This window comes from Coffea arabica, chromosome 10c (genome assembly GCF_036785885.1).
Source record: "Coffea arabica cultivar ET-39 chromosome 10c, Coffea Arabica ET-39 HiFi, whole genome shotgun sequence".
In the NCBI taxonomy this organism is placed as follows: Eukaryota; Viridiplantae; Streptophyta; class Magnoliopsida; order Gentianales; family Rubiaceae; genus Coffea; species Coffea arabica.
This window is the reverse complement of record NC_092329.1, coordinates 29,300,758-29,372,846: the sequence shown is the minus strand read 5'-3', so window position 1 is coordinate 29,372,846 and position 72,089 is coordinate 29,300,758. Positions and strand designations below refer to the sequence as shown.

At 38.3% G+C, this 72,089-nt stretch overlaps 1 pseudogene; it reads left to right on the top strand.

Annotated features, from left to right (window-relative positions):
- Positions 1-26,920: 26,920 nt before the first annotated feature.
- On the top strand, positions 26,921-57,541 carry LOC113714041 (uncharacterized; annotated as a pseudogene).
- The last annotated feature ends 14,548 nt before the right edge of the window (positions 57,542-72,089 follow it).

The following is a 72,089-nucleotide window of genomic DNA, read 5'->3' as shown; positions in this document are numbered from 1 at the left end:
ATTCAAAAATTGGCCAAATGACCCTAAAAAGGGTAAATTGGTCGAATGAATTGACGATTTATTCAAAAATCGGCTGAGTGACCCTAAAAGGGTAAAATGGTCAAATGAATTGATGATTTATTCAAAACGACCAGGTGACTCTAAAAAGGGTAATTTGGTCAATTGAATTGATAATTTATTCAAAATCGACCGAATGACCCTAAAAAGGGTAAATTGGTCAAAAGACCCTAAAAAGGGCAAATTGGTCAAATGAATTGGATGAAATGAATTTATTCAAAAATGATTAGATTGTACTAAAATTGAATGAATTGAAAAAAAATGGATTGGATAAGATGGATGATTTGTTCAAAAATCGATTGAATTATTCGCCCACTGGGTGGTTTCAAGAAATCATTACAATGCCTTGGTCTATGAGCCTCTAAAATCAAAATTTGGCCTCTATATTTATCGTCTCAACAATGAGGAATCATTTGTGAATTTTCTTCGAATTAATGTCCTTCACGCAAGGGATTTTTACCAATTCTTGATAAAATGGCCAAAAAGTGATTATTAGATGCTCATATTCCAAAGATCACTCTATGAAAATAATCGGATCCTACCTTACCTTGTGCACTACCCCTTTGGATGGTACAAAATGTAAACGTGCAAGTCTCACTGGATTAAGTATCCGAGACACAAGGTGGCTTATTCCTAAACACGGGATTCCCTATGTGGCATTCCCTTTCTATGATTTATGCATGATGCCAGTTTATTAAAGCTATGTAAATATGTGACAAACATGAAATGTGAGCTAAAGGATATAAATAATGCAACGGGGGGAAAAGGTCTAAACATGAAATGTATCTACTGAAAAGTAAGTGCAAAGACTGAAATTTAGACATGTGAGCTATCTAGTGGGTGAGTCACTAAAAGAGTGCCAAAGAGGCCTCTTATTGCTAAGGCACATGAATGCAAACCAAGGAAACAATGAAATGGTTAGTGCAGTTGATAGTACACATAACACATTGGGAGCAATTAAGAAAAGAAATACGATAAAAGCCAATAAAAGGGGTGGAACCCCTTCCCTCGTGCCTAATTGTGCTTAAAAATAGGGTGAGGCTGACTCTAGCCTAGGAAAATGCTAATATGGATGCATGAGGCTGGGGTTCACTAATGCCTAGACTCGATAGAGCTTCGGCTCCCAAGCCTTCAGACCTAAAGGCGAAGGGTCATCACTCCCAGGGCCTTCGATCGGTGGCTCGAGTGATCCCTTAGGTAGCGCTATGGTCGCAGAGCACACCATCCGCCTACCCAAGGCAATCGGTCCTAATCCTACAAGGCGGTGTGGGATGGCGCCCACGAAAATAAAAATAAAATGGGATAAAGCAAGTAAACATGCACGTATGAAGTGTTCCCCTATTTTGAGGGAAGGGGTTGAGAACCACGCGAGGCTCTAAAGGTGACACACACCCCCCCCAAATGCAATGCAAGCGCGAGATAACAAGTAAACATTCATTCAAACATACATTCATGAGTCGAGGGATTGGTTTGATTACGTGCATAAGACAAAAGGTCCTAAAAATGAAAAATGCAATCCTAATATCCACATGCTATGCATAGAAAGGGTAGAAAAAGGAAACGAATGGTTAAGTCAAAATGCTTGGACCCACTTAGGAAGTCCCCAGTGGAGTCGCCAACTGTCGCGCCCCACTTTTTGAATGGTGAAAAAATAAATGGTTTGAGAAAGATGTTTTTGATTTAATTTTGATTGGAAAATGATTTTTGTGAGTTGACAAAGATATGGGTCTAATATGGGACTTGAAAAAGCGACGATTCGACCCAAAAAATAGTTTTTAAAAGGGTTTTTGAATGAGAAATTGGAGTCGCCACTTGGTAATGATTAAGGTGTACCAAGTCACCTAAAAAAATAAATTTTTAAAGACAAAGTAGTAAAACCCTTTTAAAAACGACTCCTAGTCCACGTAAGCCAAAGAAAAAAGGTTCGGGAGTCACGTTTGACAAAGGGGAAGGCAAGGATAGAATCCAAGGCACCCCTTCGACCTAGCCAAGGCTAGTTGCGCGACTTAACCTTACCTTTCCTATTTTTCTACCCAATGTATGTTCGCACGTTGGATATGACTAGATGAATGCAAAACGGAAAGAAAAATGCAATCCTAAGTTCTACGATGTCTCTTGTGAGGCTTTTGGTCCCAAACCACATGAATTGTGGCGGCCAACAGAGGAAAACCTCATAGAGGTCGATTAATGCAAATGAGATTCAAGTGTGCAAGTGTGAAAGTGTATGAAAGATGCAAGAAATGTAAGTGCAAGTGTGCGAAATTGTATAAAGGTGCTTGTGTGAAATTGTATAAAGTTCAAGTGTTTTTCGTGTGCAAGTGTATGAAAATAGAATAATAGATGTATAAGGTAAAGTGAAATTTCATTTGTGAAGTGAAAATAAGCAAGTGATAGGTAAAGTGTAGTAAAAAGTATGGTTTGAGAAATGTGGAAAAATGTGGTTAAGAGAGTATGTAGGTGATAAAAATGAAAGTATGACCCTAGAGGAATGCAACAAGTCGGGTACGGGGGTGGACTCCTAACTTTTCGACTTTGATTTTCCCTTTGATTAGAAGGCAAAACTAGCGTGCTAAGGCTAACGAGTAGCCACACTCGCTCGTTTCCCTTATCGGAAGGGGACACTCAAGCAAAATGAACCCTATAACTAGCATGAAATGTAAAAATCCTAAAATGGAGGGAAAACGGGTTCGAGGATCATGCCAAATGATAAAACTAAGGAAAATGCGTGATATGTGGTGAACAAGCAAATGATATGCTAATGAGGGGAAATCCCTAAGGGTCTAGCGTTGGACTAGCCCATTCTATGAATTCCGACTAGCGTTGGACTAGCGGAAACGTACATTCATCCATTCCATTCATTCATGGCTATGGAAAGCGAGTAGACATGCCAAAACGCTCGTAAACACGTAACACGTAGCACTTAGCATGCTCGACTAGATGCAAGAGCCTAATAAAGCAATTAAACATGTAGCAACAAAAACAAGCAACCAAGGGGAAGGGGAAGTGGACCAGATGCTCTTCGAGCCCTATCTATTACAAGCCAAGAGGAGTACACATACCCCATAAAAGCATAAAGGGGAAGGGGAAATGGACCAGATGCTCTCCGAGCCCTATCTATTACAAGCCAAGAGGTGTACACATACCCCATAAAACTTAAATAGAAGTAAAAGCAAGTAAATGCACGCAAAGAGGTAAGGAAAGCGGAGTAGGCATGCGTATTCACATAACACGTAGGAGCACGTAGGGTCAAATGAAGTGCAAATGAAGGATAGAGTGTACCTCCCTTGAAGCGATGCCCTAACGTAGTGAAATTACTAACTTACCCTCCAAAATAATAAAAGGGTCAAGGTACCACTTTATTTTAAAAAAAATTAAAAGAAATGTGCAAAACAAAGTTCATTTGATCATAAAGTTCCTAAAGTCATGACTTAAGCGCAATTGAAACAAAGCATGGTAGTTAATTGAAGCAAACAAACAATGAAGTTGCACAAATTAAAATTACCAAGGACCAAATTGATGAAATTATTTAATTGATTGGGTCCTAATGGCTTTAGTTAGAAGCCAAGGGGTTGATCTGCAATTTTCCAGGTTTATTTCTTCATGCAAAGCATGCAATCACGTAGGAAAATTTTCTACAATGAGATCAATAAGACTGCTGCATTCTTTGCTTCCCTTTCCAATATCGTGATTCAGATTTAGCCAAAACTTTTCTTGATCTAACATTCCAAACTTCAAACCAAACAACAAAGCATAAACTTGGCAGTCAAACAACCCAAAAACATAAGAATGATTCGGCACTTTGAAGATTTCTGCATTTGAAGCTTTCTGCAAATTTTCCAGCCATGTCTCCTGCCATTCTTATGTTCATTTTAATACCATTTTCATCCAGACCAAATTAGTATTTTTATCCTAATATCAACTGCCTTGATTCCAAAACAGCAAAACACAACAATCAACGCCCAAAACCAGCCGAAGGAGAAAAAGAAAAACGGATAAATGGAAGCATACAATGTTCTGAAAAATTTTCTGGTATTGCTTCTATCCATTCTATCATGCAAATAAGTTCATCAAACAGCAAGTTTCTACTCATTCATCCTCAATTAAACACGCAACTTCACTGAAGGGTTGGCACAAAGAAATAGAGTTGACCATTAGGGGGGGGAAAAAAAAACTAACAGCCGTAGAAGGAACGAAAATGCAGCAAAACCTTTTGTAATTCGGCACTTTGCAAGAATCAGTCTCCATGCTCAATCAAAACTAAATACAACTATGCAAACCTCTTACTTTACATCATGAAAACTTTCAGATTTAGACACCAAAAGCCGGGCAACAAGCATGCAAAATCCAAATGATTCAAGCAACTTCAAGCAAAGTTTACAAATTTTCTGCAACATTGAAATCTTATGTAATGCGGTCCTCCTTTCAAAAGGCAACAATTAGCATTCCAAGCAAAACAAAAGACAGACTGGAATCAAAATATCAAACACCAGACTTGCCATTCATTTTCAATACAAAGACTCAAAATAAACATGCAAATCTGGAAGTAAAAAAACGCAACTTCCCACTATATTATCCAAGACATACATAGCCAACAAAATTTGCAGCCAGCGGCAACCTCTTCGAACCCAAAACAAATACGATCTTATGCATCCTATCATCAAAAATCCAGCCATAAATCATGCATCTCCCAGAAATTTCCAACCCAGATTGTGCATAAAAATCACCAAAAGAAAACAGCCATGAACACTAGAAACGAACACAGCTAAACGCAAATCCCTTCTCCTCCAAGAACAAACCAGATTCACGGATAGAAACTCGCATGAAGAATGCAATCGAGTGCAAAGACTAAGACTTTCAGCATACAAACATAACTCAGCAACTTACAAACAAATCCAAAGTAAAAAAAAATGTTACCTTTAAACCTTGACCGAAAGCTTGATGTATTCCAGAAGACGAAATCTTTGCTTCTTCGTCTCTCCCGCAGATGCGCTTCCTGATTCTTTGCCTTGCTTCAACGAATCCAAAACCTTCTTGCTGCCCAAAGTTTCCTGAACCAACACCTCTAAAACTCACTGCTTTTCTCTTAATCCGCCGTAAATCTTCCTCACTCTTTTATCACTCTTTCTCAGTCGCTGTTTTTCTGCTTTCTTCAGCCGCACACTCTCTGTCTTTTCCCTTCTAGCTTTCTCTCTTTGTTTTTCTAAGTTTCGGCTGTCACCTCTCTCTCGTATGTCCTCCACCCAGAATTTTCTCTAGCCTTCAACCTTCTTAAACCCCAGCCGTTAGTCCTTTCCCCCAAAACTCTCTCTGTTTCTCTCCTGCCCTCACTCTCTCTCTCGGCTTTTTTAACTCTCCCCTGCTGTTCCTGCTTAGCTTTCTTTCTACCGCCGTTCACCTCCTCTTTTTCTGTTTTCTCTTTTCTTTCTTTTGTTTTTTGTCCATTGCGGCTGCCAAACCCCCTCTATCTATTTATATGGGCATCTCCAATCCCTAAAACCCAGTCCTTTCTCCAGTAATTGCAGCCAAGGAGCCGTCCCAGATTTCTTTTGCAAGCTGCGTAAGTCCGCAGCTTTCATGCTGCGGCAACAATTTTCCTTTTTTTTTTTTTTTAGCTAATTAAAACAGAAATTAATAACAATAAAAATGAAATAAATGATAGTAACAAAAATTTATAATAACAGAAATTAATATTGAACAGCAAATTACAACTTCCATTTTTCATCCATTTTCTTTTTTTCCTTTTTTTTTACTTTTTTTCCTTTTCTTTACTTAAATAACAATAAAATGCAATCAAAAACACAAATGCTTGTAACCTGAAATAATAATATATATTTTTCTCTTTTCTTTGAAAAACAATTAAAATGTATCAAAAAGTAAATAATGCCTATTACGCTAAAAACTTTTTCTTCAAATTTCAAACCTTTCACTTTTTTCAAAAATAGGCCAGTATGCATTAAACCATTTTTCCTTTTTCTTTTTCCCCCTTTTTTGTTTATTTTCACTTTCCTCTTTTTCTCTAAAAAAAAGCTACGCTAAAACTTATAAATTAAAAAAAACTAAAGAAGGGAATAAAAATAAAATAAAACCTAAAAAAAACTAGACAAACGAAAAAGAACTAAAATGCAAACCGTCTAAACAAAAATCAACCAATTATCACTAAAACCAAACATACAAAAAATTAATTCAAAAATTTGGTGTCTACAACTACTTGGCTTTAAATCTCATTTTTATGTGACTTGGTACACCTTAAATCATTACCAAGTGGCGACTCCAAACTTTTCTTTTCAAACCCTTTTTAAAACTATTTTTTGGGTCAAATCGTCGCTTTCCAAGTCCCATTGAGACCCATGTCTTTTCAACTCACAAAAATCATTTTCCAATCACAATTGAATTAAAAACATCTTTTTTAAACCATTTTATTTATTTAACAAAAAATGGGGCGCGACAAGAAGTTCTCCCCACCCAAATTTCTTGGAGGCCCTGATCCTGACGTAGCTGAGAAGTGGCTGGAGAAGATGATCGATATTTTCGCTGCCTTACACTATACCGAGGAGAGACAGTTGACATTTGCTGTCTTTCAACTAGAGGGAGCCGCCCGCTCCTAGTGGAATGTCATTCGAATGAAATGGGAAAGAGAACAAACCCCGAGGACGTGGGCGAACTTTATGAGAGAATTTAATGCCAAGTTTTTCCCTCCTCTCATCCAAGAAAAGAAGGAAGATGAATTCATTCGGCTTCGCCAGGGAACACAAACCGTAGCCGAGTATGAGAGTCAATTCACTTGGTTGTCTAAGTTTGCGCCTGAACTGATCATAACCGAACAACGACGGATAAGGCATTTTATTCAGGGGCTAAATGTTGAGATTCAAAAGGATTTGGCTGTAGCTCAACTTAGTACCTTTAGTGACGCTGTGGAGAAAGCTCAACGGGTTGAAGATGCGAGGCTACAAGTTAGAAACTTCCAAACCAAGAAAAGGGGCTTTCCTGGGAGCAGCTCGGAACAGGAAGATAAGAGCACACCCCCTAAGAGTGGAAAAGGAAATGGGGGAGTACGACAACCGGGGGTGGCCAGTGGTGTCTCACCGGGAGGATCGGTCACTGCTACTCGAGGTCCCTGTGGATATTGTGGAGGGCCAAATCACACGGAGACAAATTGTTGGAAGAAAGAAGGAAAATGCCTGCGCTGTGGTAGCGCCGAACATCGAATTGCTAACTGTCCAGCACGACTGCGCGAAGGGAGAGGGACTCTGCCACCAACAAAGACTAACTCTCAGCAACCAGCTAAGACCAACCCTGGACAGTCGAAAGGAGAAGGGACTGGAGCGAAAGTACCGGCTCGAGTATATTCCCTGGAGCCTCATCAGGTCCCTGACTCGTCTGAGGACGTAGAAGGTACGATCCGTTAGGTACCTTAGATTTGATGGATTCCGCTGATAAGGAATTTCGAGGACGAAATTCTTTTAAGGGGGAGAGAGTGTGAGAACCCGTATTTTTTTCCCTTAATGTTTTTCCTAGGGTTTTTCCCCTTTAATTGCATGTTTGCTGCATTTTCTGGCGTAGGAAAATTCTCCCGATAAATTTTATGAGTAATTATAGTTTTTAGATGATTTTCTAGTATTGGGGAGTTTTTGAAAAATTAAGAGTATATAATGGACGTGGGACCCACTAGTGCGAAAAGTTCGGAAAAATTCGGCCAATTAGGTTAAATTCCGGATACTGTGTGAAATTTATCGGGTGTTAAGAGATAAGTAGAGGATGTGAAGTGATTGATGTGAGAGGAAAAAGAAAAGATAGGATTGCATTAATGGAGGTGACAAGTGTCACCATTGTATTGGAAGTGACTTATGACTTACTATTCATTTTTTTGACTTTTGACCAATTGCTTAAATATCTCAAAAATCACACAAAATTCATTCTTGTCTTCAACCTCTTGGCCGACTTTCTCTCTAGGAAAAGAAGGAAAAACTTCTCCAATTTTCAAGCTTCCAACTAGCTCAAATCCTCCAAAACAATTGCTTAAATTAGTTTCTACTCCATAAAATCCCTCCCTTTGGTGCTAGTAAGTGTTTTTGTGGAAGTGTTCAAGGAAGCTAAGGTGTTCTACAACTCCTCTTCTCTTGTTTACTAGGTAAGTGGTGCTTGAACTTTCCCCTACACATAATGATGCTTAATTTGTGCCTAGTGGAAGCTAAAGTGATGATATTTGTGGTTTATTTCTTGGTTTGAGATGAATTGGTGAAGTTTTCAATTTATTGGAGATTTTTCTGGTTTAATTTGATCATGATGTTGTGGCCTTGTTTTATGATTGGCAATGGCCTATAAAGACTCTAGTAGGTGCAAATTATGGGTAATTGCAACCAATTTTGGGTTTGGAAGGAATTTGAGGAAGTTAGGGTTTCATAACCCCCTTTTCTGTCCGGTTTTGTATCATATGGTTAGAGGCCAAATTGGCCTTTTCTTAAAACATGAAAGTTGTAGGTATTGATGTGTTTGAGGTTCCTGTAAAATTTCAGGTCATTTGGAGTAGTGTAAAGTGAGATATGTCGATTTTACTGTTGCTGTTCTGGGTTGATCAGAATGTGCGAACTGCGTCTGAAATGGGTTGTTTTGGCTGGGATTGTTTTGGATTTTGTTGTTGGTGTCTTCTGATGAAATGTAGCTTGATATCCTAGCTATCATATGCCTTTGGAATTTCTGCATTTGGACCTGTATAGACTGAGTTGTACTGATTACAGCATAGTGTGATTTGTAAACCTGCAATTACGGTTCTGGTTTGGTATTCTGCATATTTGACCTAGTTGTGCTAGGATTTGGACTGAGTGGCCTTCTACATTGTTTTAGCCATGTCTTTTAGCTTCGAGATGGTGGGTCTTACACCCTCATCCGATAAGTGTAGTGCAATTTGTGCCATTACGGCATAATGAAGGCAAAACTGTTTTGTTGTTATGGCCAAGATGGCTACATTTCCTGATTTTCTGGTTTGCTATAATGCTTATATATGCATATGAAACCTTATTGGGGTCATATTTGGCATTGATTTATGATTAGTTATCGAGTCTCATTGTACTTGTTTGTATGTTTTAAGGCTTACTTTTATTCCGGTCGTTTCCTAGTTACTTTGAGCCTAGTGAATGGCTTTTGGAAATGAGGTGAATTTTGTGTGAGATGTTGGGACTGATTCGAGGAAATAATGAAGCCTTAATGGCTGGAAAAGTAAGAAATCTAGGGGAAGTGCTGCCCGATTTTCTAGGCCGTTTGGTTCTTTTAAGTTGGATTTGCCTTTTGGTAGAAATAAAAGGGCTTTTGGGTTTTTGAACCTAGGTCTTTAAGCTATCTTTTTGTTCCCAAAAATCATGTTTTGTACCCTTGCATTAGTAATTATTTGGCGAGGCATACGACTAGTAGTCGAGCCTCATGTGCATTGTGTTTACTCGATTACGGATGTGAAACCTTCAATTGGTTTATTTTGGTTATTTTAGGGTTTCTTGGCGATTAAGGCCAATCTGAAGTAAAAACTTTTGAAATTGAGCCGGTGAGTGTACCACTCCCCTCCATTGCTGTTTAACTTGATTTCTGCTCTGCAATCTGTTTATTTGTTTGAGACGAGGGTGTACTTTATCACACTCGTTCTCTTGTCTGTTCATATGCCAATTTACTATGCAAAATTTGAATCTGTTATCTGTGTCTGCATCTGTTCGGATTTCTATGACCTATGAGCTCAGTCCTGTGGCTAAGTTATTCGAGTCGGGCCGGCAAGGGCCTGGACGATTAGATAACGAACCACGGTAGTCTGTTCGGGGATTTTGGGTATTGAGACCCTTGATTCCGGGTATACTCGAGTATTACCATTTTGTTCGTTTGAGGTGAGCGGGCCCGGTAAAGAGGTGTTTGGTGGACGGAATTCGGTGATAAGAGGGGCCTACGGACGCGTTGGTTCTATATACGTTGACGGAGAGTCAACCGATTTGGATCAAGTACTGTGCTGGAAATTTGGCTCCTGAGAGCCACCCGTATCCTTCTGATTTGAATCATTGGTTCCTTTGCTTTACATCTGACATGTGTATCTGATTTGTTAAATGTGAAATGCCATGATTTTAATGCTATCTGTTTGGTACCTCATTGAGCGCAAGCTCACCCCTTTCTGTTCTTTTTGTTTTCCTTACAGGAAAATAAACCCTTTTGGTCTGGATTTGACAAATGGCTGCCAAATTGAGCTAGTTGAACATATCTTTTGTATAGCTCATGTATTAAAACCCTAAGTGTACTTTTGGGACGTTTTCTCTTTTGATTTGGCAAACCGTGTATATGTATTAACTTTTGAAAGATTTTGTATGTCATTTTGATTTGTAAACGCTAAAGTGCAGATGTGAATGTTTGTTAGCTATTTCGGTTGGGTTCTGACGGGTCGGTTACTATTCATGGCCGACTCCGGATTTCATTTTTTTATTTTGGGTTATTTTACCATTTTGACTTGTTTACGCTCGTTTGTAAGTTCCGGATCGCTATAGATAGTTCTAGTCTGTATCGTTAGTCCTGGTGAGAGTTGGGCAGGCGACCCGCCAAACCCTCTAGTTCGCCTTAGGGGGAGGTGGGGCCATCACATATGGTATACTTCGATCGATGTGATTCTTCTAAAATCTCTTTCCTTATCTCTTCATCTGCCGGAATCAAAATTCGATTTCGGAACCTCAATACTCCTTCAGGCCCTAACTTGAAATCTAGGGTTTCCCCTTTTTGCACTTTCTCCAAATTCTTCTGAATTGTAGGGTCCGTTTTCTAGGCCTCCTTAATACGCTCTAGTAATGGTGATTTCAAAGACAAATTTTCAAATAATATCTTCAATTTTTCCAAGCGAGGGTTCCAACTAGTAACTTCTTCTAACTTGTCCCACTCTTTAACCATTAACCCTGCTATTTGGGCCTTTCTACTTAGAGCGTCAGCTACCACATTGGCTTTTCCTGGGTGGTAGTTAATCGAACAATCATAATCTTCCAAAAATTCTACCCATCGCCTTTGTCTCAGATTCAGTTCCTTTTGGGAGAACAGGTACTTGAAGCTCTTATGGTCCGTGTAAACTTCAAAAGTCACGCCGTACAAGTAGTGTCTCCATTTCTTTAGCGCAAAAATCACTGCCGCTAATTCTAGATCATGAGTTGGGTAGTTTTGTTCATGAGGCTTTAATCTCCTAGAGGCATAGGCAACTACTTTACCATTTTGCATTAAGACACATCCTAAGCCTTCTTTAGAAGCGTCGGAGTACACGGCGTAGCCTTCTCCTCCTTCAGGTAACACCAAAACAGGAGCGGATGTCAAACGGTTCTTTAACTCCTGAAAACTTGACTCGCATTTTGGAGTCCAGATAAACTTATTCCCTTTCTTGGTTAGCTCGGTCATGGGTCCTGCAATCTTCGAAAAATCCTTAATAAATTGCCTATAGTACCCTGCTAATCCCAAGAAACTTCTAACTTCTGTTGGAGTTTCTAGCTGTTTCCACATCATAACGGCCTCAACTTTTGCCGGATCCACGGCAATTCCATCTTTGGAAACCTTGTGGCCTAGAAATGAAATCTCCTCCAACCAAAACTCGCACTTGCTGAATTTTGCATACAACTTATGCTCTCTTAATATCTGCAACACTATCTCCAAGTGCTTAACGTGTTCCTCTTGAGTTTTCGAGTATATCAAGATATCATCTATAAAAACCACTACAAACTGGTCCAGGTATTTCTCAAAGACTCTCTGCATTAGGTCCATGAATGCAGCTGGTGCATTAGTTAATCCAAAAGGCATGACTGCGAACTCAAAATGTCCATATCTTGTACTAAAAGCAGTCTTGGGTATATCTTCCTTCTTAATCTTCAACTGGTAATACCCTTGCCTTAAGTCCAGCTTAGAGAAGACCACTGATCCTTGCAGTTGGTCGAACAAGCTATCAATCAACGGTAGAGGATATTTATTGTTAATGGTAACCTCATTTAACCCTCGATAATCGATACATAGCCTCAAACTTCCGTCATTTTTCTTAACAAATAGAACGGGTGCTCCCCATGGTGAATCACTCTCCTTCACGAAACCTTTCTCCAAGAGGTCTTGTAATTGAATTTTCAACTCTTTTAACTCGGCAGGAGCCATTCGATACGGAGTCTTAGAAATTGGAGCCGTTCCAGGCACCAAATCAATCTTGAACTCCACTTCTCTTTCTGGCGGTAGAGTCTTTAGTTCTTCGAGAAAAACATCCGGAAATTCCCGTACCACTGGTACATCCTCTAACTTTACTTGATCACTGGGAGCATTGATCAAAAAGGCTAAGAAACCTTGCGCTCCTTTAGACAACATTTTTCTTGCCCGAATTCCTGAGATCATAGCAGAAGATGCTAACCTACCCTTAATATCTAGCCTCAGGGTTGTTTCTCCAGGTATACAAAATTCTACCACTTTCGTTCGGCAGTCAACCTTAGCATGGTGATGAGCTAAGAAATCCATTCCTATTATAACATCGTAACCTTTTATGTCCAGACTGATTAGATCCACTAGCATTTTACACTCTCCAACCCAGAATTCACAATTCTTATAGGCTAAGCTAATGATTATCTTCTTATTACCCATTGGTGTCCTAATTTCAAGATCGAAGGGTAATCTAACAGGTTTCACATCTATTCCAGACATAAAAGATGGATTTATGAATGAATGAGTTGCACCAGGGTCAATTAACACTTTAGCTAATCGATGAAAAATCGGATGTGTACCTTCCACAACTTCCGAGGAATCAGGTACATGTTGGTCATCTATAGCATACACTCTGGCAGGAACTGTCGGCCGGCTCCCTCCAGAAGTGTTTGGTCTAGCGTTCAAAGTAGTCCCTTCCTGTATTTTTGGACATCCAGAAATTTGGTGCTCGCTACTTCCGCATCTCAAGCACCTTCCTTGCTTCTTCCAGCAGCCATCCATAGTATGACCAGGTTTCTTGCAATAAGGACAGGTCACTTGAGGAATCATTGCTCGACCTCCCTGCGAGTTATTCCTAGGTTGTCCTCTTCCAATCGGTCCCACTCTAGTTCCATTATTTCGACCCCCTGCATTCCTTGCCCCGTTTCCTCTTGCTAGAGTGCCTTGTGGTGCTCCAGGACTAGTCATTCCACTTGTCCCTCGGCCCACTTTGGCCGGTGAAGCACTTCCATACGTCGGCTCTCGACTACTGCTAGGAGTAAATCTTTTCTTGGCCTGAAAAGATTTCACTTGAGCTCTAGCTACTTCAACTCTCTGGGCTCTCTCGACGGCATCTGCAAAAGTGTCTATCCTCACGGCAGCTAAACATTCCTGTATTTCTACATTCAGTCCCTGCACAAATCTTCTGACACGCCTTTGCTCCGTGGTTACCAATTCAGGAGCAAATCGGGATAGCTTTGTGAACTGGACTTCATATTCGGCGACACTCATCGTCCCTTGCTTACATTTTATGAAGTCGTCCTCTCTCTTCTCTTGAATGAGAGGTGGAAGGAATTTGGCATTGAACTCCCTTGTGAAGTTCGCCCAAGTCTTGGGAGTATGGTTCGTGTCCCAAGTAGCCCTTACCAGGTTCCACCAGGAACGGGCAGTTCCCTCAAACTGGAATGTGGCAAAAGTCACCTATCGCTCTTCCGTATAGTTTAAGGCTGCGAAGATGTCGGAGATTCTCTCCCACCATCCTTCGGCTACCTCCTGTTCGGATCCTCCGTAAAACTTAGGAGGTCCAAACTTCAAAAACCTCTCCAGTGCCCGATCATCGGAATCAGCTGGGCCTCCTGGGTGATGCACTGGTCCAGCGGCTTGGTGTTCAGTCAAGCGCTCTAGGACGTCAGAGATACGGTTAATTGCGGTGGCCACTCGATCTCCGACCACGCCCTCTTGCCTTTGGTCTTGATTGACCTCGGGTTCCCTCTCACCACCCGCTTCCGGGTGTTGTCTAGTGGGTCTCCCACGGCTCCTTCCTATCACTTGGCGATCCATAGTCTAAATATGCCTATTATGGAAAGATAAGTCAATTAGGCGAAAGTATTATTTATTTATGATTATTACTATTCTTTTTGGTGATTAAAAGTCAACATGGAAATGGAGGGAAAGAAAATAAAACACTTAGTATATATTCCACGTGAAAGTCATTCAAATAAGGTTTTAGAACATTTCCAAAAGTAAGGCACATGGTCTAATAAAAATACATACAGATAATCCCTTAAACAAAAAAATTAGGGATAGAGTGCCTCGAAAGTAAGTCATCCACCTAGACAAAATTTGATGACTTAGCTAGTGTCCCTTGCCTACCCTCCATATCTAGTGTAAACAGGTTAGTCCTAACCTAACCCTGAGCAGGGCTATCCGGAGCAACGTCCTCCTCCGGATCCTCCTCCGGGTCCTCCTCTGGTCCTTGGTCCTTCAATTTTAGCTTCCAAGAGAAGCTTCATTTGTGTGGTGTAAAATGGAGCAAAAGTCAACTCTCAATAGTGCGCGTAGGGCGCGTTTGGGCTCGATTTCTCTCGCATTTGTTTCACTAGTGCACTAAACCTCTAATGCACTTATATTCATACAAATATTATTCACCCTTAATTGTCCCAAAATAATGGTCTAAAGTCCCTCAATTAATCGCGCACGTGCAAACGCGTATTTTCAATTCAGGCGCGATAGAGTGAAACTTTCGAGAAATTCTTGTAACGATCATACCACTAACTATCGCTTGAGTACTTAAACCTAAAATTACCTATTTTAGGACCATTGTGTAAGTCTCCAATTTTTCAAACTTATTGTACTCTGAATCGGTTAAAATTTCCAAACATGTTTTCACTATTTTCATTAAACGACCTTCCAAAAATTAATTTTTGAAACAAGTCATTTTAAAAATATAATGAAGCTATAATTCCATGTATTTAGGTCTAATAAGGATAGAAAATAATATTCGGGGCAAATATCCAAATAAATAATTAAATGAGCCAAAAATAGGGTTTTTAAAAATAAGAATTTTACGAGTCCTTACATGAGTCTAGTATTAATTCCTCAATTAATCTTTCTTGATCTACTATTGATCATTCTTAATTCTCCAATGTTGATACACTCCCAATTCAAGTGTAGCCTTGAAAACGTGCACTCGTTATTCCGAACTAAAGAAATTTTCAAAAGTAGATTTTCCAACAAAACGCTTTAAAACTATAAAAGAGACGTTCCATATTAATGGATTTAAAATGGTCAAAAATAAATAATTCGGAGAAAATGAGTGAATAATTATTTAAATAACCCAGTAATATTCTATAAAAATAAGAAAATTTTTAGGTCCCCACAATATTTGGAGCAAGAAACTACATGAAGGCAACACTTGGCACAATAGGAACCAAGTTTTAGTCCTTTAAGACTTCTTTGACCAAGCTTTCTTACCAATTTTTCTTCCATTTCTTGTCTTAAAAATAACAAACAAACAACAAGAGAAAGTGAGAGAGAGAGGGCCAAGAGCTTGAGAGAAAGAAGGGAAGAAAAAAATTCATCCAACCAAGCTTCAATTTTGCTTAGATTTTGAGAGAAAATAAAGGAGATATCTTGGGTTTTCCATCAACCTTGGCTTAAGTTTGAAATGGAGAAGATTTGGTGGGTTGAATTTCATCTTGGTTGGAAAGCAAAAGAGGTCAAATGCTAGAATAACCTTCTTTCTTTACCTTATGTTGAAAATAAGTTTGATTGTTGGATTAAAGACAAGATTTGTGGTGAATCTTGAAAGTTTCTTAACTTGATGATTCTTGTACTTCATATTTGAGTTTAGGATTTGGATATATATATATGATTATGGTGGTTTCTTGTTGAGATTTTGGCTTTATATATATATATATATATATATCTCTAATGTTATGTTGGTGATGAAACTGTATGGATTTGCTAGGTATGTTTGGTTGGATTTGGTAAATTAGTTGGAGGAATATTGGAAAAATTGGAAAGAAATTTCTGCTTGTTGGCCAAACTTAAGGGCTGAAATTTCAGCTTTGAATTCTAAATTTTCATGATGATTTTAAACTTAATTTTGCCCAAAAAACTCTATAAGACTTTAGGCTACAAGTATGGGTTGGAATTGAACCAAAATATTGAACTTTTAAGTGGTAAGAACTCCATTTCTTTCATTGTTTTCATGGCTGAAAATTTGCTGAAGTTGGCCAATAGAGAGAGAGAGAGAGAGATTTTGTTAGTTTTACTCTTGGTTTTATGTGGTTAAATTTTCTTGTTAATGCCTAGACATATGATTATACTTTAACCCTAGTATAGGTGATAGATTTGAGAGCAAAATGAAAGGTTTTAAGAAGTGAAAACCTCACTTTTACATGTTTTAAGTTTCAAGCAAGAAATTTCCAGCCTAAGGGGAAATTGATTTGGGTAGTTTAAACTCAATTTGGTGGATGAATGAGAAAATTTTGCACTACCATTTGCTTAAATCATTAGCCTAACGTCTAAATGGATGTTTCCCTTGAGTTGAGCTAGAAATCATGCGAGTTGGGGTGAGATTACTTAGTTGGTTTGGAAGTAGTTCCTTTAAATATTGTGGCTTGGAGTAGTGGATCCTAATGCACTCCATATACTTGATTCTAAGGCTTGGAAGTGAAGCCGAAGTTGCTTCCAAGGCAAACACTTAAGCTTTGTTGTCGTGGTGAGTGTTTTAAGTGCTTGTGATGTGTTTATGTGCAATGATTCTTTTCTTGAATGACATGCTTGCTTAGTTGAGATACTTGCTCTTAAATTGATAATAGCGGGACAAGAATGTACTTTATCATACTCGATCCTTTATGGCTAGATTCCTAATATTTGTATTAAATGAACTGTTTTACTTGTGCTTGACCTATTGGTCGTTTGGGTGGTTATCCCATCGACTGTCTTGCATGCTTGGGGCCTCAAACCCATTGGCTAGTTGGTCGAGTCGAGCCGGCAAGGGTTTGATCGATGAGATCGATGAATCTTGGGTCTTGTCACTTGAACTCTTGAACTTGAGCTTGAACTCGTATGCTCGGGTATTTACCCTTCCTGATTTTGACGTGCAAGTCCGGAAGGGAGTTGGACGGTGGTTGGAGAATGACGTGAAGTGGTGAAATACTTGATAGTATTTTGGAATAATATTGACGGAGTGTCAACGGAATCTTGGATCTTGATCAAGCTACTTGAACAAGCTCATAAGAGCCTTGTATCCTTTTAAATGAATATGTGAATTTTTAGTTGAAGTGTACTTGTTCTATATTGTGGTGTATTATGATTTTGTGCCTTGAGTATGATATCATTGTTTGCATGACTTTCTTGGAACCTCATGGGATGAAAGCTCACCCTTCTAGTTTTGTTTTCCTTACAGGAGGCGAGCGCTTGGGCAAGTGACTAGGAAGGGTCGGATTTTGTCGAAATTTTTTGTTTTAACACAGTTGTACCAGCTTTTACTTTGTTTTCGTAAGTTGGGAATTCGACTGTTGTAAATGGATCTAGTAGTGTTTTTTAAGATTGTATTGATCACATACTTATATATTTCGGCCAAGGATCGTTTTATTTTGTCGTTGGAAATGTGACTCTTGTTTTTAAAAGGTTTGTTAATAAGTTACTGCTCGAGTCCTGACGAGAGTTGGGCTACCTTAGGAAGAGGTAGGGTCGTCATATACCATACACCCTATGACATATTATCTTGATTGCTAGTAGTTTTGCCATGAAAATAGGGCTGAAAGTTTGAGATTTCCTTAGAGGAACTTGGGTATATTGTTGGGAATTCTTCCTTGGTTGGCCGAGTGAGAAAGGGAGGGTTTGCGTTTTAAGGTTAGGCTTGAGAGGACCCGAAAGTTTTCTTATTCTATCATATATTACTAGTTTATTTAAATATTTATTCACCCTTTTTTCCGAATAATTTATTTCAACCATTTTAAAACCATTTACATGGAACTATGACTTGCATAAATTTTTAAAACGCCCCGTTAGTAAATTTAATTTTCGGAAGCTCATTTAGTAAGAAATAGTGAATACATGTTTGGAGGCAACATTCGATCTGAGAGTACAGTGACCTTGAAGATTTGAGGACACATGTGTTAGTCTTAAAATAGTTATTTTTATGATTAATTACCCCAGCATCAATTACTTATACTATCGTTACAAGAATTCCTTTTAAGTTTCGCTTTATCGTGCGTGAATTGGAAGTTCGCGTATGTCGAGCCGGAGCAGTTAATTGGAGATTTAAGAAACTTATTCTAGACTACTAAGAGTGAACAATTATAATGTTAAAGGAAGTACATTAGAGGTTTAGTGCATGTGAAACAAACCTGAGAGAAAACAGATACAAAACGCGTGCGTGCGCGCACTATTAAGAGTTGACTTTTGAAAGAATCTTAACCACAAAACCTCAAGCTTCTCAAAGAAGCTTCATTCACCAGCCAACCCTTCTCTTTTTCACTTCAAGTGCCGGCTGAAACTCTTCAAGGAAGAGGAAGAAAAAGACTTCACCATTTCACTCTAAATTCTACTCCAAATCACCTCAAACTTTGCATCCAATCTTAAAACAACTTGGAGATTCACTTAAGTTAGAAGAAGGACATCATCTCACAAATTTTTTTCTTGGGCTTTAGAGGTGTAAAATTTCTGATTTTACTCGGAAGTGTAGGAGGTAATCATCTGATCACTTAATCTTAACTTTAGTGGGATTATTTTTGCTAGGAAGCTTGTAGATTCATGGTTATTGTTGTGGTTTGAGTTTAAATGTTGGAGTGGGATCTATGAAATCCCACAATGGATATATTAGACTGATATGGTGATAATGAATGTTGTTTGAGGTAATTATATGTTAAACAAGATGATATTTGGGTAGGAAAGTGAAAAGGAAACCGATGGAAGTTGATGTTAGGTATGAACGAATCTGTCCTGTTTTTGCAGTGGTTTGATTTGGAATTTTTGATACTCAATTGACCTTGAAACTGATGTATATATGTTGTGTGTGGTGTGTATAAAGTTTCTGCCAAAAATCAATTGGATTGGTTGGATAAAAACAAAATCTGGAAAACGTGTAACAGTGGTCCTCTGGCAGTGTTTTTTGAACGAACATATCTCTCCGTACCGATGTCGGAATTGAGTACCATCAGTGGCATTCAAAACTAGACATGCACCTTCTAATTCGAACCGAGTCATCTGTAGTGATTGGCTGCCCTGTTCTGTCAGTCCAACCGAGGAAAAGCTAGAAACTGCAACTTGTGGCTCTGTTTTCTCTCACTTGCCAACTGAATTTCAGAATGAGTTGTTCAGATGAATTGTAAACTTTTGAATCTAGTTTTCAATGCCACCAACCATTCCCAATTCCAACCTGTATTGAGTGAGTTATGGTCCAAGTCCCAAACTACTGCAACTCTGGAAAACCCTCTTTTCATGCTGGCCGACTAGTTTGGTTGCTTGTGAGAGGTTTTATTTTGAGATTTTGATGTCAACCAACTAACAATTGCTTATGAAATATTTCTTGGACCTTGGTTTCACAAATGACCCAAAAATTGGACTGATTTCATGATACAAAGTGTTTCAAAAGGGAAGAGAAGCTTGAGTTGGAAGATTTGTTTTGAAAATTTCACAAATTTCAGTTGTCTTGTTAACTGCCTTCCCACGTGAGTTTTTGTGTGAAATTTGGTAGAGATATAGTTCATTATGGAAGATTTAGTGTACCGAATTTGGTGTATTTCCAATGCCAATTCGATGGCCAAATAATACTTCAAAGATAGCCTTTCAAATCTGGAAAATGACTGAACAGTTTATAAAATGCGATCAACTTTGAGCTGCTATATCTCAATGCTCCAAACTCTGATTTCAGTTCCGTTTGTTGTGTTTAAACCTTGGTTGGAATTCTAATTGAGTTACAAATTTCAGAGGCTGGTTCACTTTCTGTGAATTTTGCCGAATTTTCAAAATTTGCCAAAAACCAAGATTTAAACTGTCTTGTAGTGCAAATTAGCCATTTTAAGCTGAAATTTGAGTGTTTTCCATTTAGAATCTTGGAAGAGCATTTTTTGGGAACTTTCAGCACTTTGAAACTAGTTTCCAACGGTGCCAAGTTTTCCAATTTTGGACCTACTAAGTGCAAGATCTGATTTTTCTAAGTTTGACACGCAAAGCTGAAATTTGCTGATTTCTTAGAAAATGAAAATTTGAGAACTCGTTATTCTTTCTTGATGTTAATTGATCGCTTTAAACTCAATTTCATGATGGAAATCAATTTTTCTTGTGTTATTAAACCATCACTTTTGAGAAAAATAGGTTCTCTTTTGAGACCTTGGTTTAATCTAAACAAGTGGATATTCTTTCTTGTGTGTTACGTGGTAGTGGGTTTACGTGAGTGATGTATGGTCACTATTTCTTCAGGTGCTCAAACGAGTCTTGAAGAGATCCCGGAAAGGACAACTAAAGACTTTACTCGCTCAATTACTTTTGAATTGGTGAGTGTCAAGTACATGATTTGTTGTATTTACTTGATTTATCTGCTTATATGTGTGAATATCACTTGGTGAGACGACTGTGTACTTTATCGCACTCGCTCTCCTTTACTCAAACTTTACTTGCATTAAACTTGATTTTCAAAGTCGATTGGAGTGAATCTCGTCGGCAAAATATACTTATTTATGTGTGCATGTCGTGTTGTCGAGTGGAGTGAACCTCCTCGACTTATGGGGACGCCCAATTCTCTTAGCCAATCTTGCAACTCTAGCCGGCATGGGTTTGGTCGAGAAGCTTGATAAACCAAGAGAATAATAAAACAAAACTTGATCTTTTGAGATCTTGTTCGGCATACTCGTCGAGTATCGCCTTTTTCGTGCGTGTTTGGTTACAAATCCGAGAGGGTGGAATGTTGGCTGGAGGTAGTAAGTGGAGCTTCTACGGACTTCAAAACCTACCTGATTGGCGGAGTGTCAACTCGTAGAGGTAGTGGATCAAGCATTGGCAAAGCATGTGGAAATTAGCTCCTGAGAGCTCCCATATCCTACTCAAGTATGTTTAATTGTTAATCGTAAATTACTTGATTTTATCGCTTTATTTATGGTATAAAGGTTATTGATACATGGACTACGTGCTTGGATGATTTTCTTAGCCTCACTGAGTATTGGCTCATTTGTTTTCCTTAACAGGAACCAGAATGGAAGAAGTTAAGGAAATGCCGACTTGAGGCACTTTTGTATTAGTATTTTAATTGTAATCGGCTAGACACTTTTGGAAGTTGTATATTTTGGAAAAAGTGATTGTAAATTTGAAATTGTGATGTAAGATTGAATATTTATGTACGGAAATAATTTCGTACCTTTATCCCGACTTTCATTGTTAGTATTAGACTTTAAATTTGAATTGGAATTATACCGAGTTCTGGCGAGAGCTGGACAGGCATTCTGCAGATATCATTGGGTTCGCCCTTGGGAGAAGTGGGGGCGTCACAGTTAGTATCAGAGGCTAGGTTTTAGATCTTTGTTGTGTATCTTAGCCTAAAAGTTTAGGATGCTGGTGTGACAGCCCCACCTTCCCCTAAGGCGAACCAAAGGGGTTAGCGGACTGCCTGCCCAGCTCTCGCCAGGACTAACGGTGCAGTTTAGAGCGATCTATTGCATTCCGGAACTTATAACGCGCGTAAACAAGGCAAAAGGGCAAAATAACCCAAAATAAAAAAATGAAATCCGGAGTCGGTCATGAATAGTAACCGACCTGTCAGAACCCAACCAAATATCAAGTAAACATTCACATATGGAACTTGAGCAATTACAACCCAAAGTAGCATACAAAAGTTGTCAAAAGTGAATATATACACGGTTTGCCAAATTGAAAGTGAAAACGGCCCTAAAGATACATTTAGGGTTTCACTTCATATACAATACAAAAAAAAATATATACATCTAGTTCATTCGGCAATCATCTATCAAGATTCATTCCAAAAGGAGTCATATTCCTGTAAGGAAAACAAAAGGAATGGTGTGAGTTAATTGCCCAGTAAGATACTATCACTTACGCACCCAAGTGCATATAAGCATCAAGCTTTCATTCAATATAGTAAAAATAAGCAAAGGCACACGTCAAATATGGTGATAAAAGGATACAGATGGCTCTCAAGAGCCCTTTCCTCGTTTGCATTTCTTGATCAGACGTCATTGACCCTCCGTCAATGTTCAAAGGTAACCAACCGTAGACTCCACTTTACTTCCACTCCTTCCACCTAACATCCCCCTACCGGGCCCGAACTCCAAACACTTGCACTTTGGTATTACTCGAGTATACCGGAATCGAGAGTCTCTCATACTACAAGATTCCTTATAACTTTACCCAAGGCTCATTAATTGTCACGACCAAGCCCTTGCCGGCTCGATCCAATCAACTACCAATGGGGTTGAGATCGATGATAACATTTGTAGTCGTTGGATACTCGTCCGATCGACACCAAGTCAAGTACTTTCATTTCATGTAACATTTCATGTAACATTCCAATAACATGACAACAATGATATAAGGCATATAAGTGAGAGTGATAAAGTACACTTTCACTTCAATCAAGTCACATTCAATTCACTTCAAGCAATTTACATTCATAGCCATATAGTAACACACAAGTGAGTAGTACACTCACCAGGGTCAGTGCAGATACCTCCCAAAAGAGAGCTTTAACCACCAAGAAACCCTAAAATAATCCAAGGAAAACAATTGAAGGTTTCACTTTCAAAATTGAGTATACAGAATGCACATGTGAGGCTCGACTACCAGTCGTATGCCTCGCCAAATAATTACTAAATCAAGGGTGCAAAACATGATTTTTGGTAACGAAAAGGTAACATGAAGACCTAGGCTCAAACAACCCAAAAGCCCTTCGTTCAAATCACAAATAAATCCAACTAGCCTTCAAGAAAAATTTCAGCAGCATATCCCTTGTGTTTACCTATTTTCTAGCCATCATGGCTTCATTATTTCTTCAAATCAGTCCCAACATCTCGTACAAAAATAATCTCATTCCCAAAAGCCGTTCACTAGGCTTAATGGCATTCAAGTACAAAATTTAGCTAGGAAATGACCGGATATGAAAGTCAAGCTCTAAACTATTCAAATAAATACAATAAGACTCGATTATAAGTCATAAACCAATTCTACATACTACCAAAATAGGGTTCCCTAAGCATACACAAACAATAGAGGAAACCAGAAAATTCGGAAATGCAATTAGCTTTGGCCCTGAAAAAAAAATAGTTTTTATCCTCATTTTGCGGTAATGGCACCAATTTCACTACGATTATCGGATGAGGGTACAAGACCAACCATCTCGAAGATAAAAGTCAGGGCTACAAGATCACAGAAGGTCACTCAACCCAGTTTTGAGTGCAAATAGGTCAAAAATGCAAGATACTACATCAAAAACGTAAAACAGATTCACCAAAACGCATTCTAGCGGAAACATCATAACTCAGGCTCTCCAAGTCCAAATCTAGAAATTCCAAAACCAGCTGAAAGCTAAGAAACAGGGATCAATTTCATCAGAAGGCCTAAACAACCAATTCGGAAGCAATTCCAGCCAAAACAACCAATTACAGGTGCAATTCTTACATTGGGTAAAACCAGAACAGCAATAGTAATTTCGACTTATCTCATTCTACACTACTCTGATTGACCTGAAATTTTGTAGGAACCTCTAAAATGTCATTCCCTACAACGTTCATGTTTTAAGCCAAGGCCAATTCAGCCTCTATATAGGACCTAAAAATTCGGGCAGAATGCTCCCTCAAGAACCCTAGTTTTTCTGAAATTTCTTCCAAACCAGAAATTGGTTGCAATTAATCACTTTTTCCACCTCCTAGAGTCATTATAGACCATTTCCAATCATCATAGATAGCCACACAATCATGCTTATATTAAAACAGAAAAATCCCCAAAAATAATAAAACTTCATCACTTCAACCACAAATCAAGAAATAACCCATAAACTTGCATCTTATACTACCACTAAGCATCATTTAAGCATCAATTAAAGGAGGAGGGTGGTTCTTCACAACTTACCTTAAAAACAAGAGAGAGAGAGCTATTGATCACCTTAACTTTCCAAATAACTTCACACAACAACTCACAAACACTACTTGAAGAGGTTTTATGGAAGGAATTCAAGATTAAACGGTTAGTTTGTGAGATTGGGCAAGATTGGAGCAAGAAACTTGGAAGCTTTTCTTTCTTTTCTTGTAGGAAGAGGTTCAGCCAAAAGGAAAAGAAGAATGAGGGATTTTTGGTGAATTTTAAGATATTTAAGTCAATTGGTAAGACCATGAATAGTGGTCTTAAGGTTGGACCACTCAAATGGTGACACTTGTCACCTTTTAATAAATGCTCACCAACCTTGTCTCTCTTATATCAATCCACTTAACACCCTCTACTTATCTCTTAACACCCGGTAAATTAATTCCGAACTTTTCGTACTAGTGGGTCCCACGTCCGGTATACACTCTTCATTTCTCAAAATCTATTCGATATTAGAAAAATCATCTAAAAACTATATTTACTCATAAAAATTATCTAGAAAATTTTCCGGATACAGAAAGTGCAGAAAACAAACCATTGAAGATAAGAAAACCTAGAAATATAATAAAACCTAGAAAATGGAAAAATTACGGGTTCTCACAGCTGGACTGTGGGACTGGTTGGAAAGCTAAGTGACTACTTGTAGGGATGAAATTCAAAGCCTAGGTTTAGAGATCTATTTGGGGAAATGTGTTAGAGATTTTAGCCTTGAAAATGAGAATGAGATCATTTAATTATTTCTTAAGCGATGTTTGAGCGTGTTAGTGACTTTAAGTTTCTGACCTGGAAAATTGTGGTTGTTTTGCAGGGATGGAGACTGGAAATAGGGGACCGGCTACTAATGGTAATGGTTATGCAAATGGCCACGTGGGACCCCTTAGACCTATTTACTACCGAACTCGTGGTAGGGGAGCTCATGTACGTTACTCACCTTGATGCGGACGAGACCCATGGTGTTCAAGTAGACCCTGTAAAGTTGCCCCAAGGGCTAGTGACACGAGCACGATCCAAGAGATTCAAGGAGTCGCTTCAAACCCTGGTTTATGCCATCCAAGCCCAAGAGAAACCGCCCATTGAAGGGATTGAGTTTGAAGATCCTGGCGAGACTACTAAAGTATTGCCAAGTGAAGGATGTGCGCTGGCCGAATTTCTTGTGTAATTTTCCAAGCTTTATTAGGGTTTAGTCAAGGCTATAAATAGCCTTAAGTCATGTTTTACATGCAGTTTTTGCGATATTATTAATAAACCTTCAGAATTTCGTCTTGCATTAAGGCAAATTCCTTTAGCTTGTGAAAGCTAAGTTGAACATCCTAACGTGGCTCCTAGGTTGTTTATTGACTTATCAATCAAGCGATCACACTTGATTGTGGCGTCCTCCACCGTTGAATTCGTTCTTGAGTGGTCCAAGTTGGATTCAACTCCGTCAATTCGCAACGTGTACTCTAAGATCCAATCTTTGCTTCCGCGTCTCACATCATCTGGTAATCAGAGCAAGGTTAGAGGTACCACGTATATCCCTTTTAATTGTTTTTGAGTCTGTTTTAGTCTTCTTAATTCATAGTCCAAGTGTTGGGATTTTGTGTTACATCGTTGTTGTTTCCTTGTCAAGTCCGAAACTGTTTTCTTGTTTGTCTTCGTTGTTGCGTTGTTGTTAGTTGCTGTCCATGTTTTCCCTGTCCAGATTTGTCTTCGTGCATCGTGATTTGGTATTGCTGGTACGTGTCTTGTCCAGCAAGTAAAGCGGGAAAAAAAAAGCCTGTCTGGCGTACCTTGTTGCTTCCTTGGGTCATTGCTGGAATTTATTTCTTGGTGGCTGCCGAACCTGTTTTGCGTTTGTCCCTTGAATATTGTGTGTTCGTGTTTTGTGCAATCTGTCCAGAAAATTTCAGTCATTAGTTGCCCCTAGTTTCTGTCCAGATTGTGGTATAATTGTTGTGGAGTGTTGTGTCGTTTGGGTTGCCAAAACTGCCCAGCAAAAGTCAAAAAAAAAAAAAAGGGTGTCGCATACCTTGTTCTTGAAACATATTTCTGGAAGTTGTCTTCTTGGGTGGTTGTCGAATCTATTTGCCTTGGCAAGCCTTGATTGGAGATCTGACTTTTGGGACTGGAATTCCATGATTGAAAGAATCTTTGAGCCAGAAAAAAAAACAAAAAAAAAAAAGAAAGAGGAAAGAAAGATATTGGCTCTAGTTTCCTAATTGTGCACCAAGTCCCACCTTGACTCCAACTCATCTTAATTTCGTTGGGATTGATAGCAGCCAAGAAAATCAACAAACCAAATTAGCCCACAATTTTGATCCGCCCTCATCAGCCCACAATTTTGATCCGGTTGAGCACCACTTGGTGAGCCGATTGGGTTGCAATTTGAGGGGTGACCTCTACCTCAAACCAGCACCAAACTACCTCCAAACACTGACCAACGGACCACGAACCAGCAGCTCACAAAATTCCAGAAATTTGGGTCACGAGTAGAGTTTTCTAGGATTTTCAATATTTCAGCTTTGAGTTCATTTGTTTTGCTTTCTCTTCCGAGTCTTAGTTATTGTTAGTCCTATTCTGAGTTTTAGATTGTGTCTAGATCCTCATTCACCTCCATTCATAGCTACCTTCTTGTGTTACTTGTTGATTAGCCAAGAACGTACCTTCCGGTGACGCCTAGGTTGTTCAACCCGAGCAACTAGCAAGCCAAGGAATTGTTGGTGAGATTCTTAGAGAGTGATACACTTGAGTGAAACACGAGTGTGAGTGACCTCTACATTGTAAAAAAAAAAAAAAAAAAGAAATAGAAGAGAAGAAGTCGTTTTGTTTTTGTTTTCTTTTACAGGTGTACCTAAGCATGTCTAGTGGAGTTGGTGACCAAGCAATGGACCTTCAACTACACCTAGATGCCATTATGGGGGAGTTCAAGCAATTGCTTAAAACCTCCATTGAACCATTGCATGACCGGATTGACCAGTTGGAAAACTCGAGGAATCTACATAGCTCGAGTAAAGGCAAGGAATCGGTGTACTCCAATGATGAAGAGGATCAGGGAAGGTACCAAACTGATCACCGTGCACAAAGGCGAGGAGACGACACCATTAAGGGGGTCAAACTCAAAATTCCTTCCTTGCAAGGCAAGTCCGATCCCGAAGCCTACTTGGAATGGGAACGGAAAATCGAATTGGTCTATGAGTGTCACACCTACTCGGAGGAACAAAAAGTAAAACTTGCAGCCGTGGAGTTCACTGACTACGCCTCCATTTGGTGGGACCAATTACGACTAAGCCGAAGAAGAAATCGTGAAAGGGCCGTGGAGACTTGGGATGAGATGAGGAGTCTCATGCGGAAAAGGTTCGTGCCGAGCTACTATAGCCGTGACTTACACCGACGGTTACAATCTCTCACCCAAGGTTCCTTGTCAGTCGAGGATTATTATAAAGAGATGGAGATGGCCATTATGAAGGCAGACTTGCGTGAGGATGGAGAAGCCACTATGGCTCGATTTTTGCATGGTTTGAGGCCCGAGATTGCCGAAGTAGTGGAATTCCAACACTACCTCGACATGAATGAAATGTTAGAGAAGGCGGTTACAGTTGAACGACGCCTCAAGAGGAGGGGAAGTACACGGTCTAGCACCACGTACCAAGCTAGAAATTGGCGTACCCCTCAACCAAAGAGGGAGGAGAAGGCCACAGCTCCGTCTCAACCACCAAGGCCGAATGCCTTTCCACTCAAGGCAACGGCCAAACCTGAATTTAAGGCTAATAATGGAGCTTCTAAGCCGCGTGGCCGAGACACTAAGTGCTTTAAGTGTCAAGGCTATGGTCATATCGCATCTCAATGTGCCAACCAAAGGGCTATGCTACTATTGCCAAATGGCGAGATTGTGTCCGATGAAGAGGAGGAATACGAAGGGATGCCACCTCTAGAGGGTGAAGGGGATGATTCAAGTGAGGAGGTACCCACACATGAGGAGATTGGATGCTTGGTGGTTCGAAAGGTCCTCACCACCCGCGCGAAGGAAGAGGAAATAGAGGTACAACGGGATAACCTTTTCTACACGAGATGTCATATCAAGGATAAGGTTTGTAGTGTTGTTATTGATAGTGGGAGTTGTGCCAATGTAGCTAGCCTACTCATGGTAGAGAAGCTAGGGCTCCCAGTCATCAGACATCCTAGACCTTATCGCCTTCAATGGTTGAACAATGAAGGGGAGGTCCGTGTATTTCGACAAGTGAAAGTGCCATTTCGAATTGGCAAGTATGAAAATGAAGTCACTTGCGACGTAGTGCCAATGCAAGCAAGCCATCTCATTTTTGGGCGACCTTGGCAATACGACCGAGATGTGGAGTTCAAAGGGAAAGCCAACAAATACGTCTTTACTCATTGTAATCGAAAAGTGACTCTTGTACCCCTCACACCAAAGCAAGTGTATGAAGATCAAATGAAACTCCAAAGGGAGTATGAGCTAGAACTTGAGAAAAAAAAAGCAAGAAAAAAGTGAGGAGAAAAAAATTGAGAGTATGGCCGAACCCGTAGGGAAGAAAAAGGCTACAAGTGAGTCGGCCATGAGAGGAGAAAGTAAGGGGAAACTAAGCTTGCTAGCAAAAGCCAAAGATGTAAAGCGAGCTTTGTCTTCTAACCAACTCTTACTTGTACTTGTGTGCAAAGAAGAGTTGGTCATCTCATCCATACCTACTGACTCTTTACCTCCTTGTATCTTTGTCTCTTTTACAAGAATTTGAGGACATTTTTCCTGAGGATGTGCCCGATGGACTACCACCCTTAAGGGGAATCGAGCACCAGATTGACCTCATTCCTGGAGCTCCATTACCTAACAAACCGGCCTATCGCATGGGCCCTGAGGAAACTAAGGAGTTGCAAAGGCAAGTAGAGGAGTTACTAAGGAAAGGTTGGGCTCGCGAAAGTCTAAGTCCGTGTGCTGTACCTGTGATTCTCGTGCCTAAGAAGGATGGAACTCGGAGAATGTGTACTGACTGTAGAGCAGTCAGCACGATCACGGTAAAGTATCGTCACCCTATTCCTAGGTTAGATGATATGTTAGATGAACTGCATGGTGCCATTATCTTTACTAAAATTGATCTGAAAAGTGGTTACCACCAAATAAGAATGAAAGAAGGTGATGAGTGGAAAACTGCTTTCAAAACTAAACATGGTCTATACGAGTGGCTAGTGATGCCTTTTGGCTTAACTAATGCCCCTAGTACTTTCATGCGTCTGATGAACCATGTTTTGAGACCTTTTCTTGGGAAATTTGTAGTGGTTTACTTTGACGATATCTTGATCTATAGCAGGAGCTTAGAGGAGCACCTTGAGCACCTCAAAGCTGTTTTTGATGTCCTTTGAAAGGAAAGGCTATACGCCAACCTTAAGAAGTGCACATTTTGCACTGACCGTGTTGTGTTTCTAGGATATGTGGTAAGTGCGCAGGGCATTCATGTGGATGCAGAAAAGGTCAAGGCCATCCAAGAGTGGCCAACACCTACCTCTGTAAGTGAAGTGCGCAGCTTCCATGGCCTAGCAAGCTTCTACCGCCGCTTCGTGAAGGATTTTAGCACCATTGCTGCACCTCTTACCACGGTCATGAAAAAGCACGAGAAGTTCTTTTGGGGGGAAGCACAAGATAAGGCCTTGCAATTATTAAAACACAAACTCACACATGCACCACTTCTTGCACTACCTAACTTTGATCTTACTTTTGAAGTGGAATGTGATGCATCAGGTGTTGGAGTAGGAGCCGTACTAATGCAAGGTGGCAAGCCAATCGCCTATTTCAGTGAAAAGCTAAGTGGCGCGGCTCTCAACTACTCTACATATGACAAGGAGTTGCTCGCCCTTGTACGTGCCTTAGAGACCTGGCAACACTACCTCCGCGCTAGGGAATTTGTCATCCAAACTGACCATCAGTCCCTCAAGCACCTTAAAGGACAACAAAAATTAAGCAAAAGGCATGCCCGATGGGTAGCCTTCATCGAGTCATTCCCATACGTCATCAAGTACAAGACAGGTAAGTCTAATGTAGTGGCTGACGCTTTATCTCGTAGACACATCTTGCTCACTGCTTTAGATGCAAAACTCCTAGGGTTTGAGCTTATGAAAGACTTGTATACAAGTGACCCTGACTTTTCAAATGCCTATGGGAATTGTGGGAGGGCTAACTTTGAAAAATTCTATGTGCATGATGGTTTCTTATTCTATCTTACTAAGTTATGCATTCCCCAAGGTTCTATTCGTGACTTACTTGTCCATGAGTCACACAGTGGTGGACTAATGGAACACTTTGGTGTCACCAAGACTTTAGCTATGTTGCAGGATCACTTCTCCTGGCCACGCATGCGCCGGGATGTGGAGAGGATTGTTGAACGGTGTGGTGTGTGCCACAAAGCTAAGTCTCGGGTCAATCCAAACGGTTTGTATACCCCTTTACCTATACCTCACCAACCTTGGGTTGACATTTCCATGGATTTCGTACTTGGTTTACCTCGATCTAAACGTGGTCATGATTCCATATTTGTTGTGGTAAACAGGTTTTCCAAAATGGCTCACTTTATTGCATGTCATAAAACGGATGATGCTTTGCACATTGCTGACTTATTCTTTAAAGAAGTTGTTCATTTGCATGGCATACCTAGGACTATCGTGTCTGATAGAGATGTCAAGTTTTTGAGCTATTTCTGGAAATCTCTATGGGGTAGGTTGGGAACCAAACTGTTGTTCTCTACTTCTAGTCATCCTCAAACGGATAGACAAACTGAGGTAGTGAATAGGACATTATCCACGCTCCTACGTGCAATTATAAAGAAAAATCTCAAGTCATGGGAGGAGTGTCTACCTCATGTAGAGTTTGCATACAATAGGGTTGTGCATAGTGCTACACAATTCTCACCTTTTGAGATTGTGTATGGTTTTAACCCCTTAACCCCCTTGGATTTGTTGCCATTACCTTCTTCTGAGCATGTAAACCTAGATGGCAAGAAGAAGGCTGAGTTCGTTAGGACATTGCACGACAAGGTTCGTGCCAACATCGAGAGGAGGACGGCCCAATATGTACAACAAGCAAACAAGCACAGGCGCCAGCTTGTCTTTGAACCTGGCGATTGGGTCTGGTTACACTTGCGCAAGGAGAGATTCCCAAAGCAACGACACAGCAAGCTATCACCAAGAGGAGATGGGCCTTTTCAAGTCCTTGAGCGCATCAACGACAATGCCTACCGCTTAGATTTGCCTGGTGAGTATAATGTTAGTGCTACATTCAATGTCGCTGATTTAAGTCCGTTTCTTGCAGGGGACGAGCACGATCTGAGGGCAAATCCTTTTCAAGAGGAGGGGAATGATGCGGACGAGGCCCATGGTGTTCAAGTAGACCCTGTAAAGGTGCCCCAAGGGCCAGTGACACGAGCACGATCCAAGAGATTCAAGGAGTCGCTTCAAACCCTGGTTTATGCCATCCAAGCCCAAGAGAAACCGCCCATTGAAGGGATTGAGTTTGAAGATCCTGGCGAGACTACTAAAGTATTGCCAAGTGAAGGATGTGCGCTGGCCGAATTTTCCAAGCTTTATTAGGGTTTAGTCAAGGCTATAAATAGCCTTAAGTCATGTTTTACATGCAGTTTTTGCGATATTATTAATAAACCTTCAGAATTTCGTCTTGCATTAAGGCAAATTCCTTTAGCTTGTGAAAGCTAAGTTGAACATCCTAGCGTGGCTCCTAGGTTGTTTATTGACTTATCAATCAAGCGATCACACTTGATTGTGGCGTCCTCCACCGTTGAATTCGTTCTTGAGTGGTCCAAGTTGGATTCAACTCCGTCAATTCGCAACGTGTACTCTAAGATCCAATCTTTGCTTCCGCGTCTCACATCACACCTGCTTCGAGGATTCCCCGTTGTCCCTGTAGGACGACGTACGCCTATCCGAATGATCCCGTACTTGCTCTTAATGATGAGTGACGCCAGTTGGTGGATACCAGCCAATCTCTACTTCAGGAGATTGAGGAGTTGAGCCATATAGTAAACGCTTAGGGTGAGCGGATAGCAAATTTAGATGGGACTATTGTGAATGAGGTGGCTAGGATTGAGATCGCACGTGACGAGATTCGGAGGGTTAGAGTTTGACTCACTAGGATAGTCGAGAAGATCCGGGATCAGGCTTCCGGGATTCAAACTGACACCTCCATGCTGATTGATGAGGTGATGGATACTGTACAGAGTCCACTCCCTGAGGGCGCTGAGGAGGATCCGGAGGAGGACCCTAAGGAGAAGGTTCCACCTGATAGCCCTACCGTGGAATAGACCTAGAGTGACAGACTTTTGACTTTTGTGGTTAGAAATAGCTGGGGTGATGCTAGTGCCAAGGCCATTGTATTTTTGTTTGACTATGTGGCATACTTTTGAGGCACTTGATTTTACTTTGATCGTATGTGACTAAAAGTATTTTTATGGCATCTGTGTGCTATATTTTTTGTATGAATTTCAAAGTGTTAATGTATGTAAATTATTGTTATTTCCAATGTTTTCATTGTCGCGCCCCATTTTTTGATAAATAAATAAATGGTTTAAAAAATGTATTTTTTGATTCATTTATTTATTTATCAAAAAATGGGGCGCGACAGTTGGCGACTCCACTGGGGACTTTCGAGAGTCCGAGCAAATTTGATTTAATCAACCTTTTTCTTCTTTTAACCTTTTCATATATCACATTTGGGTGTTTTAGGGTTGCATTTTTCCTTTTTAGGATTTTGCATTTCGCGCGTATTAATTACTCCCTCACTCACGCATGTATGATTGGTTGATTGGATGTATGTTTACTTGTTTATCTCGCGCTTGCATTGCATTTGGGGGGGGGGTGTGTGTCACCTTTAGAGCCTCGCATGGTTCTCAACCCCTTCCCTCAAAATAGGGAACACTTCATACGTGCACGTTTATTTATTGTTATCCCATTTTATTTTATTTTTCGTGGGCGCTATCCCACACCGCCTTGTAGGATTAGGATTGATTGCCTTGGGTAGGCGGATGGTGTGCACTGCGCCCATAGCGCTACCTAAGGGATCACTCGAACCACCGATCGAAGGCCTTGGAAGTGATGACCCTTTGCCTTTAGGTCTGAAGGCTTGGGAGCCGAAGCCTTATCGAGTCTAGTTGCATTAGTAAGCCCTAGCCTCATGCATCCATGTTAGAATTTTCCTAAGTTAGAGTCAACCTCACCCTCTTTTAAGCACATTAGGCACGGGGGAAGAGGTTCTACCCCTGTTACTTGTTTTTATTGTATTTTTTTTTCTTAATTGCTCCCAATATGTTATGTGTACTATCAATTGCACTAACCATTCTTTTGTTTTCTTGGCTTGCATTCATGTGCCTTAGCAATAAGAGGCCTCTTTGGCACTCTTTTAGTGACCTACCCATTAGATAACTCACATGTTTAAATTTCAGTCATTACACTTAATTTTCAATAAATACATTTTAGACCTTTTTCCCCCCCGATGCATTATTCATGTCCTTTAGGCCATATTTGTCACATATTTACATCGTTTTAATAAATGGCATCACGCATAAACCATAGAAAGGGAATGCCACATAGGGAATCCCGTGTTTAGGAATAAGCCACCTTGTGTCTCGGATACTTAATCCAGTGAGACTTGCACGTTTACATTTTGTACCATCCAAAGGGGTAGTGCACAAGGTAAGGTAGGATCCGATCATTTGCATAAAGCGATCTTTGGAATATGAGCATCTAATAATCACTTTTTGGCCATTTTATCAAAAATTGGTAAAAATCCCTTGCATAAAGGACATTAATTTGAAGAAATTCACAAATGATTCCTCCTGTTGAGACGATGAATAAATTGAGGACAAATAGTGATTTTAGAAGGCTCATAGACTAATTTTCTAAAACCACCAATGGCCGGCCGATTCAACCAATCCATTTTGCCAATTCATTCAATAAATCATCAATTTGACTAATTTACCCTTTTTGGGTGATTTGGTCGATTTTTGAATAAATCATCAATTTCAATCAATTCATTTGACTAATTTACCCTTTTTGGGTGATTCGGTCGATTTTTGAATAAATCATCAATTCATTTGACCAATTTACCCTTTTTAGGGTCATCCGGTCGATTTTTGAATTAATTTTCATTCCATTTGGCCAATTCACTCATTTTAGGGCAATCTAGTCAATTTTTGAATAAATCACCAATTTCATTCAATTCATTTGATTAGTTAGGGCAATTTTGTCGATTTTCGATAGATCATCAATTTCGTCTGATTCATTTGCCAAATTTACCCTTTTAGGGCGATCTGGTCAACTTTGAATAAATTCTCGATTTCATTCAATTCGTTTGACCAAGTTCCTTTTTTAGGATGATCCGGTCAATTTTGAGTAAGTTATTAAATTCCATTCAATTCATTTGACTAGTTTCCCTTTTTAGGGTAATCTGGTCGATTTTAAATAAATGACCAATTTCATTCAACCCATTTGACCAATCAGGGTTTCAATGTCAATTTCAAATTGGAAAACTTAGTCGATTTTTGAGAAAACCATCCATTGCATCCAGCCATTTGATCAGTCGGAGTTTTGACCCGTGCTTCACTGAAAAATTTGGTCAACGAACTCCAATCTCTTCGATAGGGAGTTCGTCAAGATCAAACCCGTGCGTTTTGCAAATCAAAGGTAATCAATCTATTCGGACGTTGTCCTCATTTTGACAAATCTCTCGTCACTCCAATTGACCAAATTCTTTCAAAATTATTTTTCACTCAATGAGTTGATCAGATCCGTCAGGTATGGTATGGTGCCTACTCTAGCGGAGTGCATTTTCATGCTAGGCCTACCCTTGGCATAAAAGGGTTCCCCCATAGGACATGCATACCGATTTTATATTCTTGTTTACTAACTCGGGGCATTTTTCTTTTGTTTGCCCCCTCCCCTGCATTCATAAAAAAGGTTTCAATAAGATGAAAATATTTCCCTATATTGGATAACAATTTTTGATCCGATAAAGTTTGGAAAGTATTATTTGATTCTTGGGCAGATCCAACAATGGAAACCTGAAAGATCCATCTGAAAGCTCTAGACTAAGAGTTTCTAAGAGATTTCATAATTATTTTTAAGGAAAATTTTGTATATTTGACTTGTTAATATATTTTTGTGTCAAAAGAAAAGGAGACAAAAAGTGTATATGTGGAGCTCTTTACAAGTTTCTCTCTTCTCATTTGTATCATAATTGAATGAGAATTTTTGTTTCAAACTTTTTCAGCAATAAAATTTTTGGACAATCATTGTTTTGTGTATATTTATGTACATTTCATTCTTTATTCTTATTCATTGGAGATTTCATGATGAATTTTGAGAAATAAGACCAAATTGAGATTTTTTCAACCTATAGTCTGAATTTCACAAGTGTATACTCATGTACACTAAGTTGGTGATCCGAGCTATACAATAAGAGTGCTCAGAAAAAAAAAAGGTGAATGGTCACTCCAAAGGCCTCATGAGATACATTTTCTCCTTCACTGTACAATTCATATTTTGCCCATTTCATTCAACCCCAAAATAAAATCAGTCACATTGATTGATAATTTGCAAATTGGGGCAATCTTTGCTTGAAAAGTGTCCACTGTGTCTAATTATATTCAATTCACATCTAAGTGAAAGCAAAAATGTACATTATACTTGTTTGTTTTGAAAATTTGGAATGATACTTTGAGCATTCGTTTCTCTACCTATACACATTTTATCATTTGCTCTCCCATTTGAGCCTTTGAAAGAATAATTTCGTTTCAAATAAAAGCCCTAATGATCACTACCCTATATTGGAAAATTTTCAAATATCAAAAGGGGAATGGATTTTCAATGACCATTTCGTTACTTTGGTTGTCATGAGGTGTAAGAATGATACTTTGGCCGTCGTTTCTACAACCTAAACACTAATCATCCCTTGCATCCTCATTTGAGCTAAAATTGGTGGTTCTTTTCGAGTGCACATATGATCGCACCCCACATTGGGGAAGGAGATTGGGAAATTTTGAAAAGGAAAAAGAAAAGGGGAAAGGGAACCGCGAATTGGGGAAATTTGATTCTACCTGGGTTTCAATTTTGAAAAGAAAAGAAAAGAGTAAAAAGGACAAGTTCTGTCCGGCGGATCACTTATGTTTCATAGATATGAATGAGCAAGAGTCTTCCTCAGTCAATTAATTCAGATACATGCAAGAAATTTCGCATTAATGAAAGTTTCCTCTCAGAATAATTGTAAGGAATGGAATAAAAGTCAGGTCCTCTTCTTTTCCAATCAAACATTCTATCCCTAGTTATCCCTTTTGAGCCATCAGAATAAATTATTTCGTTTGGCAACCCCTGAGAATCGCAAACCCCACACTGGGGGCAAGTTTGAGTTGAAAAGGAAAATTTCAAGAAGTGAAAAGTGAAAAGCCACAAAATCAAAAAACAAAAGAAGAAATGAGAACCTCAGTTCACAAATAAACTGGGGCAAATTTTGAAAATTTCAAAGAATGGCAAAAGGCCGAAAAATCAGAAAAAAAAAAAAGAAAGAAAATGAAAGAGAAAAAGCCTCAATTTAGCATAAACTGGGGCAAATTCTGATTTAACCCTAAAATAGGGTTGGCATAACAATGTGATCTCAGAATTTTTAAACCACTTTTGAAATCCACTTTCAAGCCTTAACTTTTCTAAACACCCCACCAGACCCCATTACAAAAGCCGAAAGTCCTGACTTCTGTTCTTTGCAATGGCCCTGTCAAGAAAATTTCTGATGCTGGAAAATTTTAGCTGTATTTCTGAATTGCTTGAGTATGAGGTTGACGCTACTCACCATGTGAAAACCCATCAGCTCGAGGGGAAAGAAAAGAAGCGAAAGAAAAGCAAGCAAAGAAAATGCAGAAAAATTCGACACTGAAGTCCCTGGGGAATGATGAGAAAATCCAAACAAAGTTTGAAATCTTTTGAGTTCAAAATAGGGGGCAATTTTGGGAAAAAAGCGATCTTCAGTGCAATGTCCTTAAAATCTTATTTCTTTAACTATCGTTTTCAAGCTACATTACAAGCTAACAAAGTCCATCGTTGACTTATTCCTTCATGGCAATCCAAAGTGAGGATTATGCTCGTAAGAAATCCATCAATTATTTGTGATCATAGGGGTATAACCAGTTTTCGCATGTTTAGCTATCGTTTCTACCCATTTTGTTGCAAGCCTATAAAGCTTATACGTTGACTAAGTTTTCTTAAGAAATAAGGGTGACAAACTCTTTGCTTTCACTAAGATGTGGTATTGAAGGGATTACATACAATTTGGGCACAAAAAAAAATAAAATCCTGACCTCTCATTTTCCTTAGCCACCTCAAAATCAGAAATAAAGTCATTTGATTGATCTTGAAGATAAGCCAACTAGAAATGGTGACCCATTACCCAAAACACAGATGCTAAAAGTGAGGAAGAAATCTTCTGTAATTTGGTATTATTGCAAGAAATTCATCATGAAATTTTCTTTTAGGAAACATAGTTCTTATAGTGTTCAAATAAATGGAAAGTCATCCAAACAAGTTTTTGCAATTAAATGGCCCATACTGGGGCAAATTTTTGTTATGAGAATTCGTGTGAATAAGCCCACAACAGGGGCAAATATTTTTGTAGTCCAATTGAGGATTTCGTTCAAGAATCAAAATAATGCATTTTTCAAATCAATCACGCTGTTTCTTTTCACAAAAATTTGAGTACATGTCATATTTTGGTAAGCCCCTATGCAGGTATTCATAGTTGAAATCGACGAAAGAGCATCTGGTGATGTGCAAGGCCGATGCCGAAGAAAGAGAAGAAAGAAGGGAAAAGGGCCCTACACTGGGGGCAGATTATTTTGAAAAGATTCTCTCAAAAATTCAGAAAAATTCAAAAGTCAAAAAATCAAAAATCAAGTTCAAATTCTTGTTTTTTGGAAAATCAAATTTAATTTCTAGCTTTTGACAAATCAAGTTCAATTTCTTGACCAATATTGGCAGGACCGGGTCTAATCCCGCTGACCAATGAATGGCAGGATCGGGTCTAATCCCGCTGACCAAGTGAATGGCAGGACCGGGTTCTATCCCGCCAACCTCGTCAGGACCGGGTTCTATCCCGCTGACCAAATGAAAGGCAGGCTCGGGTTTAATCCCACTGACCAATTCATCATACATTTTTGGAAAGATTCTCTCAAAAAATCAAAAAAATAAAAAAAAATCAAAAAATCAAATCAAATTCATCACGACAGGCTCGGGTTCGATCCCACTGTCTGATTGTCAAGACATTTCATTTTCACAGCCACTAGTCGTGGGTTAGTCCCACTAGTGCGCATTTTCATTTTACTCAACCACTAGCCGTGGGTCAGTCCCACTAGTGCGCATTTTCATTTTACTCAACCACTAGCCGTGGGTCTATCCCATTTACGTTTCTGTTCGGGTCTATCCCGTGGGTCTATCCCATTTAAATTTCTGTTCAGGTCTATTCCGTGGGTCTATCCCATTTACGTTTCTATCCGGGTCTATCCCGTGGGTCTACCCCATTTACATTTCTGTCTGGGTCTATCCCATTTACATTTCTGTCTGGGTCTATCCCATTTACGTTTCTGTCTGGGTCTATCCCATTTAAATTTCTGTCCGGGTCTATCCCGTGAGTCTATCCCATTTAAATTTCTGTTCGGGTCTATCCCGTGGGTCTATCCCATTTACGTTTCTGTCCGGGTCTATCCCGTGGGTCTATCCCATTTACAGTTTTGCCTGGGTCTATCCCATTTACGTTTCTGTCCGGGTCTATCCCGTGAGTCTATCCCATTTAAATTTTTTTCCGGGTCTATCCCGTGGGTCTATCCCATTTACGTTTCTGCTCGGGTCTATCCCATTTAAATTTTTGTCCGGGTCTATCCCGTGGGTCTATCCCATTTAAGTTTCTGTTTGGGTCTATCTCATTTAAATTTTTGTCCGAGTCTATCCCGTGGGTCTATCCCATTTAAATTTCTGTCCGGGTCTATCCCGTGGGTCTATCCCATTTTACATTTCTGTTCGGGTCTATCCCGTGGGTCTATCCCATTTAAATTTCTGTCTGGGTCTATCCCATTTAAATTTCTGTCCGGGCCTATCCGTGGGTCTATCCCATTTAATTTTCTTGTTCGGGTCTATCCCGTTTACATTTCTGTTCGGGTCTATCCCGTGGGTCTATCCCATTTTACATTTTTGTTCGAGTCTATCCCGTGGGTCTATCCCATTTAAATCTATCCCGTGGGTCTATCCCATTTACATTTCTGTTCGGGTCAGTCCCGTTTTAAATTCCTGTTCGGGTCAGTCTCGTTTTAAATTCTTGTTCGGGTCAGTCCCGTTTTAAATTTCTGTTCGGGTCAGTCCCGTGTTAATTTCATGTTTGGGTCAGTCCCATTTTAGAATTCCAGTTCGTTGAGATCCTTTTGCAGCCGAATGACACAGGTAGGTATTTGGTGTCTATTTCTTTGTCTTAAGTTTTTCCAAAACTCAGACAAAGAGGGGCAAACTGTAGACACCAAATTTTTGGTTTCGAATTTTGCTTGTTTAATTAGTTTAATTTTAGATTTGTTGTTTCAATTTTAGATTTATCTTAGGGGTTTCCTGTTTCATGTCTCTTATTTTAATTAGTTTACGGACATTTATTTCATTTATGGATTCAAAAAGAAAAAATCATGAAAAAAGAAGGGAAAAAGAAAAAAAAATAGAAATTTTGTTTTATTTGGCTTTATTTATCTATTTTAGTCATTTCTACTTAATTTATCTTTTATTTTTTTTTTGGTTCATTTAGAAAAAAAGAAAAAAGATGGAAAATTGAAAAATGGAAAAAATGGAAAAAAAGAAGAAAAAAGGAAAATCTTAGTTTTTTTTATTATTTATTTTTATTTTTATTTTTTATCTTTCGGTTGCTAATTTTGTACATTTTATTTAAATTTAAGTTTGTTTGAATTATTATTATTTTTATTGTTATTTAATTAATCTTAAAAAAAAAAAAGGAAACGCGGCATGCAAGCTGCGTAAAAACGCAGCTTGCAAACAAAGGCTCGGGGGCCCCTTAGGCTGCAAATATAGGAGAAAGGACTGAGTTTTAGGGTTGGGGGCTCCCATATAAATAGCAAAAAGAAAGGCAGCCGCAAGAAGGAAGAGGGAGGATACAGAGAGTGAGATAGAAGTTAACGGTTGAAAACGGAGGAAGAAAAGAGAGAGAGCTAAGGGAGGGAGTTGGACGCCTGTAGAAAGAAAAAGGTTACGGAGGTTTTGAGGGGGCGGCAGTAGAAAACCAGAAAAAGCTACAGAGAGTTTGAAGGAGAGCTAAAGGGGATAACGGCAGAGAGTAAGAAATAACAGAGCAGAGGGAAAAGGAAAAGGACGACTGAGAGGAGGACTTCGGCTAAGGAAAAGCATAGAACCAGGAGACGACGGCGGAGGAAAGCCAGAAAAGCTGGTTGCCGGGAAAGGAGGAGAACCAAGACCTCATCTTTTGATCGCATCAAGCCTCAGCCGACAAAAAGAAACCCAAAGGTAACAGCTTTCCACTTTGGAGTGTGTTTATGAGTTGTTGAACTATACTAGAATGCAGAAAGTCTCGGTTTTTATACTTGCTTTCGTCCCCATGTGAGTCCTGTTTGTGAATCTGATTGGGATAGGATTTGTGTTTAGCTGTGGGGATGTGTGATGAATCTATGAAACTTTTGTTCAATGTCCATGGCCGATTCTGTTGAGTTTGAATGAACCAATCCTGAAAAACGACAGCTTTTTGGATAGCTTCGTTCGATTTTTGGTTGTTTATGCGTGGGAATGTTTCTTGCTGTTTATTTTTCCCTGCTATTTTTGTACCTTGTCCATTGTTTTGTTGGAGCCTTAGAATGTTCAGAATAGGGGTTAGATGATGTTTATACTGCCTTGCATTATTGCCGAAGTCCAAAGCATGAAGGCTGCTGAACATTTTTCCAAATTTTTGCATGTCTTGTACCTCTATTGTCACATTGAAACACAAGGGTTGGGTAGCTAAAAGCTGGAGAGGATGAGTGGTCACATTGCCACTTTGATCCACGGTTGGGTTGTTTGAAGCCACTAGTTACACCTAGATGGAAATGGTTGCATTCACAACGTAGAACTCATTCGAAATTGTTTTCATATCTTTGTTGTTCCCTGTTGTCCGTTTGATATGCAATGATTCTATTTCCTACCTTTGGTGTTGTATTAATCAAGTGTTTTGAAGTTTAATGGGATGGGTAAATGATTAATACAATGTTTCGGCTTTTAATCTGCACAAGCTGGAATCTGCAAAATTAGCAGCAAGACAAAAAGCTGTCGTGCTTTCTGTGCTGTTTTCTTCCCTTTGCCGTGGCTGTTTATCGATCCTTACACTTGAGTGGCATGCTAATTTGCACGTTTGGGGTTCACAATACTTGAACTATTGATCAAACACTTTGCTAAAAATGCATGAATCTGGTTGGCCGAAAGTTTCTTGAAGTCGCGGCAATGTTGCAAATTAGAAAATGCAGAAATGTTTTTGATATTGGCAACTTGTTTCTGGTTTGTTTGGGTCAGTAATTAGCATGAATGCACGCATCAATCCAAGTATACAGTACATCCTGGAAGTAGTAAAATGTACCAAGACTTAAGTAGACTGTATTGGTGGGATAAGATGAAAAAGGAAATTACTCAGTTTGTCCAAAAATGTTTGGTGTGCCAACAAGTGAAAGCTGAACATCAAAAACCCTCAGGTCTTTTGCAACCTCTTGAAATTCTTGAGTGGAAATGGGAGTATATTACTATGGATTTTGTATTAGGATTACCTCGTACCCAGAAAGGTCATGATGCCGTTTGGGTAATAGTAGACAGGTTGACCAAATCTGCTCATTTCTTGCCTATAAATATGAAATACTCTTTGGAGAAACTGGCTCAATTATACATGGATGAAATTGTGAGACTGCATGGGATCCCTTTAAGCATTGTTTCTGATAGAGATCCACGGTTTGTATCTCGTTTCTGACAACAATTACAAGGAACCTTGGGGACAAAGCTGAACTTTAGTACTACCTATCATCCTCAAACTGAAGGGCAGTCGGAGAGAATCGTCCAAACACTTGAGGACATGTTGAGGACATGTATTTTGGATTTTGGTGGAAGTTGGGGTCAATACCTAGCTTTGGTCGAATTTGCATACAATAACAGCTATTATTCTTCCATACAAATGGCACCGCATTGTCGCGCCCCACTTTTTGAAATGGGTGTGAAAGTAGTGTGTGGTATATGTATGTGAATGTGTGCGAAAGTGAAAATAAAAGGCCGTGGGATCATGAAATGCGACGGTTTGGCCAATCAAAGGGTTTTAGATAGAAAACGGAGTCGCCACTTGGTATAGAGTTAGGGTGTACCAAGTCACCCAAAAAAGTGATTTTTGGAAAAAGAAGTAAACAAACCCTTTTTAAAGAATTTTTAGGTCTACGTATCCAAAGAAAGGGATCGGGGGTCACATTTGATAAGGGAGAAGGCAAAGGCAAAGCCTAAGGCACTCCCTTACCCTAGCCAAAGCTATTTGCGTGACTTAGCCCCACTGAAATAAGTGAGAGGAATTAAAGAACGGCAAGGAAAGCAAAGTAGACATGAAATTCTCACTTAGCACGTTGGATCACATAGGAGAGAGACAAAAAAAGGATAAAAGAAATTATACCTTCCCGTTTATGATGTTAGTAAAGTAAACACGACTTAACTTGGGCTAAAGTCACCAAAGAAAGGGATAACTTGGGCTAAAAACCATCAAAGTAAGGGATTAATGCACCACTTTAAAGATAAGTAGAATGAAAAGCAAAAAGGAAACTCGGAACACCTTAGAAACTTCAAAAGGGGTACTAACAAACCACCAAATTTTTCCCTAATTGCGACTCAAATGAAACCAAATAATGCATCATTTCCAAGAAAGCAAGATTATTGATCCAACGTCTAAAATAGAGAACTACCAAGGACCCAATTGCAAACATTAATCAATCAATCAAGGCCAATCGAAACATTTAAGAACTTCAGAGGTTCAAAAGCAAAGAACGGGTCGAGTAATCACAAATAATCACATAAATGTTAAAGCAGTTAAACAACTTAAACATCCATGTTTGCAAAATTGGGGCCTAATTGGAAGGAAAAAAAATTGAAGGGTCAATTTGATTGACTTTTCCAATTACTCGGGCCAAATTAGCATTATGGGAGACTTGAGAGGTTAAAGTGTAAATTTTCCTTTTGGTTTTCATGCATGCATACGTAGAAGGCTTTCTTTTCTGCACCAATTCAGCCGCACTTTTCTCTCTATTTTATCATGCAAGCAAATTCAACAAGAAACCAGAATTCTACCTATCCATCATCGACTAAACATGCGACTTCATAGCAGGATTTGAAACAGAGAATCAGAGCTGACCATCAGGAATGCAAACTAAAAAACAGAGATAGAAGGAAAAAGAAAAAGTGCCGCAAGTTTTCTGCAATACTTTGCTTTTATGCTTTCAGCAAACAAAATTCATACCACAGCTTTGAAACAATTCCAATCAAAAACATGGCTGAACACCTCTAAATAATACAATTGTTGGAAAAGTTTCATGCAATTTTTCATTCAAAGCTACGAAACAAGCTTCTGCAACTAAGCTTTCGACATCTGAAGTATTCTTTTGCAATTTCCAGCTAAGGTTAGCTACATTTATGGTGTTCATTAGATGTAATTTTCTCATCCAAAACACAGCCCACTTCTCAATCAAACAGCCAAGCTATGATCTCAAACATCTAAACCACGGGAATTTGACATTTAAGCAAGCAAATCTTTAGCAACAATTCTTCTACAACTCTCCTAGATTGGCTCTACCCAAGCACAAACCGAAAGGAAATGGAGTCCAAGCCAAATTATGCAACTGGTCAATCACGCATATTCAGGTAAACTCCAACAGATTCCATGCACTTATCGACTAGAAACCAACAAGAAATCACAATTCAACAGGAGCAATATCACAGGAAACAAAAGATTAAAGCTCAAAACTTTCCCCCTTATACATTTTTCCGGCTTTGCAAGCAAAAAGGGGACTAAGTGCTTGCATTTGCATACTCCTAACGTCAAAACTGCTAAACACAGCAGGTTTACTTACTGATGGTCAGCTTCTAAACACAACAGGCTTTCTTTTTTCATTCCAGTATTTAATACACAATGTAAGTCCCAAAGACAACCAAGAGGGGGGGTGAATTGGGTTGATTAAAATCCTAACCAAATTTATGCACTTTTTCTTTAATAAAAAATTTACCTTCTTTTCTAGTAATGATTAACCAAGTAGATTAGAAGACAGGAGCAATATTGATCAGAAAAATAAGTATAGAAAAGCAATGAGAATTTTATTAAACAGAAAAGTAAAATAGGGAATCAAACCAGGTGTCTACCAAGCTATCCTCAAACTTGAAGACCAAACACTAGGAAGAGCAACTTCTCTTTGATGAAAGAAGATCAACTAGATGTACAATGGAGGGAGCACTTCCTCCTCGCCCTAAGCCTCACTTAGTCAAGTTAGGAAGTTTTACAATCACTCAGAAAACCCTCAACAAAGCTACACTAAAGATCCTTTCAACCACAAAAGAAATGCTCAACAGAAATTCACACCACTTTAATACAAATCTGCTTTGGAGACTATTTTCTAGCTAAAATATCTCTTGAGAACTTGTAAACAAAGTGTGCAAAAGTTCCTACTTCGTTCAGACCAGTTTAATTTTAAAGGGAACCAGAAATGGGCTTCATCAATGCTTCCAACGGATAGAAGGCAGCTGAAGAGTCAACTAGCCGTTGGGGCTGTCGGACGTCCGACGATCGAATCATCGTCCGAACCAATCGTCCGATGATAGCCATGTTGAGGTTCGGACGTCCGATGAGTTTTTTGTCGTCCGACAGCACAGCGTCCGACCTTGGGCCGAGAGCTAGCAAGTTATCTTGGAATTTTTCGGACGTCCGATCTGGTTGATATGCGTCCGAGGTGTGCGTCCGATCCTTCCGGACGTCCGATGCTCCCATATGAGCGTCCGACAGAGCTTCCTTCCTGATGTTCTTCATCCTTTCGGACGTCCGACAGATTCCTTTCGGCCGTCCGACCTGATTGTCCTGTTTTTGCTTCACATTTTGGTTGTTTTGCTTTTGATGACATATTCGAACCTGATTCTTGGATAGACAAAAACTCTTGTTTTCGAAGAAGGTTAGATAAACATTTCAAAGTGCCAAGAATGACACACAAGACACACTTAAAAGACAGTATCTTTGATCGGAACAAAACAATTACTAAATTCATTTATATTATTTCAATCTTGTTTGCCACATCCAAAGCATCGTAGACTGGAGTCAATCAGACATATGCTTTCCTTGTTCCATCAGGCCTGATCAAAGTGTTCACTTTCTTGGTTTGTATAAACGAACTTTTGTGATCATCAAAACCAAGAATAACATTCTCCCCCTTTTTGATGATGACAAAACAAAAGTTTGAAATGAAATTTGATGATTGCAATGAAAACTCCCCCTTTCAAAATAGACAAGAACTCCCCCTGCCTTAGTGAATCATAAAAAGTTTGAAAACCTCCCCCTCACTAGACTGCCCAACCGAGTTTAGACAATTATCCAAAAACATGACAATTAAGCAACTCACAACCAACATATCACCAATTCAATCCATCAGCAAAATCCAAATTTAATTAAACCATCAATTAATTCAACATATCCAACATCATCAAATCCTCATCAAATCCAACATATCAATCAATTAGTATATCATTTCCATTCTCCCCCTTTTTGTCATCACAAAGGGCAACCAATTACATCAACACATCCACAAATACATTCATCAATGAAAACCAAAAAAAAATTCATTATATTCACACAATTAGAATAGACAAACAAACATCCATCAAGACAGTGCTTAAACATCCATCAAAACATAACTTAAACATTCATCAAAAACATACCAAAAGAAACTTAAAATATCCATTACATTACATATTCATTGTTGAATACCACAAACACATAAACGAGACAGACAACATGCAAATGTCCTAAATGATGAACTAAGTGGATTCAGGTGTCCTCCGAGAGAGCTGATATTGGTCAAGATCCTCCTCTTCAGTCTCTTCATCATCTTCAGCAGCCTCTTCAACTGGTGCCTTGCCTTTATCTAATGTAGAGGTGCCAAGAGGAGTCACAGGGGTTGAAGAACCAGGATCCGGAATTGATGAACTTGGATCAGTGGGGTGTGACTCTTTGTCATGGGAAACTTCCTCAACCACAGGTGGAGGAAAAAGAAAATTCTTTTTGTCAAGAAAGGCAGTTTGTTGCTCAGAAGACATGGTGAGCATTAGGCCATGTTCTAGAAGAAGAACATGCTGTTTGAGTTCATGAAGAAGCTCAATTACTTCATTACTTGAAGAGGAAGATGCTTTAGTGGCAGACTTCCTAGGGTGAATGGGAGTGAGTGAAATGGGTGAAGGATCATGTATAGTCTTAGACCTCTGTTCACTAGATGATGCCCCCTTATATGCCCACAGATTATCTTTAAAAACAAGATTTTTCCTTTCAAAATATGCTCTGGTAAAAGCATAAGAAGATGCTTCTTTGGGACAAACACCTAAAATTGAAACTTTGTAAAATTCAAAAATCTTTTGAAGAAACTTTCCATAGGATAGTTTTCTTCGAGAGTCAGTAGCATAGCGAAGTAAAAACTTGCACATGACAAAACCAAAATCAATCCGGATTTTTTCTCGAAAACAATAAAAGAGATACAACTCCATTTTGTTTGCATCAGTTCTGTGGCCATCAGTGGGCACAAGCAGGTTTGAAATGATAGAAAAGGCAATTAAATTCACAGGGGCCAGATCATTCAACTTAGCATCAGCAGGTGAGGAAAAACTTCTTTTGAAATAAGTTAACATTTTTGTCCCATCAAAATGATTTGCAGCAGTAGGGAGCTCTTCATAGGAAAAGAAATTAGCAACCTTATCTTTGCATAAACGTTCAATTGTAGTTTTTAAAATGGAATTCACAGTATCAGAATCAAAGATGAGGTCTACCCCATTTACCCTAGACATGATCTCAGTTTGGTCAGTTCCTTTCCTAAGGTTGGCAAAAAATTGATGCAGCATATCAGGATAGTAGACATTGGGCATGGAAATGAGATGTGACCATTTCTGGAAAGCAAATAGATTCAGAATGGATTCTAAACCTATGGAGCGAAATTCAGAGGGGTTTACAGTTCTTTGAGGGATGACACCCTTCTGGGATATCCAGGCGTATCTGTCTTTCGCAGCATCATCAAAGAATGGAGGGAGAGGGACTGATTTAGGAGGCGGTTGAGAAGAGGTCCCCTGTCCAGATTCTGGTTGAGAAGTGGGTTGTGGAGTAGGTCGTGATATCTGACCCTTGATAGCTCCCCTTTTGAAGCGCTTGGATGTCCGTTTGACAGTAGGAAGATCCTCATCCTCATCCCTGAGTGGATACTTGCGTCCGGCAGTAACTTTTCCTCCCCTTAGATTCACCATTTTTCTAAATGTGTGGAATGGAGGATGCAAATGATGCACACAGCAGTAGGGAAGTGAATCGCACAGAAATTTTGGGACAAAAACACCTTGAACGAGATTTGACAGAGCGGTTATGCAAGAGTAGGGTTGTGAGGAAAATTTGGGGATTTGCGAAATGTTATTCAGTTTGGTGAAATGATCAGGAGAAATGAAACGCAAACGATGGGAAAATGTTTTGGTTGAGTCAATTTGGGAATGGTAGCCACAAAATGGTACGAATTTGAGAGTGAGGGAAGAGAGAGTTTTCGTCCGAGAGGAAATAGGATGGGAAGAGTCTGAAGCAAATGCGGAAGAAAGTTGTTTTAAAAAATGAGCCGTTGCACTGTCGGACGGCCGAACGAAGTTGTGCGTCCGACAGTTGCGTCCGAACAGACGCAATCTGGAGAATGGCTGAAGAACATCATCGGACGTCCGTTCATCTTCTTTCGGACGTCCGAAGACCCAAAGAAAATTAAGATGATTTTTTGATTATTCCTAATTTTGATCTTAGATGAATGAACTGTTCTAATGGCAAAGCTTTCGTAAAAATATCAGCAAATTGATCTTTAGAACAAACATAATTTACACATATTTCACCTTTTTGAACAAGATCACGAATAAAGTGATGCTTTATATCTATGTGCTTTGTCCTAGAATGATGAATAGGATTTTTGGTCAAATTGATAGCACTAGTATTATCACAGAATACAGGCATGCAGTCATACAACAATCCAAAATCATTCAAAGTGTGCTTCATCCATAGAAGTTGAGCACAACATGCACTAGCGGCAATATATTCCGCCTCGGTGGTAGACAAAGAGATTGCACATTGTTTCTTGCTAAACCAAGAGACTAAACAATTTCCAAGAAAATGACAAGTTCCACTCGTACTCTTTCTATCCACATGACAACCTCCAAAATCAGCATCCGAATAACCATATAGAGCAAACTCATTAGATCTAGCATACCAAAGACCATAGTCTAATGTACCTTTCAAATACCTAAAAATTCTTTTTACAGCATTCAAATGTGATTCTTTTGGACAAGATTGAAATCTAGCACACAAGCAAACAGCAAACATAATATCAGGTCTACTTGCGGTTAAATAAAGTAGGCTTTCCGATCATACCTCTATAATGCTTTTCATCCACATGATTACCTTCTTCATCTTTGTCAAGCTTTGTAGAAGTGCACATTGGAGTTCCAACTTGTTTTGAGTCCTCCATGCCAAACCTTTTCAGCAATTCCTTGGTATATTTTGCTTGATTTATAAAAATTCCCTCAAGAGCTTGATGTATTTGAAGTCCAAGGAAGAAATTTAATTCTCCCATCATACTCATTTCAAATTCACTTTGCATAGTGGTGGAAAACTCCTTACATAGATACTCATTAGTAGCACCAAAAATAATATCATCAACATATATTTGCACAATAAGAAGGTCATTCAACACATGCTTAGTAAACAGTGTGGTGTCCACAATACCTCTTTTGAAACCTTTTTCAATCAAGAACCCACTTAATCTTTCATACCAAGCTCTTGGAGCCTGCTTTAAACCATATAAAGCTTTAGAAAGTTTAAACACATGACTTGGAAATTTTGTATTTTCAAAACCGGGGGGTTGATTCACATACACTTCTTGATCAATAAAACCATTTAAAAAGGCACTTTTAACATCCATTTGAAACAATTTGAAACCTTTGAAGCAAGCAAAAGCAAGAAGCATTCTAATAGATTCTAATCTTGCTACGGGAGCAAATGTTTCATCAAAATCAATGCCTTCTTCTTGTGCATATCCTTTAGCAACTAATCTGGCTTTATTTCTTACTACAACACCTTTATCATCCAACTTATTTCTAAAAATCCACTTTGTGCCAATGATAGGTTGATTTTGAGGTCTATCAACAAGTGTCCAAACTTCATTTCTCTCAAATTGATTAAGTTCCTCTTGCATTGCCAAAATCCAGTTTTCATCCTTTAAAGCATCATTGACATTTTTGGGTTCATAAAGAGAAACTAAAGCAAAATTGTCAATCAATTTTCTAGATGAGGAACGAGTGTTTACCTTCTCGGATGGATCACCAATTATAAGCTCTTTTGGATGATTTTGGTTGAATTTCCAAGCCTTGGGAAGATCTTTGAGTGGATCATCATTTTTGTCTTCATCTTCCACTTCTTGATCATTATGAACTTCATTTTCCATTTCAGTTGCTGCTGGTTTAGAACTTCCTTCATTTCCAATTGATAGTTTTTCCATTCCTTCTCGAACACCTACATCATCATCCTCACACAAACTTTTGGAATTATCATCATTGGCTTCATCAAATGTTATATGTATAGCTTCTTCAATCACAAGTGTTCTTCTATTAAAAACTCTATATCCTCTTTTATTCTCACAATACCCCAAAAATATTCCTTCATCAGATTTTTTGTCAAACTTACCAAGATGTTCCTTTAGATTCAAAATAAAACATTTACAACCAAATGTTTTGAAGTAACCAACCGTAGGTTTCTTATCAAAAATCAGTTCATAAGAAGTTTTCTTCAAAATAGGTCTCAAGAGGATTCTGTTCATCACATAACATGCGGTGTTTACCGCTTCAGCCCAAAGATATTTAGGCAGCCTACATTCATTCAACATAGTTCTAGCAGCCTCTTGGAGAGTCCTATTTTTCCTTTCTACAACACCATTTTGCTGTGGAGTCCTTGCAATAGAAAACTCATGTGTTATACCATTATGATCACAAAATTCTGGAAAACCACAATACTTGAATTCTGTTCCATTATCACTTCTAATCCTAACAATTTTTAACCCAAGCAGATTTTGCACTTTAGCAAACATTGAAGTAAAATTCTTGAAGGCATCATCTTTATGAGCAAGAAATATCACCCAGGTGTATCTAGAATAATCATCAACAATTACAAAACAATATTTCTTACCTCCCAGGCTAGTGATTTGAGTGGGACCAAATAAATCAAGATGCAAGAGTTCCAAAGGTTTTGAAGTAGATACACACATTTTTGGTTTAAAAGAAATTTTAGTTTGCTTCCCAAATTGACATGCATCACATATTTTGTCCTTATCAAAACTAATTTTTGGCAAGCCTCTAACCAACTCTTTTTTCTAAATTTCCTTTAGTAAATCCATGTTAAAATGACAAAGTCTTCTATGCCACAACCAAGGATCTTCATTTGAAGCTTTGAGACATTTTAAGCTAGAAGAATCAACTTTATCGAGAATCACAATATATATGTCATTAAACCTCTTACCTTTGAACACAACATTATATTTGGAATCAAGTACAATGCATTCATGCTTTTTAAACAACACATACAAGTCTTTATCACACAATTGACTAACACTAAGCAAGTTATAACCTAAATTATCAACCAAGAGCACATTATGAACAAAAGTTTCACCATCCTTACCAACATCACCTATTCCAATTGTCTTAGCTTTCACATCATCACCAAATGTTACCTTTCCACTTGATTTTGATTTCAGCTTTATGAACAAGGAAGGATCACCGGTCATGTGCCTTGAGCAACCGCTATCAATGAACCACTTGGACTTGTTTGAGCATTTTTCCTGAAAAGAAAAGGTGTTTGGTACCCTTTTTAATTTTTGGGTCCATAATAGTTAGCATTGTATCTAACTAACCACATGCACTTCATCCCTTTGTTCAGATTTCTTTTCACATAGCAATTACCTTTCAAATGCCCTCTTTGACAACAAAAACCACACATAATGGAAGAGTCCTTAACATGTACTGGTTTGATATATCTCAATCCACCTCTTCTATATGTTGTGAACACATGTGCAATTTTGTTGTGTGCAAATGTTCTTTGAAAAGTAGTAGGATGGGTAAATAACATGTTCCTTTTGCTAAACTCCTGCTTTCTTGCTTTCAGAGTCTCATCCAAGTTGTCCATTCTTTTTTTCAAATCACCCTGTCTTTCCTTCAGCATTTCACAAATATTTGTCTTTCTATCAAGCTCATCTTGAACATTACATCCGGCTCTTACTAGACTTTCATTGTCGGTCTTTAGTTGTTTATTTTGTTGAAAAAGACTTGCATTTTCTTGAATGAGAAAAGCCATTTTCTGTTTTAACTGCTTGTTTTTATCATAAGATTCCTTCAAGGCATTATGCAGTTTTTCAACAAAGGATTCAAGATCATCATCTTCATCATTATCACTTTCAGATTGAGAGTGTGTGGAAGTTACCTCATTATTTCCAATAGCCATGAAGGCCATTTGAGCAGATTCTTCTTCTTCTTCAATTTCCCCTTCGGAGTTGCATTCATTCCAAGTAATCTGAAAATTGTTGAATCTTGGCTTTCGATCAGCTTTTCCATCTTTCATCTTCTTCATAGGGCATTCGTTTGCATAATGTCCAATCTGTCCACATTCGAAGCATTTGTCCAACTGTTTCTTGTTGAAATCTTGTTTACCTTTATACTTTGCGATAGATGGCTGATTCTGGAATTGATTGCTAGATCCTCCCCTTCTAAACTTTCTTTTATTCAAGATTCTTTTGAAGCCTCTGGTGATGAGAGCAAGATCATTATCGTCACCATCTGAGTCTTCATCATCCAGGTGAGCAGTATCATTTTCACCTTGAGTAGTCTTTAGAGCAATGTTTCTCTTTGCTCTAGCATCCTCTTCCTCCTGCACTTTAGTTTTCAGTTTCAACTCATAAGAGGTTAGTGAGTTAATGATAGATTCAATAGGCACAGAACTTAAATCCTTGGCCTCCTCTATTGCAGTCACTTTATTTTCCCATTCTTTGCCCAAGGCATTGAGAATTTTCCTGTTCTTCTCTCCCAAGGTGTACTCTTTGCCCAACGCCTCGAGATCTTTGATCAAGTCAGTGAACCTGCAATACATTTTGTCAATATCCTCAAGAGGTTCAATTTTAAATGATTCATATTTCGTGACCAAGATGGCCTTTTTCTGTTCTTTCACATTGTCACCACCCTCATGGATTTCTCTTAGTTTATCCCACATTTCTTTAGCCGATTTCCAGCCTTTTACTCTGATTGATTCATTTGAATCTAGGGCACTATAAATAACATTCATGGCCTTGGCATTCAATGTGAGGTTAGTCCTATCTTGAGCATTCATTTCAACTCTTGTTTTTGGCCGAAGCAACCCTGTATCTGCATCAAGAAAGTTAGCTTCATGCGGTCCTTCACTCACAATAAACCATAATTCAATATCAATAGATTGCAGAAAGATAATCATTCGTTCTTTCCAGCTAACATAGTTGGAGCCACTGAACATGGGAGGCCTAGTAACAGATTGCCCCTCAACAAACATAGCATGACTGGTTGTCATCTTTACTCCAAGCCGTTAGAGCTTAATCTCAAGGAGACCAAGCTCTGATACCAATTGTAAGTCCCAAAGACAACCAAGAGGGGGGTGAATTGGGTTGATTAAAATCCTAACCAAATTTATGCACTTTTTCTTTAATAAAAAATTTACCTTCTTTTCTAGTAATAAGAATGCAAAAATAAAATAAAAATAAAAATGCAAATGTAAGTGCAAGTGTGCAAGTGTAAGAAAAGTGTAAGTGTGCCAATTGAGAAAATGAAGGTGTTTGTGTGCAAGTGCATGAAAATATGGTATAATGGTAGTAAGTGCATATAAGTGCAATTTGGGTGCAATTTGTGAGGTAGAAAATAAATAAAAGAAAAAGAATGTGCAAACATGGCATGTGGATTGCGAAAAATATAAGTAGTGAGAAAATGTGGATAAAAAAAGTGAGGAAGTGATATGATAAAAAATGAGAGTGTATGATCCTAGAGGAATGCATCAAGTCGGGTACGGGAATGACTCCTAACTTCACGACTTTGATTTTCCCTTTGATTAGAAGGAAAGACTAGCGTGCTAAGGCTATGTTGTAGCCACACTCGATCGTTTCCCTTATCAAAAGGGGACTCTCAAGCAAATGTACCCTATAACTAGCATAAAGATGCAAAAACCTAAGATGAAGGGGAAAAGGTTAGAGGGGCATGCCAAATGCTAGAAAAACTAAGGAAAATGCATGAAATGTAGTGAAACATGCAAGTATGTACTAACGAGAGGGGACGGCCTATTGGGTCTAGCATTGGACTAGCCCTTATCTATGAATTCCTACTAGCGTTGGACTAGTGGAAAACGGGACAATGAGCCACAACTAGCGTTGGACTAGTGTGGTGACGTGCATTCATCTATCACATTCATCTTTGACTATGGAAAGCAAGTAGACATACCAATCACCTATAAACACGTAGCACATAACACTTAGCATGCTCGATTAAATGCAAGAGCCTAATAAAGCAAATTAACACGTAGCAACAAAGGCAAGCAATCAAGCTAATGAACCTATTACATTTGCTAACTAAAACAAAAGGGGAAGGGGAAAAATGGACAAAATTGCTCTCCAAGCCCTATCTATCACAAACCAAGAGGTGTACACATACCCCATAAAAGAATAACTTAATAAAAGCAAAAGTAAATGAAATAAGTGAGAGGAATTAAAGAAAGGCAAGGAAAGCAAAGTAGACATGCAATTCTCACTTAGCACGTTGGATCACATAGGAGAGAGACAAAAAAAGGATAAAAGAAATTATACCTTCCCGTTTATGATGTTAGTAAAGTAAACACGACTTAACTTGGGCTAAAGTCACCAAAGAAAGGGATAACTTGGGCTAAAAACCATCAAAGTAAGGGATTAATGCACCACTTTAAAGATAAGTAGAATGAAAAGCAAAAAGGAAACTCGGAACACCTTAGAAACTTCAAAAGGGGTACTAACAAACCACCAATTTTTCCCTAATTGCTACTCAAATGAAACCAAATAATGCATCATTTCCAAGAAAGCAAGATTATTGATCCAACGTCTAAAATAGAGAACTACCAAGGACCCAATTGCAAACATTAATCAATCAATCAAGGCCAATCGAAACATTTAAGAACTTCAGAGGTTCAAAAGCAAAGAACGGGTCGAGTAATCACAAATAATCACATAAATGTTAAAGCAGTTAAACAACTTAAACATCCATGTTTGCAAAATTGGGGCCTAATTGGAAGGAAAAAAAATTGAAGGGTCAATTTGATTGACTTTTCCAATTACTCGGGCCAAATTAGCATTATGGGAGACTTGAGAGGTTAAAGTGTAAATTTTCCTTTTGGTTTTCATGCATGCATACGTAGAAGGCTTTCTTTTCTGCACCAATTCAGCCGCACTTTTCTCTCTATTTTATCATGCAAGCAAATTCAACAAGAAACCAGAATTCTACCTATCCATCATCGACTAAACATGCGACTTCATAGCAGGATTTGAAACAGAGAATCAGAGCTGACCATCAGGAATGCAAACTAAAAAACAGAGATAGAAGGAAAAAGAAAAAGTGCCGCAAGTTTTCTGCAATACTTTGCTTTTATGCTTTAAGCAAACAAAATTCATACCACAGCTTTGAAACAATTCCAATCAAAAACATGGCTGAACACCTCTAAATAATACAATTGTTGGAAAAGTTTCATGCAATTTTTCATTCAAAGCTACGAAACAAGCTTCTGCAACTAAGCTTTCGACATCTGAAGTATTCTTTTGCAATTTCCAGCTAAGGTTAGCTACATTTATGGTGTTCATTAGATGTAATTTTCTCATCCAAAACACAGCCCACTTCTCAATCAAACAGCCAAGCTATGATCTCAAACATCTAAACCACGGGAATTTGACATTTAAGCAAGCAAATCTTTAGCAACAATTCTTCTACAACTCTCCTAGATTGGCTCTACCCAAGCACAAACCGAAAGGAAATGGAGTCCAAGCCAAATTATGCAGCTGGTCAATCACGCATATTCAGGTAAACTCCAACAGATTCCATGCACTTATCGACTAGAAACCAACAAGAAATCACAATTCAACAGGAGAAATATCACAGGAAACAAAATATTAAAGCTCAAAACTTTCCCCCTTATACATTTTTCCGGCTTTGCAAGCAAAAAGGGGACTAAGTGCTTGCATTTGCATACTCCTAACGTCAAAACTGCTAAACACAGCAGGTTTACTTACCAATGGTCAGCTTCTAAACACAACAGGCTTTCTTTTTTCATTCCAGTATTTAATACACAACAACTCAAAGCTCAACATCTAAGCAGAACCAAAAGACATAGAATGGGACCGTGCAATCCTGGAAAATTTCTGCTATTGCTGCCATGGACAACAAAGCATCATTTTTTATCAAAAAAAAAAAACACAAACACAATCCATCTAAAGAAATCAGCAACAAATGGCCAACCACAGCATCTAAATATGCACTTGTCTCTACCTCGTTCCATTAGATTCGCCAGTGCAAAGTGCAAATAAAAAAATGCAGCAGAGGTGCAAAAATGAAGAAAACTTGCGATGCTCCTAATTAAACAACAGCAACGTTTGGCTACACTCAAAGGTTTCATACGGAAGAGGATGAGGATTACCTGCTTTGCTGCTACAAGAACTGGATTTTTGATAGGAATCTGAAGTAGCTGACTGGAATCCACCACAATCCGAGGGAAATGAGCGGCGGATCCTTTTCTCCTTGTTTTTCAGCTTCGATCCCCCAGCCTTTCTTACGAAAATCTCCCTTTTTCTGTTTTCCCGTGACACCCTTTTCTCCCCTCCCAACCTTTTCCAGCCGTCTCTCCTTCAGAATTTTCTCCGTTGTCAGCCGTTCTTCCCCTTTCTTTTCAGCCGTCCAGCTTTTCTCTCAACTCCCCCTCTCACTTTTCACTCTTGCTTTCTAACCCTAGCCGTCATCCAGATTGTATCCTTTCTTGGTTTTTTCTTTTGCCGTCCAAAGCCTCTCTCTCGGCCTCTCCCTTTCGTTTCTTGCTTTTCAGCCGTCACCTAAAACCTTTGCTTTTCTGAGCCCTTAGCTTTTCTTTTATATCCCATCCAAACCCCTTAAACCTCATCTCAATGGTTCAGAAGCAGCTTCAAGTCTCCGTTCCCCTCTCAGCCATCGGATAAGCTTCCATTTCTAGATTGTCCTGGCTTGTAGATGAAAGCCAGGTGTAACAGTACTGTGATGATCTAACGGAGCCAACCCAAAGCCAAATGGCCGAGAACCGCGGCTGAGATTCTCTTCTGCTGCAGCCGAGACCGAATGTTTCCTCTTTTTTTTTTTAATCACTTAATTAATAATACAAACTTAAATAAAATATACCAAATTAGTAACCCAAGAGATAAAAAATTTTCCTCTTTTCTTTTTCTTTTACTTTTTTTTCAATAAAAAGAAATAAAACATATTTTTCCCCAATATTCTCTCTTTTTGGCAAAAATTTATGCTAAAAGTTTTATAATAATAAAAATAAATAAATAAATAGCTAAGAGAGCCCAAAATGAATACGAAATACAACTAAAAATAAAATAAAAATCAAATAAAATAAAAATAAAAATAAAATAATAGATAATAATAATCTAAAAAATACTAAAGTGCTATATAAATGCTAAAATTCTAAGAACCAAAAATCATGGAATTAAGAGAATTATTACTAAAAATAAAAAATTAGGATAACAATTATTTAAAAATTTGTGTCTACACGCATGAAGCTCTCTATGGAAGGAAATGCTGATCACCAATATTTTGGGATGAAGTACGAGAAAGAAGGGCTTTGGACCCAATTGCAGTACCCTGGATCGAGGATGCGTATGAGAAGGTGAAAGTAATACGTCAGAGGCTTCTGACAGCTCAAAGTCGACAAAAGAGTTGTACTGATAATCAACGAAAGGACTTGGAGTTTGAGGTCGGGGACAAGGTATTCTTGAAGGTTACACCACTGCGAAGTCTTACGACAGGAAAAGGAAAGAAACTTCAACCGAGATACGTAGGACCTTTCAAGATCCTTCAATGAGTAGGAAACATGGCCTATCGATTGGAGTTGCCAGCAAGCCTATCCCGAATCCACAACGTATTTCATGTTTCTATGTTGAAGAAGTATCATCCAGATCCTACTCATATACTGAAGGCAAAGGAAATTGACATTAATGAATCTTTAACTTATGAAGAAAGGCCGATACGGATCTTAGATCGAAAGGTGAAGGAATTGAGAACTAAACAGATACCTTTAGTTAGTTTTGTGGAGGAATCATGAGGTGGAGGAAGCTACTTGAAAAGTGGAAGAAGACATTCGCGCCAAGTACCCTGACTATTCAGTGATCAAGGTGAGAATTTCGAGGACGAAATTCTTTAAGGGGGAGAGAGTGTGAGAACCCTCATTTTAAGATATAATCTCCCTAAACTACATGCCTTGTCCTAAGATTTAAACCACCCATTATATGCCCCAACATTTCATTTTATATGTGTTACAACAATTTCCTCGCGTTGACCCTCACTTTAAAACACAACTTCTCAAAATTACTTGCCTTACTCTAGGATTTAAATCACATATCATATGCTATTGTATCATATTCTACATGTCTTATAACATTTCCCATGCATTACATTTCATTTCCTTTTATTTAAAGTAAAACATTTTCTTGAGTTGGATTTAGTTAATTCACCACTTGCATTTTGCCAAGTGTTCTTATATTAGTGGTAGAGACCTTACATGTAGGATTAGAGGTGTTAAAGAATTATTGGTACATTTGGAAAGGTTAGTATATCATCAGTCAAAGATTAAGAAAGAATTGGACAAGAAAGTGGCCAAGTGGCAAAACCCTAGCCAAGTATCTTGTTTGACCCAAGATTAGAAAATTATTTAAACTAGCCTAAGCCTTTTTTTTTTTTACTCATGATGGCTGGCCCTCTTGAAGCTTAGAGAGGAAGAGAGAAACTCCATTTTCTTGCTTTCTAAACCTAGTTTGATCTTGAGAGAAAAATCAAAAGAGAAAGATCTTGAGTGGGTAGAGAAATTTCCCTTCAATCCTAGTGGTTGTTCCAAGTTTGAAGCATACATCTTGGTGGACTATTTGGAGACTTAAGCATCTTGTAAAAGAGGTAAGTGACCTTTAAAATTTGGGGGTTATGATATTATATCATCTACTTTAAGTTTTTATGGTGAATACAAGTTATCTTGGTTGAGATTTGGGGTTAATCTCTTGAATTAAACAAGTAGAAGTTGAGTTAGTTAGTATGCCTACCAAGTGTTTGATGAAATGTTTGAACCTTGTTCATGGTTGTTTATGATGTATTTATATGCTTTAAACCTCTTTTGAGTTAGATTTAACACTTGTTATGTGGTTTAAGTGAAAATCATTTGAGGATGAAGGTTGGATGAATAGAGAAAATTGTGGACTGTTTTCATCCTCTTAGCTGACTGGCATGAGAAGAAGGGGTTTCATCTTGATTTTTGTGGTTTATTTACACCTTAATCATGCCTAAGAAACTTGGCTAGAGAATGGTTAAGCTTATGTGTGAATTTGAATGAAATTTGAGTAAGGAAAGTAGGGGTTTGGTCTATATAGTGGACTGGTTTGGATTTCTTGAAGGCTAGGCTGCTGTGGTTATTTATTTCATATTGATGTGTTATATTTTGAACTCCCATGGTCCTAGGTAATGTGACCCCCTGTATATGAACATGTGAGGACTGATTTTGGTAATTTGGACTAAAATAAATGAAGATAGCACCAAGAACCAATGTAGTTTTGCTTGCGGTTAGGGCTGATCTAGGGTTGGAAAAACAGCCAACTTTTCCGAGCTACTGGTACCGCTAGGAGATGAACTAGAGTGTGTAGTTGGTACTGTTGGAAAGCCCTTCGAGTCTAGTTTGCAACGCCGCTGACGGCACCTAATTCCGACCTTCTTACAGTGAGATATAGCCGTTTTACTGAGAATGCACGGGCGTGATTGTTTTATGCGCGAAGAATGATTTAACCTAGAATGAAACTTTTCTTTTGCCCAGCTTTCATGCACTTATTGAACTTGTTTCTCATGAACTTTTACTGCATTTTGGGCCAAATTTGCATGATGAATTGTGTGGCTTTAACCACTCATTTGGTCTCTTAATAAGCCTACGATTGAGTGAGAAATGAACCTAATTGTTAACGGTTTTCACTCGATGCCCTAGGAGTGGGAAACGAAGGTGGTCATAACCGAAAGACTTGACGTTTAACTACTGCTTTGCTTGACAAGTGAGTGTTCCACTACCTGCTACATGTTATGTGAAATATCTGAATGTTTGAGATACTTGATTTGCCACTGTTTGAGCCAAACACTGTTTTAAATAAAATGGAGGCGAGCGTGTACTTTATCGCACTCGACCTCCCTTGTTTCCACTGAGGCTCTATATACTGTTACTATGAGATGTGATTTCTCTATATATGACTGTGTTTGAGCTGCTTGGGTGATATATCCCATCAACTACTGCTACTGTTTGGGTACCCAACCTCATAGGTGAGTCGGTCATATCGAGCCAACTAAGGCTTGGTCGAAAAGACCGATAAATCTTGGGGACTGTTTACTGGACACTGGAAACCGGTATACTCGAGTATTACCCAATTACTGTTGTGGCGTGCGGGCCCGGTAGGGGGTTGGTTGGTGGACGGAGATTGGTGAAAGCGGTGTTCTACGGACTTACACTCTGTGAATACAAACGTTGACAGAGAGTCAACGGATCTAGTTATGATCAAACTCCAGTGGTTACTAGCTTTTGAAAGTCACCCGTATCCTTGAATTGAACTGTGATTAAATTACTATCTTACTGTATGGAATTTATTTGATTATTTTGCAACCCTAATTGGCTACGTGTTTACTTGTTTTACTTGGAACCTCACTGAGTTTTAGCTCATCCCACTCCCTTTGTTTTTCTTAACAGATCGGGGATGGACTAACGGTCGAGCGCTTTCTTAGCTTTATTTTGCTTGAACTTGTACCCCTTTTGTTAAGATGACTTTACTTTTGACTTTTGTAAGGTTGAATTCATAAGTTGACTTATGTTATGTAATTTTAGTATGGTTTGGTAAGTGTGACTTTTAGCTTGCCATTGTAAGTTTGGAAAGTTGGCTTGACGTTCATATGCCATTAGGGTTTGTACGTTTTGGTTTGAAGTTATTTCGCCAGTTATTTTGAGTTGTTAGTTCTTTGATCGACTGAGTGTAGACACCAAATTTTTATTAAATGTTAATATTCTCTTGAATTTTTTCTATGTAATAATTTATTTATTTTCTTACATTTTTATGTGCATTTTTCTTATTTTTGGTTTGTTTAAAAAAAACGAAAAAAAAGAAAAATGACAAAAACAAAACAAAAAAAAAAGAAGAAAGAAAAAAAAGAAAAAAAGAAAATCTCTCTGCCATATCCCCTTTTTTTGGCTCGTTACACACAACATACAAAAACACGATCCCTCATTTCACTCTCTGGGAGGGGGGACTGACAAGACAAAAAAACGGCACTTTGGGGCTCAAAAATAGATACATCTCTCGGCTCTCTGACAGAACAAGAAGGAGGGAAAACACCCCAATACTTCACTGGGCTCTCCCTCTCACGATACAAGACACACCAAAACACTCCACTCTTTCTCAATTCCAAAAAAAAAAAAAAAAAAAACTCTCGGCTCTCTCTTAGCTCTCAATTGGGAAAAGAAACAAAAAGGGGGACAGAAGAAGAAAAAAGGCTCTCGGCTCTTTCTCTGGTCTCAACCGAAAAGAACAAAAAAGGAAGCATTCTTCACTTTCTCCCTCTCTGGGCTTGGAACGCAGAAGAGAAACACGGAAGAAGAAGAAACTTTCGCTTGGCCTTTCCTCTTTTCCAGTGTTTTTCCAACACACCCACAGGCATCAGAAAAACTTCAGCCAAGGCAATTTCACTTTCATTGAGGTATTTTTCAGTTTTTTTAAGGCATATGAGATACATTTTGGTTTTAATTTATCTTGCTTTTGCTGGTTTCTATTGTTGTTGTTGTATTGCTGAAATTTGGGAAATGGCATGAACTAGATTGAGGAAAAGGAAATGTTTTTTATGTATGCATGTTAACTGTTTGAAAAAATGCCAAAAAGAATTTTAGGGACTGTTTTGATTTAATGCATCCTTTTGTTGTAGTTTACTTGTCAAACTAAGATTATAGTTGTATTGTAGAGGTTATAAGGAGTATTGTAATTTTTTTTTTTATGATTTTTGGTGAAAGATTTGGGTGTTTTAAAAAATAAAAACTGGACTGTATTTTGACATTTTGGCCACTTTCAGATCATCTTTTGTAAAAACTAACTCCGGAAATGGAACCTACGCGAAAAATCGAGTGAGGGGGTGTATTTTGGTGAATTTTTGTGATCAGAAAAATGGCCGGCGACCGGCGGTGGCGGCGCCGGCAGCCGCCATGTCAGCCATGGTTGGCGGTGGCGAGGAGCTTCAGCCGGCCAGCCAAGGAAAAGAAGAACCGGAAGGATAGAAGAAGAAGGAAAAAAAAGAAGAAAGAGAAAAGAAAAGAAAAGAAAAGAAAGAAAAAGGGTTTGGGCTAGTGTTTTATTTTTTAGGTGGGCCTGTGGTTATTTTTGTTAGGTTTTGGGGATGAGCTTTGGTTTATTTTTTCTTTTGGGTTTCGGATGGGCTAGGAGGCTGGAGCCCATGTATTTCTGGGTCGGGTTTGAGTGATAAAATGACGGGCTGGCCTGCTCGTTTCTATGGATTTTCGGTTGGGCTTAGGTAGTTTTCGGCCCAAAGAAATAAATAATGGCCCAATGGCCTTTTTCTCCCCAATCAGAAATCGAATTTTGCACTTTAGCCCCTGATCTCTGGAGTAGTTCACTTCGGCCCAGAATATTTTAAATTCCTTTCACTTAGGTACTTAATTTAATTTCACTTTGGTCCTTGAATTTTATCTTTCATTTAATTTTGACCCCTAAACTTTGGAAAAATATAATTTCTGTCCCCAAAAGTTTTCAATCTTTGCAATTCAGTCCCTGATGAATTTTGACTCTCTTTATTATGATTGTTTCTTTTCTTTAATAGCTAATTATGTCACTTTTGAATATATTTAACTTGCAATTTTTAGATGTTCTTAAATTTTCTTTGCGTTTGACATGTTAATGTGAATTTAGTGTTTTAACATTGTTATTATTTTCAATTAAAGTGGTGTCATGATTCTTTTGTTCATTGTGAGTATAAATAGGACAATTTGACTCCATTTAGTCACCACTTCAAACGGGAGGTACCCCTATTTTTATTATTTCAATGTCAATTACGTGCTCTTATGTGCTCCTATGTGTTCTTATGTGTTTATATATTTTTATATGTTTTATTTATTGCATTTAAATGTTCATTTAAATTTTCTTATATTATATTTGTTTAGTTAATTTTTATAATGATTCAAGAGGCATTTAAATACCTCGAAAATGTAATAGATAGGATAATTAGATTTGTTTTATTATATTTTTCCCTTCTAGATTGTAGTTAGGCGCTCCCCGATGTAATAGATAGGTTGCGTGTTTATGTGGCTTATGTGTTATGTGTTTTATCCGCTTTTCTTAGGATTTTGGCATCTAGATATTATGTTTACGTGTTATGTGCTACGTGCTCTTATGTGTTTATTTGTTTTAATTTATGTTTTATTTGTTTCACTATGAATTGTTAATGCATGACGTCACCACACTAGTCCAACGCTAGTTGTGGTTTCTCCCTCCGCTTACTTGCTAGTCCAACGCTAGTAAGGATTTTTAGAAATGGGCTAGTCCAACGCTAGACCCTTTAGGTCATCTTGCGCTAGATTTATCTTTGTATGCTATTCACCACATTTTCATGCATATCTTCATTTTTAGGATCTTTTCTCATTTGCATGATATTCCCTATTATATTATCCCCTACCCGCTATAGGTGCTAATCATGTCATTTAGAATTGCATCTCATTTAAATTAGTTCGTTTGCTTGTTCATGTTAGGATAATTATTTTTAAACATGGGAAATGGGTGATTATAACTTTTTAGTTTAAATATCCCATTAATTCTTGTATAAGAAAATTTTATCACGAGTTTTCGTATCCCGTACCCATTATGTTGCATTCCTATTCTTTGGTCACTTATACATATATATATAATTTAACTTTCTTTTTTTTCATCATTTGCATATTCGTGATACTTTCAAGGAATCATTTTGGCCTTCGCAACTAATGCGATTGGTTCAATTAAACCCTTGAATGAACATTTTGTTCCTTTCGATATTTTTTATAAATTTATATTTGCATCCATGTAGAAAACATCCAAATGTGATAAAATTAAGGGTTAAATTAGGAAAATTTTGACTAAACCTCGCAACTAGCTTAGACTAGGTTGAAAGGGTGCCTTAGGTTTGAGTTAATCGAACCTTTGTCTTCCCTTTCTTCAACCGTGACTCCCGAATCCATTTTCTCTTGTTTTCAAAGACCTGGAGTTGTCAAAAAGGGTTTTGATTTATTTTATTTTTGTCAAAAAATATTTTTTGGGTGATTTGGTACACCAAAACTCCATACCAAGTGGCGACTCCTATATTTTTCTTAAAAACCCTTTTGACTAAATTTTGGACCCAAATCGTCGCATTTTTCAAAATCCCATTCTAGGTCCTTTTTCATTTATTATTAATAAATCACATTCTTTTTATAAACACTTTCTTTTCCATCGCGAAAAAATGGGGCGCGACAACTTGGCGACTCCACTGGGGACGTTAGAGAGTCCAAGCACTTGGCTTAGTCGTCTTTTCTCTTTTTAATCCTTATATTTATCATATTTGGATGTTTTAGGTTGCATTTTTCTTTTTTTAGGATGTTTTGCATTTCACCCTCGTAATCGTTCCTCGTCTTACGTGTATGTGATGAATGGCTTATTTATTTATTTATTTTTTCTCTCGTATCGCGCTTTGCATTTGGGTGGAGGAAAATATCACCGTAGAGCCTCCACACGTGTTTTAATTATAATCTCTCCCCTCAAAAGGAAGCACTTCATACGTGCATGCATTATTTTTACCCTATTTTTTATTTTTCTCGTGGGCGCCATCCCACATCTCCTTGTAGGATTAGGATCGATTTCCTTAGGTAGGCGGATGGTGTGCTCTGCGCCCATAGCGATGCCTAAGGGATTGTAGACACCAAATTTTGAATAATTGTATGTAGCATCTATTTCATGATTTTCATTTTAGATTGCTTGCATTTTAATTCGTTATTGTGTGTTTTGCACTATTAGTTGTTATGATATTTTAGTTTTATTCATTTTCGCCCTTTTAGTTGACCTATTTCATTTGCTATTTATTCTTATTTACTTTTAGTTTTAGTTTTTAGTTTTAGCTTTTAAGTTTAAGATTAGCATAGAGTTTTTTTAGAAAAAGGAAAAAAAAAGAAAAGAAAACATCAAAAATATGTTTTAGTCATTTTGTTTTTATTCAATGTTTTCTCGAAGGAAAAATGAAAATGAAAAATTTTAAAGAGGAGAAAAGAGAAAATTAAAGAAAAAGAGGAAAAAGAAGAAAAATTGAAAAAAATAGGCTTTAGTTGGATTGGAAAAATGAAAAAAAGAAGAAAGAGAAAAAAGGAAAATTTGTTCACAAAAATATGTTTATTTCTTTTAAATTCAGCTTTTTGGCATTTTATTTTATTAAGTTATTTTTTTAAAAAAAGTGAAAAATAAGAAAAGGGAAAAATGGTTTAATGCATACTGGCCTATTTTTGAAAAAAAAAGAAAAGTGAAAAGTTTGAAATTTGAAGAAAAAGTTTTTAGTGTAATAGGCATTATTTACCTTTTGATACATTTTAATTGTTTTTCAAAGAAAAGAAAAAATATATTATTATTTCAGGTTACAAGCATTTGTGTTTTGATTGCATTTTATTATTATTTTTATTTAAGTAAAGAAAAGGAAAAAAAGAAAAAAAAGAAAATGGATAAAAAATGAAGTTGTAATTTGCTGTTTGTAGACACCAAATTTTGAATAATTTGTAGGTGGCATCTATTTCATGATTTTGTTTGTTTTAGATTGTTTGCATTCTAGTTCGTTATTGTTTGTTTCTCATTTTTAGTGGTTATTTTAGTTTTATTCATTTTCGCCCTTTTAGTTGACCTATTTCATTTGCTTTTTATTCTTATTTACTTTTAGTTTTAGTTTTAGCTTTTAAGTTTAAGATTAGCATAGAGTTTTTAGAAAAAGAAAAGGAAAACATCAAAAATATGTTTTAGTCATTTTGTTTTTATTCAATGCTTTCTTGAAGGAAAAATGAAAATGAAAAATCGAAAAAAAGAGAAAAGAGAAAATTAAAGAAAAAGAGGAAAAAGAAGAAAAATTCAAAAAATAGGCTTTAGTTGGCTTGGAAAAATGGAAAGAAAGAAAAAGGAAAATTTGTTCACAAAAATATGTTTATTTCTTTAAATTCAATCTTTGGGCACTTTAGTTATTTTTATTAAGTTATTTTGAGAAAAAGAAAATGATGAAAAATGAAAAATTAAAAATTAAAAAATGGCCATTTTTGTTTAGTTTTTTTGTTGTTTAAAATTATTTTTGTTTTGTTATTATTATTATTACCTGGTTTGTGTAATTTTGTTATTATTATTATTTATATTTTATTTTATCATTTCTGTAATTATCAAGTTGTTTTTTTAAAAAAAAAAAAATGTGCTCGTGGCATGCAAGCTGCATTTTGCCGCAGCTTGCAAAGGGATCATGGAGCGGCTCCTTAGCTGCAAATACAGGGAAAGTTGCTGGAGTTTTAGGGTTGGGGTTTGCTCATATAAAAGCCAAGAGAAAGGGGAGCCGCAGGAGAGGTTTTCTAGAGAGGTTTTTGGAGAGAGGTTGGCGGCTGCAAAAATTGGAAGAAAAAAGAAGGAAAAGACCGACGGGTTTGAGGAGAGGTGGAAGGCTAGAGAAAATTCTGAGTGAGAGCAGGGGAGAGCCGAGAGTTTTTGGAGAGGTTCTGGGGGGGCAGTTAACGACGGTAGAAAGAAAACAAGAGAGAAAGAGGGCTTCATCTGAGAGAGTGACGGCGGGTAAAATCTGAAAAAAGGGAGAGCAAAACAGGGGACGGCTGCGAATCGGCTGAAAGAGAAAAATGAAAGCAGAAACTAGGGAGGCTGAGGGAGAGAAAGGTTTTGATGACGGCTGAGTTTGAAGAGAAACCAGGAGATCCAAGTGTTTGGGTTTCGAAGAAGAGGAGTGGAAGTTGGTGGCTGGAAACAGAAGCAAGCGGAGGGAGCCAAGAAAGATAGAGTTTTTCTGGGTTGGAGAAGAAACCCGAAAAGAAAAACGAAGAAAAACGGGGAGTGTGCAGAGGGACGGCGAAGGCTTTGTGAAACAAGGGGAAAGCTTTCGGCCCAGCAAGAAGCAAGAAAGGAGATGTCGAAAAATTTGGCAGACAGCCGCAGAAAAAGGTGAAACATTTTTTCAATTTCATTTGGCCATCGCTGAAGCTTATCGCGCCGCCATTCAGGCGTTGTTTTGCAATCCGAAAGAGTAAAGGTAGCCTTTCTTTGGTCTTCCCTGTTCATGCATCAGTGAATTTTCTCATGCTTGTTATTTGCTTGATTGACTGCCCTAAAGTAGCAATCTTGAACCAAAAGAGTCCGTCCCATGCGTCCCTGGTTTTATTTTTTCGTGCCTTTTTGTCTGTTTGGTGCTTAAACTAAAGAATTTCGCTGCCTAAAAGTATAAACAATGATTGATGATCCTCCTGCTTGGGTTAGTTTTGCCTTGGACTGAATTTCGTGCATGAAGTCTGCTGCAACAAGTATAAGATTCTTTGTTTGATGCAATACTACGAGCAAAAATCAGATTTGTGTTCTTTGGGTGCTGAAAAATGAAATGAAAGTTTTGTGACATCTTGTTTCCAGTTGTTTGGCCGAAATTGTTAGATGTTCTTGGAAAAGGAAATTGTATTAGACAAAGCAAAGATTAGCTCTTAAAGATTCTGGTTTCATGTTTCCCTTGTTATTGCGTGTTTCTTCTCCTTTTGGCACATCAAGAACCTTGTCCAGATTATGCTAACTAAATGGGTTGAGGTTTTTATTGATTTGAGTTAATAAACCCATGAGCTTGGTGCAATCTGTTTGATTTGAAGTACACATGAATTGGAGCATGCGGAAGTTGCAGCAGAAGATTGCAGCAAAATATTTCTTTTTGTTCTGTCCAGTTTGCCGAATGTATGCTGGACTTTTCTCCAGGCATTTGTGTGATTTCGTCCCATGTCTTTGGCTTATTTGGATGCTTAGTTTGGTGATGGTTGTTGTTAAAGTCAAAGTGGCATTGTTCGTTTAAAGTTTTAGCTGTGTTTGGGATGGAAAAGTTGCAGCAGTTTTGTTTCTCCCAATGTTTTGCATTTTCTTTCCAGAATTTTTGCATGAGATCTTTTAAATTTTCTGCCTGTTTGGATGATGATAATGATGTGGTTGCTGTCTAGTTTAAAGCTGAGTTGAGTTTGGGTTGGCAAACAAATGGGTTTTTGTGTTTTTTCTGGTATGTGGTTTGAAGCTGTCCAAGCTTGCGGCAGAAATTTGCATAAGTAAAGAAGATTTCAGTTTTCTACGTAGCATGCATGAAATAATTCTTCAAAATTGCCTCTTAACCCCCTCAAGTTTCACCTTATGCTAATATGACCCACAAAATTGAGAAAACTAATCAATTGAGTCCCTGTGATTTTTGCAGCAATGCATTATGGCCCAATCATATTCCATGTTCTTGCAATTAGGTCTTAAGATATTTGCATTTGAACTATTCCTCCATTTTTTCTTTGCCTTTGGACCTTTGAAGTTCCTAAAAGTGTTTGATTAAGCTTGAATGCTTGGCTAATATTCACATTTGAGTCCTTGGTAGCATTAATGTTTCAATTCAATTGCTTGTTTGCCTTCATGGGTTACCATGTTTTGCTAAGGTAATGCTTAATGCATGGATTTGTGAACCTTGTGACTAAATGAACTTGTGGTGACCCATTTTCCTTACTTTCCCTAAATAAGTTGATTAATTGACCTTTTCATGCTCATGGACCTTTTGAGTTCAAAAATGATTCATTTGGCTTTGAATGGTTGATTAATGCTTGCATTTGGGTCCTTGGTGGATTCCTTTATTGGAAATTATGTACAGTTTGATTTCATTTAAATTGCAATTAAGAGAGTTTTGGTGACTTTGTTATACTTTACTATTTGAGGTATCGTGACCTTTTTATTGTTTTGAAGCCATTTTTCCATCATTTGCTTACCATTGCGATGAGGTATAACTTTCTTTTATCTTTGTTTGTCTCTCTTATATGATCCAAGGTGCTAAGTGAATTGCATGTCTACTTTGCTTTCTTTACATTTCTTTAATTCCTTTCATTCCTTTCATTTACTTTTGCTTTATTAAGTTATTCTTTTAATGGGGTATGTGTACACCTCTTGGCTTGTAATAGATAGGGCTGTGGCGAGCAATTTGGTCCATTTTCCCCTTCCCTTTTTGTTTTAGTTAGTGAATGTAATAGGTTCATTAGTTTGGTTGCATGCCTACGTGTTAAGTGTTTAATCGCTTTATTAGGTCCTTGCATCTAGTCAAGCATGCTAAGTGTTATGTGCTACGTGTTTATAAGTGATTCACATGTCTACTCGCTTTTTATAATGTGGATGAATGGAATGGATGAATGTACGTTTCCACTAGTCCAACGCTAGTCGGAATTCATAGAATGGGCTAGTCCAACGCTAGACCCTTAGGGATTTCCCCTCGTTAGTACATGTTTGCATGTTCATTACATGTCATGCATTCTTTTTAGTTTTATCATTTGGCATGTCCCTCTAATCCCCTTTCCCCTCACTTTAGGTCTTGCATCTCATGCTAGTTAGGGTACATTTGCCTGAAGAGTCCCCTTCTGATAAGGGAAACGAGCGAGTGTGGCTACTCGATAGCCTTAGCACGCTAGTTTTGCTTTCTAATCAAAGGGAAAATCGAAGTCGAAAAGTTAGGAGTCATTCCCATACCCGACCTGATGCATTCCTTTAGGTTCATTCATTCTCATTTATCACTTACTCATTTTTTTTCAATTCACATTTCCTCATCACTTTTCCTTTCCTTATTGTTCATTTTGATTTCTACTTCACAAAATTGCACTTAATTACACCTATATGCACTTATCACTATATTTCATACACTTGCACACAAACACTTGGATTTTTCATACAAATTCACACATGCACCTTTCCATACACTGGCACACAAACACTTGGATTTTTTACAATTTCACACGTGCACCTTTTTATACACTTGCACACTTGCACTTTAGCCATCATTTGCATTAATCGACCTCTATAAGGTTTTCCTTTATTGGCCGCCACAATTCATGTGGTTGGGACCAAAAACCTTACAAGAGACATTTTAGAATTTAGGTTTGCATTTTTTCTTTCTTTTTACATTCATGTAGTGCATCCAAATGTAATAAATTCTTTGGTTAAAACAAGAAAAACTTTGATTAAATCCCGCAACTAGCCTTGGCTAGGTCGAAGGGGTGCCTTGGATTTTTATCCTTGCCTTCCCCTTCGTCAAATGTGACTCCCGAACCTTTTTCATTGGTTTACGTGGACTAGGAGTCGTTTAAAAGGGGTTTCTTATAACTTTTTCCTAAAAAATTCATTTTTAGGTGACTTGGTACACCTTAACTCATTACCAAGTGGCGACTCCCATTTTTCCAAAAACCCTTTTTAAACTATAATTTTGGGTCAAATCGTCGCATTTTCAAACCCCCATTTAGACCCACATTTCTTTTTCCAATCATAAATTCAAATACATTTTTTTAAACCATTTATTTATTTATCAAAAAATGGGGCGCGACAGTTGGCGACTCCACTGGGGACATTCGAGAGTCCGAGCAAATTTGATTTAATCAATCTTTTTCTTCTTTTAATCTTTTCATATATCACATTTGGGTGTTTTAGGGTTGCATTTTTCCCTTTTTTAGGATTTTGCATCACTCGCGTCTCAAATTACTCCCTCGCTCACGAATGTATGATTGGTTGATTGGATGTATGTTTACTTACTTATCTCGCGCTTGCATTGCATTTGGGGGGGGTGTCACCTTTAGAGCCTTGTGTGGTTCTCAACCCCTTCCCTCAAAATAGGGAACACTTCATACGTGCACGTTTACTTATTGTTATCCCACTTTATTTTATTTTTCGTGGACGCTACCCCACACCGCCTTGTAGGATTAGAATCGATTGCCTTGGGTAGGCGGCTGGTGTGCACTGCGCCCATAGCGCTACCTAAGGAATCACTCGAGCCACCGATCGAAGGCCTTGGGAGTGATGACCCTTTGCCTTTAGGTCTGAAGGCTTGGGAGCCGAGTTTTGTCGAGTCTAGTTGCATTAGTGAACCCCAGCCTCATGCATCCATGTTAGCATTTTTCTAGGTTAGAGTCAGCCTCACCCTCTTTTAAGCACCTTAGGCACGAGGGAAGGGGTTCCACCCCTTTTACTTGTTTTTATTTGTATTTCTTAATTGCTCCCAATGTGTTATGTATACTATCAATTGCACTAACCATTCTTTTTGTTTTCTTGGCTTGCATTCATGTGCCTTAGCAATAAGAGGCCTCTTTGGCACTCTTTTAGTGACTTATCCACTAGATAACTCGCATGTTTAAATTTCAGTTATTGCACTTAATTTTCAATAAGTACATTTCACTTTAGACCTCTTCCCCCCGATGCATTATTTATGCCCTTTAGGCCATATTTGTTGCATATTTACATTGCTTTAATAAATGGCATCATGCATAACCCTAAAAAGGGAATGCCATTTAGGGGATCCCATGTTAGGAATAAGCCACCTTGTGTCTCGGATACTTAATCCAACGAGACTTGCACGTTTACATTTTGTACCATCCAAAGGGGTAGTGCACAAGGTAAGGTAGGATCCAATCATTTTCATAGAGTGATTTTTGGAATATGAACGTCTAATAATCACTTTTTGGCCATTTTTATCAAAAATTGGTAAAAATCCCTTGCGTGAAGGACATTAATTTGAAGAAATTCGCAAATGATTCCTCTTGTTGAGACGATGAATAAATTGAGGCCAAATCGTGATTTTAGAAGGCTCATAGACTACTTTTCTGAAACCACCAATGGTCGGCCGATCCATTTTGTCAATTCATAATCAATTTTGAATAAACCATTCATTTGACCAATTTACCCTTTTTAGGGTCATTCGGTCAATTTTTGAATGAATCATCAATTCATTTGACCAATTTACCCTTTTAGGGTCATCCGATCGATTTTTGAATTTCATTCAATTCATTTGACCAATTTACCCTTTGAGGTTGATTTGGTCGATTTTTGCATAAATCATCAATCTCTCTTCCATTCATTTGACCAATTTACCCTTTTTAGGGTGATCTGGTCGATTTTTGAAATAAATCAAATTTCATTCAATTCATTTGTCCAAATTACCCTTTTAGGGTAATCTGGTCGATCTTTGAATAAATCACCAATTTCGTTCAATTCATTTGATTAGTTAGGGCAATTTTGTCGATTTTCGATAAATCATCAATTTCATAAATTCACTGGACCAATTTACCC